Below are 65229 nucleotides of genomic sequence, written 5' to 3' on the forward strand. Positions count from 1 at the left end.
TTCATTGAATATTCATATTTGAATAGCCATAAACTAATTTAGAATATGGTTTTATTGTACGTGTGAAAACACGGAGACACATGTATAAACGTTGCGTATGCACAAAAAGCTTGCGTACGCTGGTTTTCGCTGTTCTCAGTAACACTCAAAGCTTTCTTCAATATAGCTGTCACATTAGTTTCATTGCTATTGTCTACATTTGCTTTGATAACCTCAGTTATGACATTGCTACCTAAAAGAGGACCATTACAATTTTTACTAATCAGTAGAGATACTCTAATAGTCACATATCCATGGCTCTGATTACCGATCTGAAGGTCAACTTCTGCCCATCCATCCAGGGATACTTCCGTGCCATTAGCTGCAGATATTTCAAGAGATTGGTTGGTAAATAGGGATTCGAGTGACTGGATTTTTCACAGGGCAACACTTTCTCTATCCACTCGCGGTTCACCATCGTCACTTGGGCCCTTGAGTCTAGCAGCATTTCTAGAGGCACGTCATTAATGAAACAATGGACCATAAATCGCTTCCCGATGAATTAGGCCACACTTTTTTTTTGTTTTGTTGAAAAGGTGGATTTGACTGTAAGACGTTTGCTGGTTTGACCTTCAGTGCGGGCTGTTTAATGTTTGAGATCACTGGCTGCCCCTCTCCAGCAACCTCTTCCCATTTCCTGACAACTTCTTTTGGAAACAACCAATGTCCCTATGTCCCGTCTGACCACAAATGAAACAATGGGGACAGCTCATGTCACTATTTTGTACACATTCCTTGCACCTACCCCTTGTATCAGTTACTGGTGGCTGAGGACGAGTCTGTGTACCCGGTCTCCAGATTTCACGTTCTCTGTTATTTTGGCCATCTGGGCCAGATGCTTGGTCAAGGAGGACACTTGTGCCGTCAGCTCGGTAATGGCATCATGGTTAGCCTTTAACTCAAAGTCAACTTTGGTTTGATTAGTCGGTTCATTCTTGTCATGTTGAGCGGCATTTACAGTCACTGGTCTAGTTTTAGCTATTGTGCCCAGGCATTTTAACTTCCATTCTTCTTCAGTGGTATATTTGGTCATTTGTTCTAACAGTAAATCATCACTGACCCGGAATGATCAGGGTGACGTCTCCAAGGTTGACCTAGGTGTGGAGAAGCCTTCAGCGAAGGTAAGATGAGATCAACTTTTTTAGCCTTTGCTATTGAGAATATGGTCTATTCATGTAGATAAACCTCTTATTCTATTGTTTCAGTGTATACATCCGATTGTCTTGGACGTTGTTCCGATACCTCAAAAGGTCAGGGGTCTCATTTATAAAACTGTGCGTAGGATTCTTACTAAAAGTGTACGTACGCCCAAAAGCCTAAAATGGCGTACGCACACAAAAATTCAGATTTATAAAACCGTGCGTACGCACACCTGTACGCAATGTTCCCTTTATAAATCAGATTACCCACAAGTGTGCGTACGTGAATCAGCATTGTACCCCGCACTGAACACGCCCATTTTTAACCATAAATAGTCAATGCAAAGCACCTCATGAATGCTAATCTAGTATCTCATCATGACCCTGGCATATGATTGTTCTTTACGGTGAATCATAGCGCATGACAACTTCTCAGACACTGTTAACCTATTGGTGGAGCCCAAACACTCCGAAAATGTGGTGGCCGGTAGATCACCAATAAAAAAAAACTGCGAGTGGCGTCAACTGTGGCAGTGATACTGCGAGTCGAGATACAATTTGAAAACAAAAGCGTTTTGTTATGAAAAGTAATCTATTAAAGTCTGGACTGATAACGAGGACGTAGAGTGAAGCGATTGCACGGGAGCTTGACGACTGTATTTCCAGTTTTTGACATATGAGGATATTTGCACAGTATTAAATAAATATATTTAGTTATACACTGTGTTCTGCAGTTATCTAAAGGTAGGATATGTGATGTTATCCTGTATTCGATGCAGTCGGGGAATCTCCCCCTCCTGAACTCCCGTAGTGGACAATATGATGGTGAGGAAGAGCTGAATTTTTATTTTAATTTGAGTTGGATTGTACAAGGTGTTTATGGAACAAGAATCACTCAGTACAAGCGCAAATAACACTGCTGGATGTAATCTTCATGATAATCATGAAATTGAATGAAAAAAACTTGTCAGGAAAACAAAATATATAGATATTACGAGTAATGTTCTTTCCACATTCAATTTCTGCAGTCTGACTACAGTACAGTCATCTGCTTCGCCAATTCCAACTGTTTTCAAAATGTGCGTAGGCCTACGGGAAGGTCAGAGTTTGCGTGGAGGTCCGCACATTCTCCCGTCAAGTTTGTTTTTTATAAATATCAACCTTTGCGTGGAAAGTGGCGTATGCACATTTTCAGCCCCGTTTTGTGCGTACGCAAGCTTTATAAATGAGACCCCTGGTCTTTACTAGTCAACATTTCCCTGAATGTACCAGGCTTAGGTATCTTGAACACTGCTTGCATTATCTCTGACTCATTAAACCCCTCTTGTAGACTTGTACAGCCACGACTCGCCAACAGAGATGTGGTGTGGGTGGAACGCAGGTACGTTTTTGTGAGGAGCTCTCCTAAAGACTTCCGAAGGAAGAGGAAGAGCTGCACAGCCTGGCTATGCTGCTTGTTCAGGCGGAAGTCAAGGACATGATCTCCTATATCGGAGAAGAGTATCTACATTTGAACTGAAGATGCCTTTACTATGATACAACATATGCAGTTAATGTAGTGAATCTAATATTGAAGTGAATCTTCTACTTCCTACTGTCCTTGACATCTGAAAATCATCTCCTAATCAAGGAGATTGTCTCCAATTGGAGGAAAGTGTGTACAATTGTTGTAGATATGACACAATAGAATCTTCAATGAACAATTGTTTTTCAATCTCTCTTTTCATATTCTATTTGATTCAATAAAATATTTGAATGTATTAGTGTAGCGTGACATATTGGGTTTCTTCATGTGTAAATGGTGGTACATTTTTATCTATAATTCACCCATACCAGTGAAATGATATACACTGATCTAGTGTGCTAGTATAGTGAGGCTACGCTGTGCTCTAGTATAATACAGAACACTGACCTATAGTTTGCTAGTACAATAGGGCTAAGGTGGGAGGTCTATTATTATAGCTTAACAGAGTTGCTCCCCGCAGAGGTCAGACATGTAGTAAATTCCTCCCCTTGACCTGGAAAACAGGTTGTGAATCTTCCACTGAATTTGTATTTTCACAATTCAAAGATGAAAAATGTGTTTTCGCATAACGGTTGGTCTTCAAAGTAAAACAACATTTATTCATGGAGAAGGTCTAGGCAACAAAAGACCGAAGCAACCTCATCATGTAGGATACGAAGAGGAAACAGATTGTGATTTGTAATTATGTCAAACAGAATTTTACAGAAACACAAAGTAGAGTTATAAAATGATGATGGTGTCCAACTTGTTATGGCTTTGTGGAGTCCAGGGTGTACATCGCAGCAGGACGCTGGAGAGCTGGATATAGAGACTCCATACAATATCACAGGTTCACGTGACAATAGAGGCATTTGTGGACCCCCATGTTTTTTACCATTTCACATAGGGACCCGAAAGAAAAGTTGACCCTCCCACTCAAACCCCGGCTATATATGGCAAAACATACTTGTTGTAAATATGAGAACATGTAGTTGACGTGTAGTCAATTCAAGAATCCTAAAAACGAAGTCAAATTGAAGCTAAGTAAAATGGAATAGAACAGCACCTAAAAGCACGATAACACTCCTATTGCACTTATTAACTTATTCATTATGTCATTATCATCTACAGTGAAAAGTAAATGCCATCGGATTTCTCAGATTTGATTTCTCAGATTTGATCATTTTTTTCCCCTCCCAATATGGATATATATATATATATATATATAACGCAAGACATTTTTGTATTAGTAACTGTTACAACCGTTACATTACTGCGTTACAGACAAATGTAATCTGATTACAGTAAAGAGTTACTTTGTAACGCATTACCCCCAACACTGGTCAGGAGCACATCCTCTCCCTCAACACCAGTAAGACCAAAGAGCTTGCCGTGGACTTCAGGAGAAAAGACGGAGAACACGGACACATCACCATCGATAGGGCATCGGTGGAGAGCGTCAACATCTTCAAGTTCCTTGCTGTCCACGTCCATGAGGAACATGGGGGGTCAGATGGCTGAGCGGTTAGGGAATCGGGCTTTTAATCAGAAGGTTGCCGGTTCGATTCCCGGCCTTGCGAATTGACGTTGTGTCCTTGGGCAAGGCACCTACTTGCCTAAGTCGCTCTGGATAAGAGCGTCTGCTAAATGACAAAGTGTAAATGTCGGCCAGGCGGTGTGTGGAAAAAGTTTGGAGGATCATAAGAGACTCCAGCCACCCGAGCCATGGGCTTCTGTCACTGCAGAAATAGTATACCATCAGGTTGGCGGTATCGCAGCATCAGGACCCGCACCTGCCGATTACATGACACGTTCTTCCTCCAAGCAATCAAACTTCTGAACTGTTGAACGCTCATGATACATACCTATATACCGTATATCTGCGCCGTATTTATCAGCCTCAGGCTGAGTTCACATTCTATACTGCTCTCATAACATAGTGGCAAATGACTATACAGACAGCTACATGTCACCACGCCACTTTTGTTTATCTCCTGTATATTGTACATTGTGTTGTGTCACAGATGTGTAACTTGTGTTAAGTGTAAATGATGATCTCGGGTAATCGTTATACTGCTATGTTGCCTGGAACTGCGGTATATGGTGGAGTTACAATAAAAGGATTTGATTTGGATGAAGATGGTCATCATTCTCACATGAAGTCATAGTTAAGGTATGCTCTTCATTAGTTTGTGATTAGCATGCATCATTAGTTTATGTATGTGAGCATAAATGCAAGTTTTAAGGTATGTAATGTTACTGTAAAGTGTTGCCCGAAAAGGAGCATTTTGTAACCACAACTTATTTCTTAGCAACCTATTGTGATGTCATACTGCAGAATTAGAACACAGTCAGGAAAATCTGGTCAAATGAGTCAATCGTGTCAGTCACCTGCGATACACACCAGCGATATACTCCTGCATATTTACTACTGTTTGTATAGCTCTCGACATCTTGTTGCATTCTTGCACACTCTTATTGATTTCATATCAACATTCTACTTCAAAGATCCTTCCAAGGTATGCACTTTAATTGTATTTAAATATTTGTAAAGGGTCGATTCTACTCTTTGAAGAAGTTGATGATTTTATAAATGTGATTGGAAAGTGGTGAACACATCTCTGTTGAGCTGTTTTGCTTGATAAAGGTCAGCAGTATCCAAGTACCCTCCATATCCTCCTGGTTCTAATTCATTTCCTGTGGTATCCATGTTCCCTCAGAGTGATCATGGACTCCATGTCCAACCACACTCTCCTCTGGGTGCAGTCCTACCTTGATGAGCAGGTAGGCCCAACACTCACCACACCATACAACTGGCCTGCACCTACAGTAGCCAATCAAATGAGGTGTGTGTCCTAGCTCAGAGGTTTCACTGCTAATAATTGCTCTGTCTCCAGCGACAGCTCATCAGGGAGTTCCTGAGTCTTCAGGAGCAGGGGGGGATCCCCTCTGACATCAGTATCCACCTCATGAGGGGATGGATCCTGTCCAATGCCAGGACAGCCTTCCTGAACAGGTGGGTAGTCACACTGATCACCTTCACCACTTTGAAGAATTATTGACAATGACACTCACAAACAAACTCTCTCACACACACACACACACACACACACACTGAAACACAGTCCCTCATACTCTCTCTCTCTCTTTCATACATCTTAAAGTGCTGATAATAAATTCATTGTGTTGTTCAGATTTCAGGAAATGGTGGAAGGGAACCCTCTCCACTTCATGGAGTTGGTGAGGCACATATTACCTTTCACTAGCTAACCAACTAACTAACTAACTAACTAACTACAGATATGAGGAGACATTCAAAATATTCATTTTTGCTTTGAAAATGAGCAATTCATGAGCAGTCTAAGCTGTATCGCTCATGCTCAAGTCAGCCTGCTCTTGTCCACACAGATGTGGAAGGTGAAGGCCTACCACAGGCTCAGAGAGCTTGAGCAGGGAGTTCTACGAGAGCTTCATATGCAGGCAAGCGAGTCCTCTCCATTCTCCAGCCAGGTAGAGTCACATGCTTTAATCTCTGATACACTCTACTGCCATCACAGTGGTCTGTGGGCTTGTTTAGGTCTCGGTATGTAAGCTGATGCTTCACGTTTCTCCAGCTGCCAGCCTGCACCACTCTGATGAGTGGTGACGCAGGGCACCTCACCCACACCACCCTCCAGAGGGCCCTCTCTGACATGGGCTCCAGGGTGAGGAGAGCTGAGACCCAGACCAGGAGGATGCCCAGGCAGGTTGTGGTGCACAGCCAGACCATCAAGCACATCATCTCCCAGGTGCTTCTCCAGGTCAACCACCAGGCCTTCCAGCAAGGGCTCTGTCCGCAGACGAGTTCTCTCGTCCTCGACACCCAGGAACGCCTCTGGTGCTTCCCCTGGGTCCAGGTGACCGAGGAGAAGCAGATGGCCAACACTCTCCTGCAGTCCTCCGCTGCCCACCAGGTGGCCAAGGCGGTTGTGGAGAGGCTGGAGCAGGTGTTAGCCCCCAGGCCTGTGCTGGCAAGAGCTCTGGCTAGCGGCTCCAACATCTTGTCTCGCTACCTGGTTCATCTGGTGGCTCTGAGCATCGCCCAGCTGGTCCCCGATCAGCTGTCGGCCAACCAGGAGGAGAGACTGATCAGCCAGAGAGCGGGAGCCTCCCATCCTCTCCCTCCCAAGTTCCTCATCAGCAGAAAGCTGGTGGAGGACTTCCTGGTCAGCTTCCTCCTGAAGCTCCACCCTCTGAATGGCCGTGGTGTGAAGCAGCTGAGCCAGCAGGAACTGCTCGCCACGACCATCAGGATGACTGCTGTCACCCTGGCAACCCTGGAGAGAGTCCCCGGTGTCTCCGTGGACCAGAAGCTTCCTGCCCCCCTCTGCAACATGAGGCGCACCGTGCTTCAACTGCAGAGCGACATGGTGGAGAAGTTTGGCACCGTCATCAAGGTCAAGAAACTGGTAGGTTTGAAAGACCCTGCCGTTCTGACCGCCGTCCCTCAGTGTGTCATGGAGGGAGTGCTGAGGCTGTACCAGTCCCTTGATGAGGCCGGCCCTGCTGGTGTCCCCGTCCCCTGTGGAGAGACAGCCAAGGCTGTGGAGGAAGCCATGAAGGACAAGCTCTTCTCTCAGCATCTTCCCGAGGCACTGAAGAAGACCCTGTTCCAGCAGTACGGAACATGGATTCGTCACACGGCGACGTTCCAGCAGGCCTTTCCCAAGATGACCGACCAGGATGTCCTGGACTACCGGTGCAAGGTACTGAAGCCACGCCTCTCCAACAGAGATGTGGTGTGGGTGGAGCACAGGTACCTTGTTTGTGCTGAGAAGGAGGAGGAGGAGGAGGAGGAGGAGGAGAGGAAGGTGCGTCCAGCCAGCACTCTGATGGAGAACCACCTAGCCCTGGACTGCAGCCTTGCTGCCTTTCATAGGCAGTTCCCCCAGGCTGACTTCTTTGAAGATGTCACACCCGACCAGGGTGACGTCTCCAAGGTTGACCTAGGTGTGGAGAAGCCTTCAGCGAAGGTAAGATAAGATCAACTTTTTTAGCTTTTGCTATTGAGAATATGGTCTATTCATGTAGATAAACCTCTTATTCTATTGTTTCAGTGTATACATCCGATTGTCTTAGACGTTGTACCGATACCTCAGCAGGTTCGAGACCAGAAGTTGGCCATCAGAGCGGCCCGTCGCTTTGGGCCCCTCGTACCTCCAGGCCAACCATGGGCAGGGGATTGTCCTGAGGTTCTGCCAACCACACCAGAGAACCAATGGCTGAAGACCACACCCCTGGACCACAAAGAGAAGCCTATCATAGCCCTTGGCCAGAAGGCCGAGCCTCTGGTCCAGGTGTCAATAATCAAAAAGGTTTGAACTGGTCTTTTGAACTCTGTACTAGATGTCTTTTAATAAACTGCAAGTGTACAAGGAGGCAAAATAAGGTAAACATAACTTAAAGATTCCTTCCCCTTGCAGGTACTGACTGGTGTGTTTGAGCACCACTGTTGGCCCTGGCCCACAGCCCAACGCAAGGAGCAGCAGGACTTTCATGAAGCACTGGTGGAGCACACTCACCTCCTGGTGCAGAGGGAGGCAGAGAGGTACAGACGCAACCGTGTCTTCTTAAACACCCTGCGGCGTTTCACCCACCCAGAAGAGGAGACCACATTTTGCCGGGCAATAGCCTGGTCCATGAGAGAGGAAGCCTCAAGCTTCTTACCCACGATGAAGCTGAACAGAGCCAACCTGCTAAAGATTCCACAGCTAGCTGTAATCTTCTGCAGCATGGTCGCTGGCAAGCTGATGGCCAACTTGAAGCCCTCTGTCCACTTCGCTAGCGGCACCAAGAAGGGAGACGACACTCCCTACTGCATCAACCTCCCTGTCAAGAGAGAGGCCGACTCAGACAGGCCCCAAACCAGGCTGGAGATGCATGTGGAGAAGCACAGGAGAGACACCCTGGAGGAACTCCGCACCCCTGTGGTAAAGGTAAGCTGACTGAGCAACACACACACACACACACACACACACAGAAACACACACACTCTCACACTCTCAGACACATAGACATGCACCCATACACACCTTGGGCTCGTTGTGTCTCTGGACAGGACCGTGAGTACTGGGGGAAGCGCCTCCACGACCTCTACACCGAGTACGGGGCCCTGCCCACGGAGCTCCAGGAGCTGGGGAAGACGTTCGGCTACTCTCCCAAAGACCCCCGAAGGAAGAGGAAGAGCTGCACGGCCTGGCTTTGCTGCACAGCCTGGCTATGCTGCTTGTTCAGGCGGAAGTAAAGGACATGATCTCCTATATCGGAGAAGAGTATCTACGCTTGTCGTGGATCATTCTAAACACCATTGACATACACTAAAGATGCCTTTACTATGGCACAACATATGCAGTTGTTGTAGTGAATATAATATTATGTGAATCTTCTACTTCCTTTACGTCCTTTACATCTGAAAATCCCTTTCCCAATGAAGGAGATTGTCTCCTGTTGGAGGAAACTGTGTACAATTGTTGTAGATATGATAGAATCTTCAATGCACAATTGTTTTTCAATCTCTCTTTTCATATTCTATTTGATTCAATGAAATATTTGAATGTATTAGTGTAGCGTGACATATTGGGTTTCTTCATGTGTAAATGGTGGTACATATTTATCTACAATTCACCCATACCAGTGAAATAATATACACTGACCTATAGTGTGCTAGTATAGTGAGGCTACGCTGGGCTCTAGTATAATACAGAACGCTGACCTATAGTTTGCTAGTACAATAGGGCTAAGGTGGGAGGTCTATTATTATAGCTTAACAGAGTTGCTCCCCGCAGAGGTCAGACATGTAGTAAATTCCTCCCCTTGACCTGGAAAACAGGTTGTGAATCTTCCACTGAATCTGTATTTTCACAATTCAAAGATGAAAAATGTGTCTTCGCATAACGGTTGGTCTTCAAAGTAAAACAACATTTATTCATGGAGAAGGTCTAGGCAACAAAAGACCGAAGCAACCTCATCATGTAGGATACGAAGAGGAAACAGATTGTGATTTGTAATTATGTCAAACTGAATTTTACAGAAACACAAAGTAGAGTTATAAAATGATGATGGTGTCCAACTTGTTATGGCTTTGTGGAGTCCAGGGTGTACATCGCAGCAGGACGCTGGAGAGCTGGATATAGAGACTCCATACAATATCACAGGTTCACGTGACAATAGAGGCATTTGTGGACCCCCATGTTTTTTACCATTTCACATAGGGACCCGAAAGAAAAGTTGACCCTCCCACTCAAACCCCGGCTATATATGGCAAAACATACTTGTTGTAAATATGAGAACATGTAATTGACGTGTAGTCAATTCAAGAATCCTAAAAATGAAGTCAAATTGAACCTAAGCACCTAAAAGCACAATAACACTCCTATTGCACTTATTCACTTATTGATCGTCTCATTATCATCTGTCGTGAAAAGTAAATGCCATCGGATTTCTCTGGCCACACACATACATATTTGTCACCATTCTGGATGATACAATTGATTTTTATTGAGCCAACTCACAGCACTGATTTGAGATGACAACTCCTGAATGAAAAAATGAATGAATGAATGAATGCCTTTCATTGTCATTGCACATAACAACGAAATTCGTACAATGTACATGATACTGTTAAGTTTTTTTCCTTTCGCGCAACTAATACAAAATAATATGCCTACCTCCATGTTTCAAAAGACGTCCTCTGCCATTCTTGTTTCGCCTCTTGAACTCTGGGGCCAAGTCAAGTGACGACTGTTACGCAAACATACGTAGGCCGACTGTAAAGGGAAGTTTGATCTGTTGTTTTTTTCTCCCCCCGATATGGATATATACTGTATATATATATATATAAGTAACGCAAGACATTTTTGTATTAGTAACTGTTACAACCGTTACATTACTGCGTTACAGACAAATGTAATCTGATTACAGTAAAGAGTTACTTTGTAACGCATTACCCCCAACACTGGTCAGGAGCACATCCTCTCCCTCAACACCAGTAAGACCAAAGAGCTTGCCGTGGACTTCAGGAGAAAAGACAGAGAACACGGACACATCACCATCGATAGGGCATCGGTGGAGAGCGTCAACATCTTCAAGTTCCTTGCTGTCCACGTCCATGAGGAACATGGGGGGTCAGATGGCTGAGCGGTTAGGGAATCGGGCTTTTAATCAGAAGGTTGCCGGTTCGATTCCCGGCCTTGCGAATTGACGTTGTGTCCTTGGGCAAGGCACCTACTTGCCTCGGGGGAATGTCCCTGTACTTACTGCTCTGGATAAGAGCGTCTGCTAAATGACAAAGTGTAAATGTCGGCCAGGCGGTGTGTGGAAAAAGTTTGGAGGATCATAAGAGACTCCAGCCACCCGAGCCATGGGCTTCTGTCACTGCAGAAATAGTATACCATCAGGTTGGCGGTATCGCAGCATCAGGACCCGCACCTGCCGATTACATGACACGTTCTTCCTCCAAGCAATCAAACTTCTGAACTGTTGAACGCTCATGATACATACCTATATACCGTATATCTGCGCCGTATTTATCAGCCTCAGGCTGAGTTCACATTCTATACTGCTCTCATAACATAGTGGCAAATGACTATACAGACAGCTACATGTCACCACGCCACTTTTGTTTATCTCCTGTATATTGTACATTGTGTTGTGTCACAGATGTGTAACTTGTGTTAAGTGTAAATGATGATCTCGGGTAATCGTTATACTGCTATGTTGCCTGGAACTGCGGTATATGGTGGAGTTACAATAAAAGGATTTGATTTGGATGAAGATGGTCATCATTCTCACATGAAGTCATAGTTAAGGTATGCTCTTCATTAGTTTGTGATTAGCATGCATCATTAGTTTATGTATGTGAGCATAAATGCAAGTTTTAAGGTATGTAATGTTACTGTAAAGTGTTGCCCGAAAAGGAGCATTTTGTAACCACAACTTATTTCTTAGCAACCTATTGTGATGTCATACTGCAGAATTAGAACACAGTCAGGAAAATCTGGTCAAATGAGTCAATCGTGTCAGTCACCTGCGATACACACCAGCGATATACTCCTGCATATTTACTACTGTTTGTATAGCTCTCGACATCTTGTTGCATTCTTGCACACTCTTATTGATTTCATATCAACATTCTACTTCAAAGATCCTTCCAAGGTATGCACTTTAATTGTATTTAAATATTTGTAAAGGGTCGATTCTACTCTTTGAAGAAGTTGATGATTTTATAAATGTGATTGGAAAGTGGTGAACACATCTCTGTTGAGCTGTTTTGCTTGATAAAGGTCAGCAGTATCCAAGTACCCTCCATATCCTCCTGGTTCTAATTCATTTCCTGTGGTATCCATGTTCCCTCAGAGTGATCATGGACTCCATGTCCAACCACACTCTCCTCTGGGTGCAGTCCTACCTTGATGAGCAGGTAGGCCCAACACTCACCACACCATACAACTGGCCTGCACCTACAGTAGCCAATCAAATGAGGTGTGTGTCCTAGCTCAGAGGTTTCACTGCTAATAATTGCTCTGTCTCCAGCGACAGCTCATCAGGGAGTTCCTGAGTCTTCAGGAGCAGGGGGGGATCCCCTCTGACATCAGTATCCACCTCATGAGGGGATGGATCCTGTCCAATGCCAGGACAGCCTTCCTGAACAGGTGGGTAGTCACACTGATCACCTTCACCACTTTGAAGAATTATTGACAATGACACTCACAAACAAACTCTCTCTCACACACACACACACACACACACACTGAAACACAGTCCCTCATACTCTCTCTCTCTCTTTCATACATCTTAAAGTGCTGATAATAAATTCATTGTGTTGTTCAGATTTCAGGAAATGGTGGAAGGGAACCCTCTCCACTTCATGGAGTTGGTGAGGCACATATTACCTTTCACTAGCTAACCAACTAACTAACTAACTAACTAACTACAGATATGAGGAGACATTCAAAATATTCATTTTTGCTTTGAAAATGAGCAATTCATGAGCAGTCTAAGCTGTATCGCTCATGCTCAAGTCAGCCTGCTCTTGTCCACACAGATGTGGAAGGTGAAGGCCTACCACAGGCTCAGAGAGCTTGAGCAGGGAGTTCTACGAGAGCTTCATATGCAGGCAAGCGAGTCCTCTCCATTCTCCAGCCAGGTAGAGTCACATGCTTTAATCTCTGATACACTCTACTGCCATCACAGTGGTCTGTGGGCTTGTTTAGGTCTCGGTATGTAAGCTGATGCTTCACGTTTCTCCAGCTGCCAGCCTGCACCACTCTGATGAGTGGTGACGCAGGGCACCTCACCCACACCACCCTCCAGAGGGCCCTCTCTGACATGGGCTCCAGGGTGAGGAGAGCTGAGACCCAGACCAGGAGGATGCCCAGGCAGGTTGTGGTGCACAGCCAGACCATCAAGCACATCATCTCCCAGGTGCTTCTCCAGGTCAACCACCAGGCCTTCCAGCAAGGGCTCTGTCCGCAGACGAGTTCTCTCGTCCTCGACACCCAGGAACGCCTCTGGTGCTTCCCCTGGGTCCAGGTGACCGAGGAGAAGCAGATGGCCAACACTCTCCTGCAGTCCTCCGCTGCCCACCAGGTGGCCAAGGCGGTTGTGGAGAGGCTGGAGCAGGTGTTAACCCCAGGCCTGTGCTGGCAAGAGCTCTGGCTAGCGGCTCCAACATCTTGTCTCGCTACCTGGTTCATCTGGTGGCTCTGAGCATCGCCCAGCTGGTCCCCGATCAGCTGTCGGCCAACCAGGAGGAGAGACTGATCAGCCAGAGAGCGGCTGCCTCCCATCCTCTCCCTCCCAAGTTCCTCATCAGCAGAAAGCTGGTGGAGGACTTCCTGGTCAGCTTCCTCCTGAAGCTCCACCCTCTGAATGGCCGTGGTGTGAAGCAGCTGAGCCAGCAGGAACTGCTCGCCACGACCATCAGGATGACTGCTGTCACCCTGGCAACCCTGGAGAGAGTCCCCGGTGTCTCCGTGGACCAGAAGCTTCCTGCCCCCCTCTGCAACATGAGGCGCACCGTGCTTCAACTGCAGAGCGACATGGTGGAGAAGTTTGGCACCGTCATCAAGGTCAAGAAACTGGTAGGTTTGAAAGACCCTGCCGTTCTGACCGCCGTCCCTCAGTGTGTCATGGAGGGAGTGCTGAGGCTGTACCAGTCCCTTGATGAGGCCGGCCCTGCTGGTGTCCCCGTCCCCTGTGGAGAGACAGCCAAGGCTGTGGAGGAAGCCATGAAGGACAAGCTCTTCTCTCAGCATCTTCCCGAGGCACTGAAGAAGACCCTGTTCCAGCAGTACGGAACATGGATTCGTCACACGGCGACGTTCCAGCAGGCCTTTCCCAAGATGACCGACCAGGATGTCCTGGACTACCGGTGCAAGGTACTGAAGCCACGCCTCTCCAACAGAGATGTGGTGTGGGTGGAGCACAGGTACCTTGTTTGTGCTGAGAAGGAGGAGGAGGAGGAGGAGGAGGAGGAGAGGAAGGTGCGTCCAGCCAGCACTCTGATGGAGAACCACCTAGCCCTGGACTGCAGCCTTGCTGCCTTTCATAGGCAGTTCCCCCGGGCTGACTTCTTTGAAGATGTCACACCCGACCAGGGTGACGTCTCCAAGGTTGACCTAGGTGTGGAGAAGCCTTCAGCGAAGGTAAGATAAGATCAACTTTTTTAGCTTTTGCTATTGAGAATATGGTCTATTCATGTAGATAAACCTCTTATTCTATTGTTTCAGTGTATACATCCGATTGTCTTAGACGTTGTACCGATACCTCAGCAGGTTCGAGACCAGAAGTTGGCCATCAGAGCGGCCCGTCGCTTTGGGCCCCTCGTACCTCCAGGCCAACCATGGGCAGGGGATTGTCCTGAGGTTCTGCCAACCACACCAGAGAACCAATGGCTGAAGACCACACCCCTGGACCACAAAGAGAAGCCTATCATAGCCCTTGGCCAGAAGGCCGAGCCTCTGGTCCAGGTGTCAATAATCAAAAAGGTTTGAACTGGTCTTTTGAACTCTGTACTAGATGTCTTTTAATAAACTGCAAGTGTACAAGGAGGCAAAATAAGGTAAACATAACTTAAAGATTCCTTCCCCTTGCAGGTACTGACTGGTGTGTTTGAGCACCACTGTTGGCCCTGGCCCACAGCCCAACGCAAGGAGCAGCAGGACTTTCATGAAGCACTGGTGGAGCACACTCACCTCCTGGTGCAGAGGGAGGCAGAGAGGTACAGACGCAACCGTGTCTTCTTAAACACCCTGCGGCGTTTCACCCACCCAGAAGAGGAGACCACATTTTGCCGGGCAATAGCCTGGTCCATGAGAGAGGAAGCCTCAAGCTTCTTACCCACGATGAAGCTGAACAGAGCCAACCTGCTAAAGATTCCACAGCTAGCTGTAATCTTCTGCAGCATGGTCGCTGGCAAGCTGATGGCCAACTTGAAGCCCTCTGTCCACTTCGCTAGCGGCACCAAGAAGGGAGACGACACTCCCTACTGCATCAACCTCCCTGTCAAGAGAGAGGCCGACTCAGACAGGCCCCAAACCAGGCTGGAGATGCATGTGGAGAAGCACAGGAGAGACACCCTGCAGGAACTCCGCACCCCTGTGGTAAAGGTAAGCTGACTGAGCAACACACACACACACACACACACACAGAAACACACACACTCTCACACTCTCAGACACATAGACATGCACCCATACACACCTTGGGCTCGTTGTGTCTCTGGACAGGACCGTGAGTACTGGGGGAAGCGCCTCCACGACCTCTACACCGAGTACGGGGCCCTGCCCACGGAGCTCCAGGAGCTGGGGAAGACGTTCGGCTACTCTCCCAAAGACCCCCGAAGGAAGAGGAAGAGCTGCACGGCCTGGCTTTGCTGCACAGCCTGGCTATGCTGCTTGTTCAGGCGGAAGTAAAGGACATGATCTCCTATATCGGAGAAGAGTATCTACGCTTGTCGTGGATCATTCTAAACACCATTGACATACACTAAAGATGCCTTTACTATGGCACAACATATGCAGTTGTTGTAGTGAATATAATATTATGTGAATCTTCTACTTCCTTTACGTCCTTTACATCTGAAAATCCCTTTCCCAATGAAGGAGATTGTCTCCTGTTGGAGGAAACTGTGTACAATTGTTGTAGATATGATAGAATCTTCAATGCACAATTGTTTTTCAATCTCTCTTTTCATATTCTATTTGATTCAATGAAATATTTGAATGTATTAGTGTAGCGTGACATATTGGGTTTCTTCATGTGTAAATGGTGGTACATATTTATCTACAATTCACCCATACCAGTGAAATAATATACACTGACCTATAGTGTGCTAGTATAGTGAGGCTACGCTGGGCTCTAGTATAATACAGAACGCTGACCTATAGTTTGCTAGTACAATAGGGCTAAGGTGGGAGGTCTATTATTATAGCTTAACAGAGTTGCTCCCCGCAGAGGTCAGACATGTAGTAAATTCCTCCCCTTGACCTGGAAAACAGGTTGTGAATCTTCCACTGAATCTGTATTTTCACAATTCAAAGATGAAAAATGTGTCTTCGCATAACGGTTGGTCTTCAAAGTAAAACAACATTTATTCATGGAGAAGGTCTAGGCAACAAAAGACCGAAGCAACCTCATCATGTAGGATACGAAGAGGAAACAGATTGTGATTTGTAATTATGTCAAACTGAATTTTACAGAAACACAAAGTAGAGTTATAAAATGATGATGGTGTCCAACTTGTTATGGCTTTGTGGAGTCCAGGGTGTACATCGCAGCAGGACGCTGGAGAGCTGGATATAGAGACTCCATACAATATCACAGGTTCACGTGACAATAGAGGCATTTGTGGACCCCCATGTTTTTTACCATTTCACATAGGGACCCGAAAGAAAAGTTGACCCTCCCACTCAAACCCCGGCTATATATGGCAAAACATACTTGTTGTAAATATGAGAACATGTAATTGACGTGTAGTCAATTCAAGAATCCTAAAAATGAAGTCAAATTGAACCTAAGCACCTAAAAGCACAATAACACTCCTATTGCACTTATTCACTTATTGATCGTCTCATTATCATCTGTCGTGAAAAGTAAATGCCATCGGATTTCTCTGGCCACACACATACATATTTGTCACCATTCTGGATGATACAATTGATTTTTATTGAGCCAACTCACAGCACTGATTTGAGATGACAACTCCTGAATGAAAAAATGAATGAATGAATGAATGCCTTTCATTGTCATTGCACATAACAACGAAATTCGTACAATGTACATGATACTGTTAAGTTTTTTTCCTTTCGCGCAACTAATACAAAATAATATGCCTACCTCCATGTTTCAAAAGACGTCCTCTGCCATTCTTGTTTCGCCTCTTGAACTCTGGGGCCAAGTCAAGTGACGACTGTTACGCAAACATACGTAGGCCGACTGTAAAGGGAAGTTTGATCTGTTGTTTTTTTCTCCCCCCGATATGGATATATACTGTATATATATATATATAAGTAACGCAAGACATTTTTGTATTAGTAACTGTTACAACCGTTACATTACTGCGTTACAGACAAATGTAATCTGATTACAGTAAAGAGTTACTTTGTAACGCATTACCCCCAACACTGGTCAGGAGCACATCCTCTCCCTCAACACCAGTAAGACCAAAGAGCTTGCCGTGGACTTCAGGAGAAAAGACAGAGAACACGGACACATCACCATCGATAGGGCATCGGTGGAGAGCGTCAACATCTTCAAGTTCCTTGCTGTCCACGTCCGTGAGGAACATGGGGGGTCAGATGGCTGAGCGGTTAGGGAATCAGGCTTTTAATCAGAAGGTTGCCGGTTCGATTCCCGGCCTTGCGAATTGACGTTGTGTCCTTGGGCAAGGCACCTACTTGCCTCGGGGGAATGTCCCTGTACTTACTGCTCTGGATAAGAGCGTCTGCTAAATGACAAAGTGTAAATGTCGGCCAGGCGGTGTGTGGAAAAAGTTTGGAGGATCATAAGAGACTCCAGCCACCCGAGCCATGGGCTTCTGTCACTGCAGAAATAGTATACCATCAGGTTGGCGGTATCGCAGCATCAGGACCCGCACCTGCCGATTACATGACACGTTCTTCCTCCAAGCAATCAAACTTCTGAACTGTTGAACGCTCATGATACATACCTATATACCGTATATCTGCGCCGTATTTATCAGCCTCAGGCTGAGTTCACATTCTATACTGCTCTCATAACATAGTGGCAAATGACTATACAGACAGCTACATGTCACCACGCCACTTTTGTTTATCTCCTGTATATTGTATATTGTGTTGTGTCACAGATGTGTAACTTGTGTTAAGTGTAAATGATGATCTCGGGTAATCGTTATACTGCTATGTTGCCTGGAACTGCGGTATATGGTGGAGTTACAATAAAAGGATTTGATTTGGATGAAGATGGTCATCATTCTCACATGAAGTCATAGTTAAGGTATGCTCTTCATTAGTTTGTGATTAGCATGCATCATTAGTTTATGTATGTGAGCATAAATGCAAGTTTTAAGGTATGTAATGTTACTGTAAAGTGTTGCCCGAAAAGGAGCATTTTGTAACCACAACTTATTTCTTAGCAACCTATTATGATGTCATACTGCAGAATTAGAACACAGTCAGGAAAATCTGGTCAAATGAGTCAATCGTGTCAGTCACCTGCGATACACACCAGCGATATACTCCTGCATATTTACTACTGTTTGTATAGCTCTCGACATCTTGTTGCATTCTTGCACACTCTTATTGATTTCATATCAACATTCTACTTCAAAGATCCTTCCAAGGTATGCACTTTAATTGTATTTAAATATTTGTAAAGGGTCGATTCTACTCTTTGAAGAGGTTGATGATTTTATAAATGTGATTGGAAAGTGGTGAACACATCTCTGTTGAGCTGTTTTGCTTGATAAAGGTCAGCAGTATCCAAGTACCCTCCATATCCTCCTGGTTCTAATTCATTTCCTGTGGTATCCATGTTCCCTCAGAGTGATCATGGACTCCATGTCCAACCACACTCTCCTCTGGGTGCAGTCCTACCTTGATGAGCAGGTAGGCCCAACACTCACCACACCATACAACTGGCCTGCACCTACAGTAGCCAATCAAATGAGGTGTGTGTCCTAGCTCAGAGGTTTCACTGCTAATAATTGCTCTGTCTCCAGCGACAGCTCATCAGGGAGTTCCTGAGTCTTCAGGAGCAGGGGGGGATCCCCTCTGACATCAGTATCCACCTCATGAGGGGATGGATCCTGTCCAATGCCAGGACAGCCTTCCTGAACAGGTGGGTAGTCACACTGATCACCTTCACCACTTTGAAGAATTATTGACAATGACACTCACAAACAAACTCTCTCACACACACACACACTGAAACACAGTCCCTCATACTCTCTCTCTCTCTTTCATACATCTTAACGTGCTGATAATAAATTCATTGTGTTGTTCAGATTTCAGGAAATGGTGGAAGGGAACCCTCTCCACTTCATGGAGTTGGTGAGGCACATATTACCTTTCACTAGCTGACCAACTAACTAACTAACTAACTAACTAACTGACTACAGATATGAGGAGACATTCAAAATATTCATTTTTGCTTTGAAAATGAGCAATTCATGAGCAGTCTAAGCTGTATCGCTCATGCTCAAGTCAGCCTGCTCTTGTCCACACAGATGTGGAAGGTGAAGGCCTACCACAGGCTCAGAGAGCTTGAGCAGGGAGTTCTACGAGAGCTTCATATGCAGGCAAGCGAGTCCTCTCCATTCTCCAGCCAGGTAGAGTCACATGCTTTAATCTCTGATACACTCTACTGCCATCACAGTGGTCTGTGGGCTTGTTTAGGTCTCGGTATGTAAGCTGATGCTTCACGTTTCTCCAGCTGCCAGCCTGCACCACTCTGATGAGTGGTGACGCAGGGCACCTCACCCACACCACCCTCCAGAGGGCCCTCTCTGACATGGGCTCCAGGGTGAGGAGAGCTGAGACCCAGACCAGGAGGATGCCCAGGCAGGTTGTGGTGCACAGCCAGACCATCAAGCACATCATCTCCCAGGTGCTTCTCCAGGTCAACCACCAGGCCTTCCAGCAAGGGCTCTGTCCGCAGACGAGTTCTCTCGTCCTCGACACCCAGGAACGCCTCTGGTGCTTCCCCTGGGTCCAGGTGACCGAGGAGAAGCAGATGGCCAACACTCTCCTGCAGTCCTCCGCTGCCCACCAGGTGGCCAAGGCGGTTGTGGAGAGGCTGGAGCAGGTGTTAGCCCCCAGGCCTGTGCTGGCAAGAGCTCTGGCTAGCGGCTCCAACATCTTGTCTCGCTACCTGGTTCATCTGGTGGCTCTGAGCATCGCCCAGCTGGTCCCCGATCAGCTGTCGGCCAACCAGGAGGAGAGACTGATCAGCCAGAGAGCGGCTGCCTCCCATCCTCTCCCTCCCAAGTTCCTCATCAGCAGAAAGCTGGTGGAGGACTTCCTGGTCAGCTTCCTCCTGAAGCTCCACCCTCTGAATGGCCGTGGTGTGAAGCAGCTGAGCCAGCAGGAACTGCTCGCCACGACCATCAGGATGACTGCTGTCACCCTGGCAACCCTGGAGAGAGTCCCCGGTGTCTCCGTGGACCAGAAGCTTCCTGCCCCCCTCTGCAACATGAGGCGCACCGTGCTTCAACTGCAGAGCGACATGGTGGAGAAGTTTGGCACCGTCATCAAGGTCAAGAAACTGGTAGGTTTGAAAGACCCTGCCGTTCTGACCGCCGTCCCTCAGTGTGTCATGGAGGGAGTGCTGAGGCTGTACCAGTCCCTTGATGAGGCCGGCCCTGCTGGTGTCCCCGTCCCCTGTGGAGAGACAGCCAAGGCTGTGGAGGAAGCCATGAAGGACAAGCTCTTCTCTCAGCATCTTCCCGAGGCACTGAAGAAGACCCTGTTCCAGCAGTACGGAACATGGATTCGTCACACGGCGACGTTCCAGCAGGCCTTTCCCAAGATGACCGACCAGGATGTCCTGGACTACCGGTGCAAGGTACTGAAGCCACGCCTCTCCAACAGAGATGTGGTGTGGGTGGAGCACAGGTACCTTGTTTGTGCTGAGAAGGAGGAGGAGGAGGAGGAGGAGGAGGAGGAGGAGGAGGAGAGGAAGGTGCGTCCAGCCAGCACTCTGATGGAGAACCACCTAGCCCTGGACTGCAGCCTTGCTGCCTTTCATAGGCAGTTCCCCCGGGCTGACTTCTTTGAAGATGTCACACCCGACCAGGGTGACGTCTCCAAGGTTGACCTAGGTGTGGAGAAGCCTTCAGCGAAGGTAAGATAAGATCAACTTTTTTAGCTTTTGCTATTGAGAATATGGTCTATTCATGTAGATAAACCTCTTATTCTATTGTTTCAGTGTATACATCCGATTGTCTTAGACGTTGTACCGATACCTCAGCAGGTTCGAGACCAGAAGTTGGCCATCAGAGCGGCCCGTCGCTTTGGGCCCCTCGTACCTCCAGGCCAACCATGGGCAGGGGATTGTCCTGAGGTTCTGCCAACCACACCAGAGAACCAATGGCTGAAGACCACACCCCTGGACCACAAAGAGAAGCCTATCATAGCCCTTGGCCAGAAGGCCGAGCCTCTGGTCCAGGTGTCAATAATCAAAAAGGTTTGAACTGGTCTTTTGAACTCTGTACTAGATGTCTTTTAATAAACTGCAAGTGTACAAGGAGGCAAAATAAGGTAAACATAACTTAAAGATTCCTTCCCCTTGCAGGTACTGACTGGTGTGTTTGAGCACCACTGTTGGCCCTGGCCCACAGCCCAACGCAAGGAGCAGCAGGACTTTCATGAAGCACTGGTGGAGCACACTCACCTCCTGGTGCAGAGGGAGGCAGAGAGGTACAGACGCAACCGTGTCTTCTTAAACACCCTGCGGCGTTTCATCCACCCAGAAGAGGAGACCACATTTTGCCGGGCAATAGCCTGGTCCATGAGAGAGGAAGCCTCCAGCTTCTTACCCACCATGAAGCTGAACAGAGCCAACCTGCTAAAGATTCCACAGCTAGCTGTCATCTTCTGCAGCATGGTCGCTGGCAAGCTGATGGCCAACTTGAAGCCCTCTGTCCACTTCGCTAGCGGCACCAAGAAGGGAGACGACACTCCCTACTGCATCAACCTCCCTGTCAAGAGAGAGGCCGACTCAGACAGGCCCCAAACCAGGCTGGAGATGCATGTGGAGAAGCACAGGAGAGACACCCTGGAGGAACTCCGCACCCCTGTGGTAAAGGTAAGCTGACTGAGCAACACACACACACACACACAGAAACACACACACTCTCACACTCTCAGACACATAGACATGCATCCATACACACCTTGGGCTCGTTGTGTCTCTGGACAGGACCGTGAGTACTGGGGGAAGCGCCTCCACGACCTCTACACCGAGAACGGGGCCCTGCCCACGGAGCTCCAGGAGCTGGGGAAGACGTTCGGCTACTCTCCCAAAGACCCCCGAAGGAAGAGGAAGAGCTGCACGGCCTGGCTTTGCTGCACAGCCTGGCTATGCTGCTTGTTCAGGCGGAAGTAAAGGACATGATCTCCTATATCGGAGAAGAGTATCTACGCTTGTCGTGGATCATTCTAAACACCATTGACATACACTAAAGATGCCTTTACTATGGCACAACATATGCAGTTGTTGTAGTGAATATAATATTATGTGAATCTTCTACTTCCTTTACGTCCTTTACATCTGAAAATCCCTTTCCCAATGAAGGAGATTGTCTCCTGTTGGAGGAAACTGTGTACAATTGTTGTAGATATGATAGAATCTTCAATGCACAATTGTTTTTCAATCTCTCTTTTCATATTCTATTTGATTCAATGAAATATTTGAATGTATTAGTGTAGCGTGACATATTGGGTTTCTTCATGTGTAAATGGTGGTACATATTTATCTACAATTCACCCATACCAGTGAAATAATATACACTGACCTATAGTGTGCTAGTATAGTGAGGCTACGCTGGGCTCTAGTATAATACAGAACGCTGACCTATAGTTTGCTAGTACAATAGGGCTAAGGTGGGAGGTCTATTATTATAGCTTAACAGAGTTGCTCCCCGCAGAGGTCAGACATGTAGTAAATTCCTCCCCTTGACCTGGAAAACAGGTTGTGAATCTTCCACTGAATCTGTATTTTCACAATTCAAAGATGAAAAATGTGTCTTCGCATAACGGTTGGTCTTCAAAGTAAAACAACATTTATTCATGGAGAAGGTCTAGGCAACAAAAGACCGAAGCAACCTCATCATGTAGGATACGAAGAGGAAACAGATTGTGATTTGTAATTATGTCAAACTGAATTTTACAGAAACACAAAGTAGAGTTATAAAATGATGATGGTGTCCAACTTGTTATGGCTTTGTGGAGTCCAGGGTGTACATCGCAGCAGGACGCTGGAGAGCTGGATATAGAGACTCCATACAATATCACAGGTTCACGTGACAATAGAGGCATTTGTGGACCCCCATGTTTTTTACCATTTCACATAGGGACCCGAAAGAAAAGTTGACCCTCCCACTCAAACCCCGGCTATATATGGCAAAACATACTTGTTGTAAATATGAGAACATGTAATTGACGTGTAGTCAATTCAAGAATCCTAAAAATGAAGTCAAATTGAACCTAAGCACCTAAAAGCACAATAACACTCCTATTGCACTTATTCACTTATTGATCGTCTCATTATCATCTGTCGTGAAAAGTAAATGCCATCGGATTTCTCTGGCCACACACATACATATTTGTCACCATTCTGGATGATACAATTGATTTTTATTGAGCCAACTCACAGCACTGATTTGAGATGACAACTCCTGAATGAAAAAATGAATGAATGAATGAATGCCTTTCATTGTCATTGCACATAACAACGAAATTCGTACAATGTACATGATACTGTTAAGTTTTTTTCCTTTCGCGCAACTAATACAAAATAATATGCCTACCTCCATGTTTCAAAAGACGTCCTCTGCCATTCTTGTTTCGCCTCTTGAACTCTGGGGCCAAGTCAAGTGACGACTGTTACGCAAACATACGTAGGCCGACTGTAAAGGGAAGTTTGATCTGTTGTTTTTTTCTCCCCCCGATATGGATATATACTGTATATATATATATATAAGTAACGCAAGACATTTTTGTATTAGTAACTGTTACAACCGTTACATTACTGCGTTACAGACAAATGTAATCTGATTACAGTAAAGAGTTACTTTGTAACGCATTACCCCCAACACTGGTCAGGAGCACATCCTCTCCCTCAACACCAGTAAGACCAAAGAGCTTGCCGTGGACTTCAGGAGAAAAGACAGAGAACACGGACACATCACCATCGATAGGGCATCGGTGGAGAGCGTCAACATCTTCAAGTTCCTTGCTGTCCACGTCCGTGAGGAACATGGGGGGTCAGATGGCTGAGCGGTTAGGGAATCAGGCTTTTAATCAGAAGGTTGCCGGTTCGATTCCCGGCCTTGCGAATTGACGTTGTGTCCTTGGGCAAGGCACCTACTTGCCTCGGGGGAATGTCCCTGTACTTACTGCTCTGGATAAGAGCGTCTGCTAAATGACAAAGTGTAAATGTCGGCCAGGCGGTGTGTGGAAAAAGTTTGGAGGATCATAAGAGACTCCAGCCACCCGAGCCATGGGCTTCTGTCACTGCAGAAATAGTATACCATCAGGTTGGCGGTATCGCAGCATCAGGACCCGCACCTGCCGATTACATGACACGTTCTTCCTCCAAGCAATCAAACTTCTGAACTGTTGAACGCTCATGATACATACCTATATACCGTATATCTGCGCCGTATTTATCAGCCTCAGGCTGAGTTCACATTCTATACTGCTCTCATAACATAGTGGCAAATGACTATACAGACAGCTACATGTCACCACGCCACTTTTGTTTATCTCCTGTATATTGTATATTGTGTTGTGTCACAGATGTGTAACTTGTGTTAAGTGTAAATGATGATCTCGGGTAATCGTTATACTGCTATGTTGCCTGGAACTGCGGTATATGGTGGAGTTACAATAAAAGGATTTGATTTGGATGAAGATGGTCATCATTCTCACATGAAGTCATAGTTAAGGTATGCTCTTCATTAGTTTGTGATTAGCATGCATCATTAGTTTATGTATGTGAGCATAAATGCAAGTTTTAAGGTATGTAATGTTACTGTAAAGTGTTGCCCGAAAAGGAGCATTTTGTAACCACAACTTATTTCTTAGCAACCTATTATGATGTCATACTGCAGAATTAGAACACAGTCAGGAAAATCTGGTCAAATGAGTCAATCGTGTCAGTCACCTGCGATACACACCAGCGATATACTCCTGCATATTTACTACTGTTTGTATAGCTCTCGACATCTTGTTGCATTCTTGCACACTCTTATTGATTTCATATCAACATTCTACTTCAAAGATCCTTCCAAGGTATGCACTTTAATTGTATTTAAATATTTGTAAAGGGTCGATTCTACTCTTTGAAGAGGTTGATGATTTTATAAATGTGATTGGAAAGTGGTGAACACATCTCTGTTGAGCTGTTTTGCTTGATAAAGGTCAGCAGTATCCAAGTACCCTCCATATCCTCCTGGTTCTAATTCATTTCCTGTGGTATCCATGTTCCCTCAGAGTGATCATGGACTCCATGTCCAACCACACTCTCCTCTGGGTGCAGTCCTACCTTGATGAGCAGGTAGGCCCAACACTCACCACACCATACAACTGGCCTGCACCTACAGTAGCCAATCAAATGAGGTGTGTGTCCTAGCTCAGAGGTTTCACTGCTAATAATTGCTCTGTCTCCAGCGACAGCTCATCAGGGAGTTCCTGAGTCTTCAGGAGCAGGGGGGGATCCCCTCTGACATCAGTATCCACCTCATGAGGGGATGGATCCTGTCCAATGCCAGGACAGCCTTCCTGAACAGGTGGGTAGTCACACTGATCACCTTCACCACTTTGAAGAATTATTGACAATGACACTCACAAACAAACTCTCTCACACACACACACACTGAAACACAGTCCCTCATACTCTCTCTCTCTCTTTCATACATCTTAACGTGCTGATAATAAATTCATTGTGTTGTTCAGATTTCAGGAAATGGTGGAAGGGAACCCTCTCCACTTCATGGAGTTGGTGAGGCACATATTACCTTTCACTAGCTAACTTACTAACTAACTAACTAACTAACTAACTAACTACAGATATGAGGAGACATTCAAAATATTCATTTTTGCTTTGAAAATGAGCAATTCATGAGCAGTCTAAGCTGTATCGCTCATGCTCAAGTCAGCCTGCTCTTGTCCACACAGATGTGGAAGGTGAAGGCCTACCACAGGCTCAGAGAGCTTGAGCAGGGAGTTCTACGAGAGCTTCATATGCAGGCAAGCGAGTCCTCTCCATTCTCCAGCCAGGTAGAGTCACATGCTTTAATCTCTGATACACTCTACTGCCATCACAGTGGTCTGTGGGCTTGTTTAGGTCTCGGTATGTAAGCTGATGCTTCACGTTTCTCCAGCTGCCAGCCTGCACCACTCTGATGAGTGGTGACGCAGGGCACCTCACCCACACCACCCTCCAGAGGGCCCTCTCTGACATGGGCTCCAGGGTGAGGAGAGCTGAGACCCAGACCAGGAGGATGCCCAGGCAGGTTGTGGTGCACAGCCAGACCATCAAGCACATCATCTCCCAGGTGCTTCTCCAGGTCAACCACCAGGCCTTCCAGCAAGGGCTCTGTCCGCAGACGAGTTCTCTCGTCCTCGACACCCAGGAACGCCTCTGGTGCTTCCCCTGGGTCCAGGTGACCGAGGAGAAGCAGATGGCCAACACTCTCCTGCAGTCCTCCGCTGCCCACCAGGTGGCCAAGGCGGTTGTGGAGAGGCTGGAGCAGGTGTTAGCCCCCAGGCCTGTGCTGGCAAGAGCTCTGGCTAGCGGCTCCAACATCTTGTCTCGCTACCTGGTTCATCTGGTGGCTCTGAGCATCGCCCAGCTGGTCCCCGATCAGCTGTCGGCCAACCAGGAGGAGAGACTGATCAGCCAGAGAGCGGCTGCCTCCCATCCTCTCCCTCCCAAGTTCCTCATCAGCAGAAAGCTGGTGGAGGACTTCCTGGTCAGCTTCCTCCTGAAGCTCCACCCTCTGAATGGCCGTGGTGTGAAGCAGCTGAGCCAGCAGGAACTGCTCGCCACGACCATCAGGATGACTGCTGTCACCCTGGCAACCCTGGAGAGAGTCCCCGGTGTCTCCGTGGACCAGAAGCTTCCTGCCCCCCTCTGCAACATGAGGCGCACCGTGCTTCAACTGCAGAGCGACATGGTGGAGAAGTTTGGCACCGTCATCAAGGTCAAGAAACTGGTAGGTTTGAAAGACCCTGCCGTTCTGACCGCCGTCCCTCAGTGTGTCATGGAGGGAGTGCTGAGGCTGTACCAGTCCCTTGATGAGGCCGGCCCTGCTGGTGTCCCCGTCCCCTGTGGAGAGACAGCCAAGGCTGTGGAGGAAGCCATGAAGGACAAGCTCTTCTCTCAGCATCTTCCCGAGGCACTGAAGAAGACCCTGTTCCAGCAGTACGGAACATGGATTCGTCACACGGCGACGTTCCAGCAGGCCTTTCCCAAGATGACCGACCAGGATGTCCTGGACTACCGGTGCAAGGTACTGAAGCCACGCCTCTCCAACAGAGATGTGGTGTGGGTGGAGCACAGGTACCTTGTTTGTGCTGAGAAGGAGGAGGAGGAGGAGGAGGAGGAGGAGGAGGAGAGGAAGGTGCGTCCAGCCAGCACTCTGATGGAGAACCACCTAGCCCTGGACTGCAGCCTTGCTGCCTTTCATAGGCAGTTCCCCCGGGCTGACTTCTTTGAAGATGTCACACCCGACCAGGGTGACGTCTCCAAGGTTGACCTAGGTGTGGAGAAGCCTTCAGCGAAGGTAAGATAAGATCAACTTTTTTAGCTTTTGCTATTGAGAATATGGTCTATTCATGTAGATAAACCTCTTATTCTATTGTTTCAGTGTATACATCCGATTGTCTTAGACGTTGTACCGATACCTCAGCAGGTTCGAGACCAGAAGTTGGCCATCAGAGCGGCCCGTCGCTTTGGGCCCCTCGTACCTCCAGGCCAACCATGGGCAGGGGATTGTCCTGAGGTTCTGCCAACCACACCAGAGAACCAATGGCTGAAGACCACACCCCTGGACCACAAAGAGAAGCCTATCATAGCCCTTGGCCAGAAGGCCGAGCCTCTGGTCCAGGTGTCAATAATCAAAAAGGTTTGAACTGGTCTTTTGAACTCTGTACTAGATGTCTTTTAATAAACTGCAAGTGTACAAGGAGGCAAAATAAGGTAAACATAACTTAAAGATTCCTTCCCCTTGCAGGTACTGACTGGTGTGTTTGAGCACCACTGTTGGCCCTGGCCCACAGCCCAACGCAAGGAGCAGCAGGACTTTCATGAAGCACTGGTGGAGCACACTCACCTCCTGGTGCAGAGGGAGGCAGAGAGGTACAGACGCAACCGTGTCTTCTTAAACACCCTGCGGCGTTTCATCCACCCAGAAGAGGAGACCACATTTTGCCGGGCAATAGCCTGGTCCATGAGAGAGGAAGCCTCCAGCTTCTTACCCACCATGAAGCTGAACAGAGCCAACCTGCTAAAGATTCCACAGCTAGCTGTCATCTTCTGCAGCATGGTCGCTGGCAAGCTGATGGCCAACTTGAAGCCCTCTGTCCACTTCGCTAGCGGCACCAAGAAGGGAGACGACACTCCCTACTGCATCAACCTCCCTGTCAAGAGAGAGGCCGACTCAGACAGGCCCCAAACCAGGCTGGAGATGCATGTGGAGAAGCACAGGAGAGACACCCTGGAGGAACTCCGCACCCCTGTGGTAAAGGTAAGCTGACTGAGCAACACACACACACACACACAGAAACACACACACTCTCACACTCTCAGACACATAGACATGCATCCATACACACCTTGGGCTCGTTGTGTCTCTGGACAGGACCGTGAGTACTGGGGGAAGCGCCTCCACGACCTCTACACCGAGAACGGGGCCCTGCCCACGGAGCTCCAGGAGCTGGGGAAGACGTTCGGCTACTCTCCCAAAGACCCCCGAAGGAAGAGGAAGAGCTGCACGGCCTGGCTTTTCTGCACAGCCTGGCTATGCTGCTTGTTCAGGCGGAAGTAAAGGACATGATCTCCTATATCGGAGAAGAGTATCTACGCTTGTCGTGGATCATTCTAAACACCATTGACATACACTAAAGATGCCTTTACTATGGCACAACATATGCAGTTGTTGTAGTGAATATAATATTATGTGAATCTTCTACTTCCTTTACGTCCTTTACATCTGAAAATCCCTTTCCCAATGAAGGAGATTGTCTCCTGTTGGAGGAAACTGTGTACAATTGTTGTAGATATGATAGAATCTTCAATGCACAATTGTTTTTCAATCTCTCTTTTCATATTCTATTTGATTCAATGAAATATTTGAATGTATTAGTGTAGCGTGACATATTGGGTTTCTTCATGTGTAAATGGTGGTACATATTTATCTACAATTCACCCATACCAGTGAAATAATATACACTGACCTATAGTGTGCTAGTATAGTGAGGCTACGCTGGGCTCTAGTATAATACAGAACGCTGACCTATAGTTTGCTAGTACAATAGGGCTAAGGTGGGAGGTCTATTATTATAGCTTAACAGAGTTGCTCCCCGCAGAGGTCAGACATGTAGTAAATTCCTCCCCTTGACCTGGAAAACAGGTTGTGAATCTTCCACTGAATCTGTATTTTCACAATTCAAAGATGAAAAATGTGTCTTCGCATAACGGTTGGTCTTCAAAGTAAAACAACATTTATTCATGGAGAAGGTCTAGGCAACAAAAGACCGAAGCAACCTCATCATGTAGGATACGAAGAGGAAACAGATTGTGATTTGTAATTATGTCAAACTGAATTTTACAGAAACACAAAGTAGAGTTATAAAATGATGATGGTGTCCAACTTGTTATGGCTTTGTGGAGTCCAGGGTGTACATCGCAGCAGGACGCTGGAGAGCTGGATATAGAGACTCCATACAATATCACAGGTTCACGTGACAATAGAGGCATTTGTGGACCCCCATGTTTTTTACCATTTCACATAGGGACCCGAAAGAAAAGTTGACCCTCCCACTCAAACCCCGGCTATATATGGCAAAACATACTTGTTGTATATATGAGAACATGTAATTGACGTGTAGTCAATTCAAGAATCCTAAAAATGAAGTCAAATTGAACCTAAGCACCTAAAAGCACAATAACACTCCTATTGCACTTATTCACTTATTGATCGTCTCATTATCATCTGTCGTGAAAAGTAAATGCCATCGGATTTCTCTGGCCACACACATACATATTTGTCACCATTCTGGATGACACAATTGATTTTTATTGAGCCAACTCACAGCACTGATTTGAGATGACAACTCCTGAATGAAAAAATGAATGAATGAATGAATGCCTTTCATTGTCATTGCACATAACAACGAAATTCGTACAACGTACATGGTACTGTTAAGTTTTTTTCCTTTCGCGCAACTAATACAAAATAATATGCCTACCTCCATGTTTCAAAAGACGTCCTCTGCCATTCTTGTTTCGCTTCTTGAACTCTGGGGCCAAGTCAAGTGACGACTGTTACGCAAACATACGTAGGCCGACTGTAAAGGGAGGTTTGATCTGTTGTTTTTTTCTCCCCCCGATATGGATATATACTGTATATATATATATATATATAAGTAACGCAAGACATTTTTGTATTAGTAACTGTTACAACCGTTACATTACTGCGTTACAGACAAATGTAATCTGATTACAGTAAAGAGTTACTTTGTAACGCATTACCCCCAACACTGGTCAGGAGCACATCCTCTCCCTCAACACCAGTAAGACCAAAGAGCTTGCCGTGGACTTCAGGAGAAAAGACAGAGAACACGGACACATCACCATCGATGGGGCATCGGTGGAGAGCGTCAACATCTTCAAGTTCCTTGCTGTCCACGTCCATGAGGAACATGGGGGGTCAGATGGCTGAGCGGTTAGGGAATCGGGCTTTTAATCAGAAGGTTGCCGGTTCGATTCCCGGCCTTGCGAATTGACGTTGTGTCCTTGGGCAAGGCACCTACTTGCCTCGGGGGAATGTCCCTGTACTTACTGCTCTGGATAAGAGCGTCTGCTAAATGACAAAGTGTAAATGTCGGCCAGGCGGTGTGTGGAAAAAGTTTGGAGGATCATAAGAGACTCCAGCCACCCGAGCCATGGGCTTCTGTCACTGCAGAAATAGTATACCATCAGGTTGGCGGTATCGCAGCATCAGGACCCGCACCTGCCGATTACATGACACGTTCTTCCTCCAAGCAATCAAACTTCTGAACTGTTGAACGCTCATGATACATACCTATATACCGTATATCTGCGCCGTATTTATCAGCCTCAGGCTGAGTTCACATTCTATACTGCTCTCATAACATAGTGGCAAATGACTATACAGACAGCTACATGTCACCACGCCACTTTTGTTTATCTCCTGTATATTGTATATTGTGTTGTGTCACAGATGTGTAACTTGTGTTAAGTGTAAATGATGATCTCGGGTAATCGTTATACTGCTATGTTGCCTGGAACTGCGGTATATGGTGGAGTTACAATAAAAGGATTTGATTTGGATGAAGATGGTCATCATTCTCACATGAAGTCATAGTTAAGGCATGCTCTTCATTAGTTTGTGTTGTGATTAGCATGCATCATTTGTTTATGTATGTGAGCATAAATGCAAGTTTTAAGGTATGTAATGTTACTGTAAAGTGTTGCCCGAAAAGGAGCATTTTGTAACCACAACTTATTTCTTAGCAACCTATTGTGATGTCATACTGCAGAATTAGAACACAGTCAGGAAAATCTGGTCAAATGAGTCAATCGTGTCAGTCACCTGCGATACACACCAGCGATATACTCCTGCATATTTACTACTGTTTGTATAGCTCTCGACATCTTGTTGCATTCTTGCACACTCTTATTGATTTCATATCAATATTCTACTTCAAAGATCCTTCCAAGGTATGCACTTTAATTGTATTAAAATATTTGTAAAGGGTCGATTCTACTCTTTGAAGAAGTTGATGATTTTATAAATGTGATTGGAAAGTGGTGAACACATCTCTGTTGAGCTGTTTTGCTTGATAAAGGTCAGCAGTATCCAAGTACCCTCCATATCCTCCTGGTTCTAATTCATTTCCTGTGGTATCCATGTTCCCTCAGAGTGATCATGGACTCCATGTCCAACCACACTCTCCTCTGGGTGCAGTCCTACCTTGATGAGCAGGTAGGCCCAACACTCACCACACCATACAACTGGCCTGCACCTACAGTAGCCAATCAAATGAGGTGTGTGTCCTAGCTCAGAGGTTTCACTGCTAATAATTGCTCTGTCTCCAGCGACAGCTCATCAGGGAGTTCCTGAGTCTTCAGGAGCAGGGGGGGATCCCCTCTGACATCAGTATCCACCTCATGAGGGGATGGATCCTGTCCAATGCCAGGACAGCCTTCCTGAACAGGTGGGTAGTCACACTGATCACCTTCACCACTTTGAAGAATTATTGACAATGACACTCACAAACAAACTCTCTCACACACACACACACACACACACACACACACACACACACACACACACTGAAACACAGTCCCTCATACTCTCTCTCTTTCATACATCTTAACGTGCTGATAATAAATTCATTGTGTTGTTCAGATTTCAGGAAATGGTGGAAGGGAACCCTCTCCACTTCATGGAGTTGGTGAGGCACATATTACCTTTCACTAGCTAACCAACTAACTAACTAACTAACTACAGATATGAGGAGACATTCAAAATATTCATTTTTGCTTTGAAAATGAGCAATTCATGAGCAGTCTAAGCTGTATCGCTCATGCTCAAGTCAGCCTGCTCTTGTCCACACAGATGTGGAAGGTGAAGGCCTACCACAGGCTCAGAGAGCTTGAGCAGGGAGTTCTACGAGAGCTTCATATGCAGGCAAGCGAGTCCTCTCCATTCTCCAGCCAGGTAGAGTCACATGCTTTAATCTCTGATACACTCTACTGCCATCACAGTGGTCTGTGGGCTTGTTTAGGTCTCGGTATGTAAGCTGATGCTTCACGTTTCTCCAGCTGCCAGCCTGCACCACTCTGATGAGTGGTGACGCAGGGCACCTCACCCACACCACCCTCCAGAGGGCCCTTTCTGACATGGGCTCCAGGGTGAGGAGAGCTGAGACCCAGACCAGGAGGATGCCCAGGCAGGTTGTGGTGCACAGCCAGACCATCAAGCACATCATCTCCCAGGTGCTTCTCCAGGTCAACCACCAGGCCTTCCAGCAAGGGCTCTGTCCGCAGACGAGTTCTCTCGTCCTCGACACCCAGGAACGCCTCTGGTGCTTCCCCTGGGTCCAGGTGACCGAGGAGAAGCAGATGGCCAACACTCTCCTGCAGTCCTCCGCTGCCCACCAGGTGGCCAAGGCGGTTGTGGAGAGGCTGGAGCAGGTGTTAGCCCCCAGGCCTGTGCTGGCAAGAGCTCTGGCTAGCGGCTCCAACATCTTGTCTCGCTACCTGGTTCATCTGGTGGCTCTGAGCATCGCCCAGCTGGTCCCCGATCAGCTGTCGGCCAACCAGGAGGAGAGACTGATCAGCCAGAGAGCGGCTGCCTCCCATCCTCTCCCTCCCAAGTTCCTCATCAGCAGAAAGCTGGTGGAGGACTTCCTGGTCAGCTTCCTCCTGAAGCTCCACCCTCTGAATGGCCGTGGTGTGAAGCAGCTGAGCCAGCAGGAACTGCTCGCCACGACCATCAGGATGACTGCTGTCACCCTGGCAACCCTGGAGAGAGTCCCCGGTGTCTCCGTGGACCAGAAGCTTCCTGCCCCCCTCTGCAACATGAGGCGCACCGTGCTTCAACTGCAGAGCGACATGGTGGAGAAGTTTGGCACCGTCATCAAGGTCAAGAAACTGGTAGGTTTGAAAGACCCTGCCGTTCTGACCGCCGTCCCTCAGTGTGTCATGGAGGGAGTGCTGAGGCTGTACCAGTCCCTTGATGAGGCCGGCCCTGCTGGTGTCCCCGTCCCCTGTGGAGAGACAGCCAAGGCTGTGGAGGAAGCCATGAAGGACAAGCTCTTCTCTCAGCATCTTCCCGAGGCACTGAAGAAGACCCTGTTCCAGCAGTACGGAACATGGATTCGTCACACGGCGACGTTCCAGCAGGCCTTTCCCAAGATGACCGACCAGGATGTCCTGGACTACCGCTGCAAGGTACTGAAGCCACGCCTCTCCAACAGAGATGTGGTGTGGGTGGAGCACAGGTACCTTGTTTGTGCTGAGAAGGAGGAGGAGGAGGAGGAGGAGGAGGAGGAGGAGAGGAAGGTGCGTCCAGCCAGCACTCTGATGGAGAACCACCTAGCCCTGGACTGCAGCCTTGCTGCCTTTCATAGGCAGTTCCCCCGGGCTGACTTCTTTGAAGATGTCACACCCGACCAGGGTGACGTCTCCAAGGTTGACCTAGGTGTGGAGAAGCCTTCAGCGAAGGTAAGATAAGATCAACTTTTTTAGCTTTTGCTATTGAGAATATGGTCTATTCATGTAGATAAACCTCTTATTCTATTGTTTCAGTGTATACATCCGATTGTCTTAGACGTTGTACCGATACCTCAGCAGGTTCGAGACCAGAAGTTGGCCATCAGAGCGGCCCGTCGCTTTGGGCCCCTCGTACCTCCAGGCCAACCATGGGCAGGGGATTGTCCTGAGGTTCTGCCAACCACACCAGAGAACCAATGGCTGAAGACCACACCCCTGGACCACAAAGAGAAGCCTATCATAGCCCTTGGCCAGAAGGCCGAGCCTCTGGTCCAGGTGTCAATAATCAAAAAGGTTTGAACTGGTCTTTTGAACTCTGTACTAGATGTCTTTTAATAAACTGCAAGTGTACAAGGAGGCAAAATAAGGTAAACATAACTTAAAGATTCCTTCCCCTTGCAGGTACTGACTGGTGTGTTTGAGCACCACTGTTGGCCCTGGCCCACAGCCCAACGCAAGGAGCAGCAGGACTTTCATGAAGCACTGGTGGAGCACACTCACCTCCTGGTGCAGAGGGAGGCAGAGAGGTACAGACGCAACCGTGTCTTCTTAAACACCCTGCGGCGTTTCATCCACCCAGAAGAGGAGACCACATTTTGCCGGGCAATAGCCTGGTCCATGAGAGAGGAAGCCTCCAGCTTCTTACCCACCATGAAGCTGAACAGAGCCAACCTGCTAAAGATTCCACAGCTAGCTGTCATCTTCTGCAGCATGGTCGCTGGCAAGCTGATGGCCAACTTGAAGCCCTCTGTCCACTTCGCTAGCGGCACCAAGAAGGGAGACGACACTCCCTACTGCATCAACCTCCCTGTCAAGAGAGAGGCCGACTCAGACAGGCCCCAAACCAGGCTGGAGATGCATGTGGAGAAGCACAGGAGAGACACCCTGGAGGAACTCCGCACCCCTGTGGTAAAGGTAAGCTGACTGAGCAACACACACACACACACACAGAAACACACACACTCTCACACTCTCAGACACATAGACATGCATCCATACACACCTTGGGCTCGTTGTGTCTCTGGACAGGACCGTGAGTACTGGGGGAAGCGCCTCCACGACCTCTACACCGAGAACGGGGCCCTGCCCACGGAGCTCCAGGAGCTGGGGAAGACGTTCGGCTACTCTCCCAAAGACCCCCGAAGGAAGAGGAAGAGCTGCACGGCCTGGCTTTGCTGCACAGCCTGGCTATGCTGCTTGTTCAGGCGGAAGTAAAGGACATGATCTCCTATATCGGAGAAGAGTATCTACGCTTGTCATGGATCATTCTAAACACCATTGACATACACTAAAGATGCCTTTACTATGGCACAACATATGCAGTTGTTGTAGTGAATATAATATTATGTGAATCTTCTACTTCCTTTACGTCCTTTACATCTGAAAATCCCTTTCCCAATGAAGGAGATTGTCTCCTGTTGGAGGAAACTGTGTACAATTGTTGTAGATATGATAGAATCTTCAATGCACAATTGTTTTTCAATCTCTCTTTTCATATTCTATTTGATTCAATGAAATATTTGAATGTATTAGTGTAGCGTGACATATTGGGTTTCTTCATGTGTAAATGGTGGTACATATTTATCTACAATTCACCCATACCAGTGAAATAATATACACTGACCCATAGGGTGCTAGTATAGTGAGGCTACGCTGTGCTCTAGTATAATACAGAACGCTGACCTATAGTTTGCTAGTACAATAGGGCTAAGGTGGGAGGTCTATTATTATAGCTTAACAGAGTTGCTCCCCGCAGAGGTCAGACATGTAGTAAATTCCTCCCCTTGACCTGGAAAACAGGTTGTGAATCTTCCACTGAATCTGTATTTTCACAATTCAAAGATGAAAAATGTGTCTTCGCATAACGGTTGGTCTTCAAAGTAAAACAACATTTATTCATGGAGAAGGTCTAGGCAACAAAAGACCAAAGCAACCTCATCATGTAGGATACGAAGAGGAAACAGATTGTGATTTGTAATTATGTCAAACTGAATTTTACAGAAACACAAAGTAGAGTTATAAAATGATGATGGTGTCCAACTTGTTATGGCTTTGTGGAGTCCAGGGTGTACATCGCAGCAGGACGCTGGAGAGCTGGATATAGAGACTCCATACAATATCACAGGTTCACGTGACAATAGAGGCATTTGTGGACCCCCATGTTTTTTACCATTTCACATAGGGACCCGAAAGAAAAGTTGACCCTCCCACTCAAACCCCGGCTATATGTGGCAAAACATACTTGTTGTAAATATGAGAACATGTAATTGACGTGTAGTCAATTCAAGAATCCTAAAAATGAAGTCAAATTGAACCTAAGCACCTAAAAGCACAATAACACTCCTATTGCACTTATTCACTTATTGATCGTCTCATTATCATCTGTCGTGAAAAGTAAATGCCATCGGATTTCTCTGGCCACACACATACATATTTGTCACCATTCTGGATGATACAATTGATTTTTATTGAGCCAACTCACAGCACTGATTTGAGATGACAACTCCTGAATGAAAAAATGAATGAATGAATGAATGCCTTTCATTGTCATTGCACATAACAACGAAATTCGTACAATGTACATGGTACTGTTAAGTTTTTTTCCTTTCGCGCAACTAATACAAAATAATATGCCTACCTCCATGTTTCAAAAGACGTCCTCTGCCATTCTTGTTTCGCCTCTTGAACTCTGGGGCCAAGTCAAGTGACGACTGTTACGCAAACATACGTAGGCCGACTGTAAAGGGAGGTTTGATCTGTTGTTTTTTTCTCCCCCCGATATGGATATATACTGTATATATATATATATATATAAGTAACGCAAGACATTTTTGTATTAGTAACTGTTACAACCGTTACATTACTGCGTTACAGACAAATGTAATCTGATTACAGTAAAGAGTTACTTTGTAACGCATTACCCCCAACACTGGTCAGGAGCACATCCTCTCCCTCAACACCAGTAAGACCAAAGAGCTTGCCGTGGACTTCAGGAGAAAAGACAGAGAACACGGACACATCACCATCGATAGGGCATCGGTGGAGAGCGTCAACATCTTCAAGTTCCTTGCTGTCCACGTCCGTGAGGAACATGGGGGGTCAGATGGCTGAGCGGTTAGGGAATCGGGCTTTTAATCAGAAGGTTGCCGGTTCGATTCCCGGCCTTGCAAATTGACGTTGTGTCCTTGGGCAAGGCACCTACTCGCCTCGGGGGAATGTCCCTGTACTTACTGCTCTGGATAAGAGCGTCTGCTAAATGACAAAGTGTAAATGTCGGCCAGGCGGTGTGTGGAAAAAGTTTGGAGGATCATAAGAGACTCCAGCCACCCGAGCCATGGGCTTCTGTCACTGCAGAAATAGTATACCATCAGGTTGGCGGTATCGCAGCATCAGGACCCGCACCTGCCGATTACATGACACGTTCTTCCTCCAAGCAATCAAACTTCTGAACTGTTGAACGCTCATGATACATACCTATATACCGTATATCTGCGCCGTATTTATCAGCCTCAGGCTGAGTTCACATTCTATACTGCTCTCATAACATAGTGGCAAATGACTATACAGACAGCTACATGTCACCACGCCACTTTTGTTTATCTCCTGTATATTGTATATTGTGTTGTGTCACAGATGTGTAACTTGTGTTAAGTGTAAATGATGATCTCGGGTAATCGTTATACTGCTATGTTGCCTGGAACTGCGGTATATGGTGGAGTTACAATAAAAGGATTTGATTTGGATGAAGATGGTCATCATTCTCACATGAAGTCATAGTTAAGGTATGCTCTTCATTAGTTTGTGATTAGCATGCATCATTAGTTTATGTATGTGAGCATAAATGCAAGTTTTAAGGTATGTAATGTTACTGTAAAGTGTTGCCCGAAAAGGAGCATTTTGTAACCACAACTTATTTCTTAGCAACCTATTGTGATGTCATACTGCAGAATTAGAACACAGTCAGGAAAATCTGGTCAAATGAGTCAATCGTGTCAGTCACCTGCGATACACACCAGCGATATACTCCTGCATATTTACTACTGTTTGTATAGCTCTCGACATCTTGTTGCATTCTTGCACACTCTTATTGATTTCATATCAATATTCTACTTCAAAGATCCTTCCAAGGTATGCACTTTAATTGTATTAAAATATTTGTAAAGGGTCGATTCTACTCTTTGAAGAAGTTGATGATTTTATAAATGTGATTGGAAAGTGGTGAACACATCTCTGTTGAGCTGTTTTGCTTGATAAAGGTCAGCAGTATCCAAGTACCCTCCATATCCTCCTGGTTCTAATTCATTTCCTGTGGTATCCATGTTCCCTCAGAGTGATCATGGACTCCATGTCCAACCACACTCTCCTCTGGGTGCAGTCCTACCTTGATGAGCAGGTAGGCCCAACACTCACCACACCATACAACTGGCCTGCACCTACAGTAGCCAATCAAATGAGGTGTGTGTCCTAGCTCAGAGGTTTCACTGCTAATAATTGCTCTGTCTCCAGCGACAGCTCATCAGGGAGTTCCTGAGTCTTCAGGAGCAGGGGGGATCCCCTCTGACATCAGTATCCACCTCATGAGGGGATGGATCCTGTCCAATGCCAGGACAGCCTTCCTGAACAGGTGGGTAGTCACACTGATCACCTTCACCACTTTGAAGAATGATTGACAATGACACTCACAAACAAACTCTCTCACACACACACACACACACACACTGAAACACAGTCCCTCATACTCTCTCTCTTTCATACATCTTAACGTGCTGATAATAAATTCATTGTGTTGTTCAGATTTCAGGAAATGGTGGAAGGGAACCCTCTCCACTTCATGGAGTTGGTGAGGCACATATTACCTTTCACTAGCTAACCAACTAACTAACTAACTAACTACAGATATGAGGAGACATTCAAAATATTCATTTTTGCTTTGAAAATGAGCAATTCATGAGCAGTCTAAGCTGTATCGCTCATGCTCAAGTCAGCCTGCTCTTGTCCACACAGATGTGGAAGGTGAAGGCCTACCACAGGCTCAGAGAGCTTGAGCAGGGAGTTCTACGAGAGCTTCATATGCAGGCAAGCGAGTCCTCTCCATTCTCCAGCCAGGTAGAGTCACATGCTTTAATCTCTGATACACTCTACTGCCATCACAGTGGTCTGTGGGCTTGTTTAGGTCTCGGTATGTAAGCTGATGCTTCACGTTTCTCCAGCTGCCAGCCTGCACCACTCTGATGAGTGGTGACGCAGGGCACCTCACCCACACCACCCTCCAGAGGGCCCTTTCTGACATGGGCTCCAGGGTGAGGAGAGCTGAGACCCAGACCAGGAGGATGCCCAGGCAGGTTGTGGTGCACAGCCAGACCATCAAGCACATCATCTCCCAGGTGCTTCTCCAGGTCAACCACCAGGCCTTCCAGCAAGGGCTCTGTCCGCAGACGAGTTCTCTCGTCCTCGACACCCAGGAACGCCTCTGGTGCTTCCCCTGGGTCCAGGTGACCGAGGAGAAGCAGATGGCCAACACTCTCCTGCAGTCCTCCGCTGCCCACCAGGTGGCCAAGGCGGTTGTGGAGAGGCTGGAGCAGGTGTTAGCCCCCAGGCCTGTGCTGGCAAGAGCTCTGGCTAGCGGCTCCAACATCTTGTCTCGCTACCTGGTTCATCTGGTGGCTCTGAGCATCGCCCAGCTGGTCCCCGATCAGCTGTCGGCCAACCAGGAGGAGAGACTGATCAGCCAGAGAGCGGCTGCCTCCCATCCTCTCCCTCCCAAGTTCCTCATCAGCAGAAAGCTGGTGGAGGACTTCCTGGTCAGCTTCCTCCTGAAGCTCCACCCTCTGAATGGCCGTGGTGTGAAGCAGCTGAGCCAGCAGGAACTGCTCGCCACGACCATCAGGATGACTGCTGTCACCCTGGCAACCCTGGAGAGAGTCCCCGGTGTCTCCGTGGACCAGAAGCTTCCTGCCCCCCTCTGCAACATGAGGCGCACCGTGCTTCAACTGCAGAGCGACATGGTGGAGAAGTTTGGCACCGTCATCAAGGTCAAGAAACTGGTAGGTTTGAAAGACCCTGCCGTTCTGACCGCCGTCCCTCAGTGTGTCATGGAGGGAGTGCTGAGGCTGTACCAGTCCCTTGATGAGGCCGGCCCTGCTGGTGTCCCCGTCCCCTGTGGAGAGACAGCCAAGGCTGTGGAGGAAGCCATGAAGGACAAGCTCTTCTCTCAGCATCTTCCCGAGGCACTGAAGAAGACCCTGTTCCAGCAGTACGGAACATGGATTCGTCACACGGCGACGTTCCAGCAGGCCTTTCCCAAGATGACCGACCAGGATGTCCTGGACTACCGGTGCAAGGTACTGAAGCCACGCCTCTCCAACAGAGATGTGGTGTGGGTGGAGCACAGGTACCTTGTTTGTGCTGAGAAGGAGGAGGAGGAGGAGGAGGAGAGGAAGGTGCGTCCAGCCAGCACTCTGATGGAGAACCACCTAGCCCTGGACTGCAGCCTTGCTGCCTTTCATAGGCAGTTCCCCCGGGCTGACTTCTTTGAAGATGTCACACCCGACCAGGGTGACGTCTCCAAGGTTGACCTAGGTGTGGAGAAGCCTTCAGCGAAGGTAAGATAAGATCAACTTTTTTAGCTTTTGCTATTGAGAATATGGTCTATTCATGTAGATAAACCTCTTATTCTATTGTTTCAGTGTATACATCCGATTGTCTTAGACGTTGTATCGATACCTAAGCAGGTTCGAGACCAGAAGTTGGCCATCAGAACGGCCCGTCGCTTTGGGCCCCTCGTACCTCCAGGCCAACCATGGGCAGGGGATTGTCCTGAGGTTCTGCCAACCACACCAGAGAACCAATGGCTGAAGACCACACCCCTGGACCACAAAGAGAAGCCTATCATAGCCCTTGGCCAGAAGGCCGAGCCTCTGGTCCAGGTGTCAATAATCAAAAAGGTTTGAACTGGTCTTTTGAACTCTGTACTAGATGTCTTTTAATAAACTGCAAGTGTACAAGGAGGCAAAATAAGGTAAACATAACTTAAAGATTCCTTCCCCTTGCAGGTACTGACTGGTGTGTTTGAGTACCACTGTTGGCCCTGGCCCACAGCCCAACGCAAGGAGCAGCAGGACTTTCATGAAGCACTGGTGGAGCACACTCACCTCCTGGTGCAGAGGGAGGCAGAGAGGTACAGACGCAACCGTGTCTTCTTAAACACCCTGCGGCGTTTCACCCACCCAGAAGAGGAGACCACATTTTGCCGGGCAATAGCCTGGTCCATGAGAGAGGAAGCCTCCAGCTTCTTACCCACCATGAAGCTGAACAGAGCCAACCTGCTAAAGATTCCACAGCTAGCTGTCATCTTCTGCAGCATGGTCGCTGGCAAGCTGATGGCCAACTTGAAGCCCTCTGTCCACTTCGCTAGCGGCACCAAGAAGGGAGACGACACTCCCTACTGCATCAACCTCCCTGTCAAGAGAGAGGCCGACTCAGACAGGCCCCAAACCAGGCTGGAGATGCATGTGGAGAAGCACAGGAGAGACACCCTGGAGGAACTCCGCACCCCTGTGGTAAAGGTAAGCTGACTGAGCAACACACACACACACACACACACACACACACAGAAACACACACACTCTCACACTCTCAGACACATAGACATGCATCCATACACACCTTGGGCTCGTTGTGTCTCTGGACAGGACCGTGAGTACTGGGGGAAGCGCCTCCACGACCTCTACACCGAGAACGGGGCCCTGCCCACGGAGCTCCAGGAGCTGGGGAAGACGTTCGGCTACTCTCCCAAAGACCCCCGAAGGAAGAGGAAGAGCTGCACGGCCTGGCTTTGCTGCACAGCCTGGCTATGCTGCTTGTTCAGGCGGAAGTAAAGGACATGATCTCCTATATCGGAGAAGAGTATCTACGCTTGTCGTGGATCATTCTAAACACCATTGACATACACTAAAGATGCCTTTACTATGGCACAACATATGCAGTTGTTGTAGTGAATATAATATTATGTGAATCTTCTACTTCCTTTACGTCCTTTACATCTGAAAATCCCTTTCCCAATGAAGGAGATTGTCTCCTGTTGGAGGAAACTGTGTACAATTGTTGTAGATATGATAGAATCTTCAATGCACAATTGTTTTTCAATCTCTCTTTTCATATTCTATTTGATTCAATGAAATATTTGAATGTATTAGTGTAGCGTGACATATTGGGTTTCTTCATGTGTAAATGGTGGTACATATTTATCTACAATTCACCCATACCAGTGAAATAATATACACTGACCTATAGTGTGCTAGTATAGTGAGGCTACGCTGGGCTCTAGTATAATACAGAACGCTGACCTATAGTTTGCTAGTACAATAGGGCTAAGGTGGGAGGTCTATTATTATAGCTTAACAGAGTTGCTCCCCGCAGAGGTCAGACATGTAGTAAATTCCTCCCCTTGACCTGGAAAACAGGTTGTGAATCTTCCACTGAATCTGTATTTTCACAATTCAAAGATGAAAAATGTGTCTTCGCATAACGGTTGGTCTTCAAAGTAAAACAACATTTATTCATGGAGAAGGTCTAGGCAACAAAAGACCGAAGCAACCTCATCATGTAGGATACGAAGAGGAAACAGATTGTGATTTGTAATTATGTCAAACTGAATTTTACAGAAACACAAAGTAGAGTTATAAAATGATGATGGTGTCCAACTTGTTATGGCTTTGTGGAGTCCAGGGTGTACATCGCAGCAGGACGCTGGAGAGCTGGATATAGAGACTCCATACAATATCACAGGTTCACGTGACAATAGAGGCATTTGTGGACCCCCATGTTTTTTACCATTTCACATAGGGACCCGAAAGAAAAGTTGACCCTCCCACTCAAACCCCGGCTATATATGGCAAAACATACTTGTTGTATATATGAGAACATGTAATTGACGTGTAGTCAATTCAAGAATCCTAAAAATGAAGTCAAATTGAACCTAAGCACCTAAAAGCACAATAACACTCCTATTGCACTTATTCACTTATTGATCGTCTCATTATCATCTGTCGTGAAAAGTAAATGCCATCGGATTTCTCTGGCCACACACATACATATTTGTCACCATTCTGGATGACACAATTGATTTTTATTGAGCCAACTCACAGCACTGATTTGAGATGACAACTCCTGAATGAAAAAATGAATGAATGAATGAATGCCTTTCATTGTCATTGCACATAACAACGAAATTCGTACAACGTACATGGTACTGTTAAGTTTTTTTCCTTTCGCGCAACTAATACAAAATAATATGCCTACCTCCATGTTTCAAAAGACGTCCTCTGCCATTCTTGTTTCGCTTCTTGAACTCTGGGGCCAAGTCAAGTGACGACTGTTACGCAAACATACGTAGGCCGACTGTAAAGGGAGGTTTGATCTGTTGTTTTTTTCTCCCCCCGATATGGATATATACTGTATATATATATATATATATAAGTAACGCAAGACATTTTTGTATTAGTAACTGTTACAACCGTTACATTACTGCGTTACAGACAAATGTAATCTGATTACAGTAAAGAGTTACTTTGTAACGCATTACCCCCAACACTGGTCAGGAGCACATCCTCTCCCTCAACACCAGTAAGACCAAAGAGCTTGCCGTGGACTTCAGGAGAAAAGACAGAGAACACGGACACATCACCATCGATGGGGCATCGGTGGAGAGCGTCAACATCTTCAAGTTCCTTGCTGTCCACGTCCATGAGGAACATGGGGGGTCAGATGGCTGAGCGGTTAGGGAATCGGGCTTTTAATCAGAAGGTTGCCGGTTCGATTCCCGGCCTTGCGAATTGACGTTGTGTCCTTGGGCAAGGCACCTACTTGCCTCGGGGGAATGTCCCTGTACTTACTGCTCTGGATAAGAGCGTCTGCTAAATGACAAAGTGTAAATGTCGGCCAGGCGGTGTGTGGAAAAAGTTTGGAGGATCATAAGAGACTCCAGCCACCCGAGCCATGGGCTTCTGTCACTGCAGAAATAGTATACCATCAGGTTGGCGGTATCGCAGCATCAGGACCCGCACCTGCCGATTACATGACACGTTCTTCCTCCAAGCAATCAAACTTCTGAACTGTTGAACGCTCATGATACATACCTATATACCGTATATCTGCGCCGTATTTATCAGCCTCAGGCTGAGTTCACATTCTATACTGCTCTCATAACATAGTGGCAAATGACTATACAGACAGCTACATGTCACCACGCCACTTTTGTTTATCTCCTGTATATTGTATATTGTGTTGTGTCACAGATGTGTAACTTGTGTTAAGTGTAAATGATGATCTCGGGTAATCGTTATACTGCTATGTTGCCTGGAACTGCGGTATATGGTGGAGTTACAATAAAAGGATTTGATTTGGATGAAGATGGTCATCATTCTCACATGAAGTCATAGTTAAGGCATGCTCTTCATTAGTTTGTGTTGTGATTAGCATGCATCATTTGTTTATGTATGTGAGCATAAATGCAAGTTTTAAGGTATGTAATGTTACTGTAAAGTGTTGCCCGAAAAGGAGCATTTTGTAACCACAACTTATTTCTTAGCAACCTATTGTGATGTCATACTGCAGAATTAGAACACAGTCAGGAAAATCTGGTCAAATGAGTCAATCGTGTCAGTCACCTGCGATACACACCAGCGATATACTCCTGCATATTTACTACTGTTTGTATAGCTCTCGACATCTTGTTGCATTCTTGCACACTCTTATTGATTTCATATCAATATTCTACTTCAAAGATCCTTCCAAGGTATGCACTTTAATTGTATTAAAATATTTGTAAAGGGTCGATTCTACTCTTTGAAGAAGTTGATGATTTTATAAATGTGATTGGAAAGTGGTGAACACATCTCTGTTGAGCTGTTTTGCTTGATAAAGGTCAGCAGTATCCAAGTACCCTCCATATCCTCCTGGTTCTAATTCATTTCCTGTGGTATCCATGTTCCCTCAGAGTGATCATGGACTCCATGTCCAACCACACTCTCCTCTGGGTGCAGTCCTACCTTGATGAGCAGGTAGGCCCAACACTCACCACACCATACAACTGGCCTGCACCTACAGTAGCCAATCAAATGAGGTGTGTGTCCTAGCTCAGAGGTTTCACTGCTAATAATTGCTCTGTCTCCAGCGACAGCTCATCAGGGAGTTCCTGAGTCTTCAGGAGCAGGGGGGGATCCCCTCTGACATCAGTATCCACCTCATGAGGGGATGGATCCTGTCCAATGCCAGGACAGCCTTCCTGAACAGGTGGGTAGTCACACTGATCACCTTCACCACTTTGAAGAATTATTGACAATGACACTCACAAACAAACTCTCTACACACACACACACACACACACACACACACACACACACACACACACTGAAACACAGTCCCTCATACTCTCTCTCTTTCATACATCTTAACGTGCTGATAATAAATTCATTGTGTTGTTCAGATTTCAGGAAATGGTGGAAGGGAACCCTCTCCACTTCATGGAGTTGGTGAGGCACATATTACCTTTCACTAGCTAACCAACTAACTAACTAACTAACTACAGATATGAGGAGACATTCAAAATATTCATTTTTGCTTTGAAAATGAGCAATTCATGAGCAGTCTAAGCTGTATCGCTCATGCTCAAGTCAGCCTGCTCTTGTCCACACAGATGTGGAAGGTGAAGGCCTACCACAGGCTCAGAGAGCTTGAGCAGGGAGTTCTACGAGAGCTTCATATGCAGGCAAGCGAGTCCTCTCCATTCTCCAGCCAGGTAGAGTCACATGCTTTAATCTCTGATACACTCTACTGCCATCACAGTGGTCTGTGGGCTTGTTTAGGTCTCGGTATGTAAGCTGATGCTTCACGTTTCTCCAGCTGCCAGCCTGCACCACTCTGATGAGTGGTGACGCAGGGCACCTCACCCACACCACCCTCCAGAGGGCCCTTTCTGACATGGGCTCCAGGGTGAGGAGAGCTGAGACCCAGACCAGGAGGATGCCCAGGCAGGTTGTGGTGCACAGCCAGACCATCAAGCACATCATCTCCCAGGTGCTTCTCCAGGTCAACCACCAGGCCTTCCAGCAAGGGCTCTGTCCGCAGACGAGTTCTCTCGTCCTCGACACCCAGGAACGCCTCTGGTGCTTCCCCTGGGTCCAGGTGACCGAGGAGAAGCAGATGGCCAACACTCTCCTGCAGTCCTCCGCTGCCCACCAGGTGGCCAAGGCGGTTGTGGAGAGGCTGGAGCAGGTGTTAGCCCCCAGGCCTGTGCTGGCAAGAGCTCTGGCTAGCGGCTCCAACATCTTGTCTCGCTACCTGGTTCATCTGGTGGCTCTGAGCATCGCCCAGCTGGTCCCCGATCAGCTGTCGGCCAACCAGGAGGAGAGACTGATCAGCCAGAGAGCGGCTGCCTCCCATCCTCTCCCTCCCAAGTTCCTCATCAGCAGAAAGCTGGTGGAGGACTTCCTGGTCAGCTTCCTCCTGAAGCTCCACCCTCTGAATGGCCGTGGTGTGAAGCAGCTGAGCCAGCAGGAACTGCTCGCCACGACCATCAGGATGACTGCTGTCACCCTGGCAACCCTGGAGAGAGTCCCCGGTGTCTCCGTGGACCAGAAGCTTCCTGCCCCCCTCTGCAACATGAGGCGCACCGTGCTTCAACTGCAGAGCGACATGGTGGAGAAGTTTGGCACCGTCATCAAGGTCAAGAAACTGGTAGGTTTGAAAGACCCTGCCGTTCTGACCGCCGTCCCTCAGTGTGTCATGGAGGGAGTGCTGAGGCTGTACCAGTCCCTTGATGAGGCCGGCCCTGCTGGTGTCCCCGTCCCCTGTGGAGAGACAGCCAAGGCTGTGGAGGAAGCCATGAAGGACAAGCTCTTCTCTCAGCATCTTCCCGAGGCACTGAAGAAGACCCTGTTCCAGCAGTACGGAACATGGATTCGTCACACGGCGACGTTCCAGCAGGCCTTTCCCAAGATGACCGACCAGGATGTCCTGGACTACCGCTGCAAGGTACTGAAGCCACGCCTCTCCAACAGAGATGTGGTGTGGGTGGAGCACAGGTACCTTGTTTGTGCTGAGAAGGAGGAGGAGGAGGAGGAGGAGGAGGAGGAGGAGAGGAAGGTGCGTCCAGCCAGCACTCTGATGGAGAACCACCTAGCCCTGGACTGCAGCCTTGCTGCCTTTCATAGGCAGTTCCCCCGGGCTGACTTCTTTGAAGATGTCACACCCGACCAGGGTGACGTCTCCAAGGTTGACCTAGGTGTGGAGAAGCCTTCAGCGAAGGTAAGATAAGATCAACTTTTTTAGCTTTTGCTATTGAGAATATGGTCTATTCATGTAGATAAACCTCTTATTCTATTGTTTCAGTGTATACATCCGATTGTCTTAGACGTTGTACCGATACCTCAGCAGGTTCGAGACCAGAAGTTGGCCATCAGAGCGGCCCGTCGCTTTGGGCCCCTCGTACCTCCAGGCCAACCATGGGCAGGGGATTGTCCTGAGGTTCTGCCAACCACACCAGAGAACCAATGGCTGAAGACCACACCCCTGGACCACAAAGAGAAGCCTATCATAGCCCTTGGCCAGAAGGCCGAGCCTCTGGTCCAGGTGTCAATAATCAAAAAGGTTTGAACTGGTCTTTTGAACTCTGTACTAGATGTCTTTTAATAAACTGCAAGTGTACAAGGAGGCAAAATAAGGTAAACATAACTTAAAGATTCCTTCCCCTTGCAGGTACTGACTGGTGTGTTTGAGCACCACTGTTGGCCCTGGCCCACAGCCCAACGCAAGGAGCAGCAGGACTTTCATGAAGCACTGGTGGAGCACACTCACCTCCTGGTGCAGAGGGAGGCAGAGAGGTACAGACGCAACCGTGTCTTCTTAAACACCCTGCGGCGTTTCATCCACCCAGAAGAGGAGACCACATTTTGCCGGGCAATAGCCTGGTCCATGAGAGAGGAAGCCTCCAGCTTCTTACCCACCATGAAGCTGAACAGAGCCAACCTGCTAAAGATTCCACAGCTAGCTGTCATCTTCTGCAGCATGGTCGCTGGCAAGCTGATGGCCAACTTGAAGCCCTCTGTCCACTTCGCTAGCGGCACCAAGAAGGGAGACGACACTCCCTACTGCATCAACCTCCCTGTCAAGAGAGAGGCCGACTCAGACAGGCCCCAAACCAGGCTGGAGATGCATGTGGAGAAGCACAGGAGAGACACCCTGGAGGAACTCCGCACCCCTGTGGTAAAGGTAAGCTGACTGAGCAACACACACACACACACACAGAAACACACACACTCTCACACTCTCAGACACATAGACATGCATCCATACACACCTTGGGCTCGTTGTGTCTCTGGACAGGACCGTGAGTACTGGGGGAAGCGCCTCCACGACCTCTACACCGAGAACGGGGCCCTGCCCACGGAGCTCCAGGAGCTGGGGAAGACGTTCGGCTACTCTCCCAAAGACCCCCGAAGGAAGAGGAAGAGCTGCACGGCCTGGCTTTGCTGCACAGCCTGGCTATGCTGCTTGTTCAGGCGGAAGTAAAGGACATGATCTCCTATATCGGAGAAGAGTATCTACGCTTGTCGTGGATCATTCTAAACACCATTGACATACACTAAAGATGCCTTTACTATGGCACAACATATGCAGTTGTTGTAGTGAATATAATATTATGTGAATCTTCTACTTCCTTTACGTCCTTTACATCTGAAAATCCCTTTCCCAATGAAGGAGATTGTCTCCTGTTGGAGGAAACTGTGTACAATTGTTGTAGATATGATAGAATCTTCAATGCACAATTGTTTTTCAATCTCTCTTTTCATATTCTATTTGATTCAATGAAATATTTGAATGTATTAGTGTAGCGTGACATATTGGGTTTCTTCATGTGTAAATGGTGGTACATATTTATCTACAATTCACCCATACCAGTGAAATAATATACACTGACCCATAGGGTGCTAGTATAGTGAGGCTACGCTGTGCTCTAGTATAATACAGAACGCTGACCTATAGTTTGCTAGTACAATAGGGCTAAGGTGGGAGGTCTATTATTATAGCTTAACAGAGTTGCTCCCCGCAGAGGTCAGACATGTAGTAAATTCCTCCCCTTGACCTGGAAAACAGGTTGTGAATCTTCCACTGAATCTGTATTTTCACAATTCAAAGATGAAAAATGTGTCTTCGCATAACGGTTGGTCTTCAAAGTAAAACAACATTTATTCATGGAGAAGGTCTAGGCAACAAAAGACCGAAGCAACCTCATCATGTAGGATACGAAGAGGAAACAGATTGTGATTTGTAATTATGTCAAACTGAATTTTACAGAAACACAAAGTAGAGTTATAAAATGATGATGGTGTCCAACTTGTTATGGCTTTGTGGAGTCCAGGGTGTACATCGTAGCAGGACGCTGGAGAGCTGGATATAGAGACTCCATACAATATCACAGGTTCACGTGACAATAGAGGCATTTGTAGACCCCCATGTTTTTTACCATTTCACATAGGGACCCGAAAGAAAAGTTGACCCTCCCACTCAAACCCCGGCTATATGTGGCAAAACATACTTGTTGTAAATATGAGAACATGTAATTGACGTGTAGTCAATTCAAGAATCCTAAAAATGAAGTCAAATTGAACCTAAGCACCTAAAAGCACAATAACACTCCTATTGCACTTATTCACTTATTGATCGTCTCATTATCATCTGTCGTGAAAAGTAAATGCCATCGGATTTCTCTGGCCACACACATACATATTTGTCACCATTCTGGATGATACAATTGATTTTTATTGAGCCAACTCACAGCACTGATTTGAGATGACAACTCCTGAATGAAAAAATGAATGAATGAATGAATGCCTTTCATTGTCATTGCACATAACAACAAAATTCGTACAATGTACATGGTACTGTTAAGTTTTTTTCCTTTCGCGCAACTAATACAAAATAATATGCCTACCTCCATGTTTCAAAAGACGTCCTCTGCCATTCTTGTTTCGCCTCTTGAACTCTGGGGCCAAGTCAAGTGACGACTGTTACGCAAACATACGTAGGCCGACTGTAAAGGGAGGTTTGATCTGTTGTTTTTTTCTCCCCCCGATATGGATATATACTGTATATATATATATAAGTAACGCAAGACATTTTTGTATTAGTAACTGTTACAACCGTTACATTACTGCGTTACAGACAAATGTAATCTGATTACAGTAAAGAGTTACTTTGTAACGCATTACCCCCAACACTGGTCAGGAGCACATCCTCTCCCTCAACACCAGTAAGACCAAAGAGCTTGCCGTGGACTTCAGGAGAAAAGACAGAGAACACGGACACATCACCATCGATAGGGCATCGGTGGAGAGCGTCAACATCTTCAAGTTCCTTGCTGTCCACGTCCGTGAGGAACATGGGGGGTCAGATGGCTGAGCGGTTAGGGAATCAGGCTTTTAATCAGAAGGTTGCCGGTTCGATTCCCGGCCTTGCGAATTGACGTTGTGTCCTTGGGCAAGGCACCTACTTGCCTCGGGGGAATGTCCCTGTACTTACTGCTCTGGATAAGAGCGTCTGCTAAATGACAAAGTGTAAATGTCGGCCAGGCGGTGTGTGGAAAAAGTTTGGAGGATCATAAGAGACTCCAGCCACCCGAGCCATGGGCTTCTGTCACTGCAGAAATAGTATACCATCAGGTTGGCGGTATCGCAGCATCAGGACCCGCACCTGCCGATTACATGACACGTTCTTCCTCCAAGCAATCAAACTTCTGAACTGTTGAACGCTCATGATACATACCTATATACCGTATATCTGCGCCGTATTTATCAGCCTCAGGCTGAGTTCACATTCTATACTGCTCTCATAACATAGTGGCAAATGACTATACAGACAGCTACATGTCACCACGCCACTTTTGTTTATCTCCTGTATATTGTATATTGTGTTGTGTCACAGATGTGTAACTTGTGTTAAGTGTAAATGATGATCTCGGGTAATCGTTATACTGCTATGTTGCCTGGAACTGCGGTATATGGTGGAGTTACAATAAAAGGATTTGATTTGGATGAAGATGGTCATCATTCTCACATGAAGTCATAGTTAAGGTATGCTCTTCATTAGTTTGTGATTAGCATGCATCATTAGTTTATGTATGTGAGCATAAATGCAAGTTTTAAGGTATGTAATGTTACTGTAAAGTGTTGCCCGAAAAGGAGCATTTTGTAACCACAACTTATTTCTTAGCAACCTATTATGATGTCATACTGCAGAATTAGAACACAGTCAGGAAAATCTGGTCAAATGAGTCAATCGTGTCAGTCACCTGCGATACACACCAGCGATATACTCCTGCATATTTACTACTGTTTGTATAGCTCTCGACATCTTGTTGCATTCTTGCACACTCTTATTGATTTCATATCAACATTCTACTTCAAAGATCCTTCCAAGGTATGCACTTTAATTGTATTTAAATATTTGTAAAGGGTCGATTCTACTCTTTGAAGAGGTTGATGATTTTATAAATGTGATTGGAAAGTGGTGAACACATCTCTGTTGAGCTGTTTTGCTTGATAAAGGTCAGCAGTATCCAAGTACCCTCCATATCCTCCTGGTTCTAATTCATTTCCTGTGGTATCCATGTTCCCTCAGAGTGATCATGGACTCCATGTCCAACCACACTCTCCTCTGGGTGCAGTCCTACCTTGATGAGCAGGTAGGCCCAACACTCACCACACCATACAACTGGCCTGCACCTACAGTAGCCAATCAAATGAGGTGTGTGTCCTAGCTCAGAGGTTTCACTGCTAATAATTGCTCTGTCTCCAGCGACAGCTCATCAGGGAGTTCCTGAGTCTTCAGGAGCAGGGGGGGATCCCCTCTGACATCAGTATCCACCTCATGAGGGGATGGATCCTGTCCAATGCCAGGACAGCCTTCCTGAACAGGTGGGTAGTCACACTGATCACCTTCACCACTTTGAAGAATTATTGACAATGACACTCACAAACAAACTCTCTCACACACACACACACTGAAACACAGTCCCTCATACTCTCTCTCTCTCTTTCATACATCTTAACGTGCTGATAATAAATTCATTGTGTTGTTCAGATTTCAGGAAATGGTGGAAGGGAACCCTCTCCACTTCATGGAGTTGGTGAGGCACATATTACCTTTCACTAGCTAACCAACTAACTAACTAACTAACTAACTAACTAACTAACTAACTACAGATATGAGGAGACATTCAAAATATTCATTTTTGCTTTGAAAATGAGCAATTCATGAGCAGTCTAAGCTGTATCGCTCATGCTCAAGTCAGCCTGCTCTTGGCCACACAGATGTGGAAGGTGAAGGCCTACCACAGGCTCAGAGAGCTTGAGCAGGGAGTTCTACGAGAGCTTCATATGCAGGCAAGCGAGTCCTCTCCATTCTCCAGCCAGGTAGAGTCACATGCTTTAATCTCTGATACACTCTACTGCCATCACAGTGGTCTGTGGGCTTGTTTAGGTCTCGGTATGTAAGCTGATGCTTCACGTTTCTCCAGCTGCCAGCCTGCACCACTCTGATGAGTGGTGACGCAGGGCACCTCACCCACACCACCCTCCAGAGGGCCCTCTCTGACATGGGCTCCAGGGTGAGGAGAGCTGAGACCCAGACCAGGAGGATGCCCAGGCAGGTTGTGGTGCACAGCCAGACCATCAAGCACATCATCTCCCAGGTGCTTCTCCAGGTCAACCACCAGGCCTTCCAGCAAGGGCTCTGTCCGCAGACGAGTTCTCTCGTCCTCGACACCCAGGAACGCCTCTGGTGCTTCCCCTGGGTCCAGGTGACCGAGGAGAAGCAGATGGCCAACACTCTCCTGCAGTCCTCCGCTGCCCACCAGGTGGCCAAGGCGGTTGTGGAGAGGCTGGAGCAGGTGTTAGCCCCCAGGCCTGTGCTGGCAAGAGCTCTGGCTAGCGGCTCCAACATCTTGTCTCGCTACCTGGTTCATCTGGTGGCTCTGAGCATCGCCCAGCTGGTCCCCGATCAGCTGTCGGCCAACCAGGAGGAGAGACTGATCAGCCAGAGAGCGGCTGCCTCCCATCCTCTCCCTCCCAAGTTCCTCATCAGCAGAAAGCTGGTGGAGGACTTCCTGGTCAGCTTCCTCCTGAAGCTCCACCCTCTGAATGGCCGTGGTGTGAAGCAGCTGAGCCAGCAGGAACTGCTCGCCACGACCATCAGGATGACTGCTGTCACCCTGGCAACCCTGGAGAGAGTCCCCGGTGTCTCCGTGGACCAGAAGCTTCCTGCCCCCCTCTGCAACATGAGGCGCACCGTGCTTCAACTGCAGAGCGACATGGTGGAGAAGTTTGGCACCGTCATCAAGGTCAAGAAACTGGTAGGTTTGAAAGACCCTGCCGTTCTGACCGCCGTCCCTCAGTGTGTCATGGAGGGAGTGCTGAGGCTGTACCAGTCCCTTGATGAGGCCGGCCCTGCTGGTGTCCCCGTCCCCTGTGGAGAGACAGCCAAGGCTGTGGAGGAAGCCATGAAGGACAAGCTCTTCTCTCAGCATCTTCCCGAGGCACTGAAGAAGACCCTGTTCCAGCAGTACGGAACATGGATTCGTCACACGGCGACGTTCCAGCAGGCCTTTCCCAAGATGACCGACCAGGATGTCCTGGACTACCGCTGCAAGGTACTGAAGCCACGCCTCTCCAACAGAGATGTGGTGTGGGTGGAGCACAGGTACCTTGTTTGTGCTGAGAAGGAGGAGGAGGAGGAGGAGGAGGAGGAGGAGGAGGAGAGGAAGGTGCGTCCAGCCAGCACTCTGATGGAGAACCACCTAGCCCTGGACTGCAGCCTTGCTGCCTTTCATAGGCAGTTCCCCCGGGCTGACTTCTTTGAAGATGTCACACCCGACCAGGGTGACGTCTCCAAGGTTGACCTAGGTGTGGAGAAGCCTTCAGCGAAGGTAAGATAAGATCAACTTTTTTAGCTTTTGCTATTGAGAATATGGTCTATTCATGTAGATAAACCTCTTATTCTATTGTTTCAGTGTATACATCCGATTGTCTTAGACGTTGTACCGATACCTCAGCAGGTTCGAGACCAGAAGTTGGCCATCAGAGCGGCCCGTCGCTTTGGGCCCCTCGTACCTCCAGGCCAACCATGGGCAGGGGATTGTCCTGAGGTTCTGCCAACCACACCAGAGAACCAATGGCTGAAGACCACACCCCTGGACCACAAAGAGAAGCCTATCATAGCCCTTGGCCAGAAGGCCGAGCCTCTGGTCCAGGTGTCAATAATCAAAAAGGTTTGAACTGGTCTTTTGAACTCTGTACTAGATGTCTTTTAATAAACTGCAAGTGTACAAGGAGGCAAAATAAGGTAAACATAACTTAAAGATTCCTTCCCCTTGCAGGTACTGACTGGTGTGTTTGAGCACCACTGTTGGCCCTGGCCCACAGCCCAACGCAAGGAGCAGCAGGACTTTCATGAAGCACTGGTGGAGCACACTCACCTCCTGGTGCAGAGGGAGGCAGAGAGGTACAGACGCAACCGTGTCTTCTTAAACACCCTGCGGCGTTTCATCCACCCAGAAGAGGAGACCACATTTTGCCGGGCAATAGCCTGGTCCATGAGAGAGGAAGCCTCCAGCTTCTTACCCACCATGAAGCTGAACAGAGCCAACCTGCTAAAGATTCCACAGCTAGCTGTCATCTTCTGCAGCATGGTCGCTGGCAAGCTGATGGCCAACTTGAAGCCCTCTGTCCACTTCGCTAGCGGCACCAAGAAGGGAGACGACACTCCCTACTGCATCAACCTCCCTGTCAAGAGAGAGGCCGACTCAGACAGGCCCCAAACCAGGCTGGAGATGCATGTGGAGAAGCACAGGAGAGACACCCTGGAGGAACTCCGCACCCCTGTGGTAAAGGTAAGCTGACTGAGCAACACACACACACACACACAGAAACACACACACTCTCACACTCTCAGACACATAGACATGCATCCATACACACCTTGGGCTCGTTGTGTCTCTGGACAGGACCGTGAGTACTGGGGGAAGCGCCTCCACGACCTCTACACCGAGAACGGGGCCCTGCCCACGGAGCTCCAGGAGCTGGGGAAGACGTTCGGCTACTCTCCCAAAGACCCCCGAAGGAAGAGGAAGAGCTGCACGGCCTGGCTTTGCTGCACAGCCTGGCTATGCTGCTTGTTCAGGCGGAAGTAAAGGACATGATCTCCTATATCGGAGAAGAGTATCTACGCTTGTCGTGGATCATTCTAAACACCATTGACATACACTAAAGATGCCTTTACTATGGCACAACATATGCAGTTGTTGTAGTGAATATAATATTATGTGAATCTTCTACTTCCTTTACGTCCTTTACATCTGAAAATCCCTTTCCCAATGAAGGAGATTGTCTCCTGTTGGAGGAAACTGTGTACAATTGTTGTAGATATGATAGAATCTTCAATGCACAATTGTTTTTCAATCTCTCTTTTCATATTCTATTTGATTCAATGAAATATTTGAATGTATTAGTGTAGCGTGACATATTGGGTTTCTTCATGTGTAAATGGTGGTACATATTTATCTACAATTCACCCATACCAGTGAAATAATATACACTGACCTATAGTGTGCTAGTATAGTGAGGCTACGCTGGGCTCTAGTATAATACAGAACGCTGACCTATAGTTTGCTAGTACAATAGGGCTAAGGTGGGAGGTCTATTATTATAGCTTAACAGAGTTGCTCCCCGCAGAGGTCAGACATGTAGTAAATTCCTCCCCTTGACCTGGAAAACAGGTTGTGAATCTTCCACTGAATCTGTATTTTCACAATTCAAAGATGAAAAATGTGTCTTCGCATAACGGTTGGTCTTCAAAGTAAAACAACATTTATTCATGGAGAAGGTCTAGGCAACAAAAGACCGAAGCAACCTCATCATGTAGGATACGAAGAGGAAACAGATTGTGATTTGTAATTATGTCAAACTGAATTTTACAGAAACACAAAGTAGAGTTATAAAATGATGATGGTGTCCAACTTGTTATGGCTTTGTGGAGTCCAGGGTGTACATCGCAGCAGGACGCTGGAGAGCTGGATATAGAGACTCCATACAATATCACAGGTTCACGTGACAATAGAGGCATTTGTGGACCCCCATGTTTTTTACCATTTCACATAGGGACCCGAAAGAAAAGTTGACCCTCCCACTCAAACCCCGGCTATATATGGCAAAACATACTTGTTGTATATATGAGAACATGTAATTGACGTGTAGTCAATTCAAGAATCCTAAAAATGAAGTCAAATTGAACCTAAGCACCTAAAAGCACAATAACACTCCTATTGCACTTATTCACTTATTGATCGTCTCATTATCATCTGTCGTGAAAAGTAAATGCCATCGGATTTCTCTGGCCACACACATACATATTTGTCACCATTCTGGATGACACAATTGATTTTTATTGAGCCAACTCACAGCACTGATTTGAGATGACAACTCCTGAATGAAAAAATGAATGAATGAATGAATGCCTTTCATTGTCATTGCACATAACAACGAAATTCGTACAACGTACATGGTACTGTTAAGTTTTTTTCCTTTCGCGCAACTAATACAAAATAATATGCCTACCTCCATGTTTCAAAAGACGTCCTCTGCCATTCTTGTTTCGCTTCTTGAACTCTGGGGCCAAGTCAAGTGACGACTGTTACGCAAACATACGTAGGCCGACTGTAAAGGGAGGTTTGATCTGTTGTTTTTTTCTCCCCCCGATATGGATATATACTGTATATATATATATATATATATAAGTAACGCAAGACATTTTTGTATTAGTAACTGTTACAACCGTTACATTACTGCGTTACAGACAAATGTAATCTGATTACAGTAAAGAGTTACTTTGTAACGCATTACCCCCAACACTGGTCAGGAGCACATCCTCTCCCTCAACACCAGTAAGACCAAAGAGCTTGCCGTGGACTTCAGGAGAAAAGACAGAGAACACGGACACATCACCATCGATAGGGCATCGGTGGAGAGCGTCAACATCTTCAAGTTCCTTGCTGTCCACGTCCATGAGGAACATGGGGGGTCAGATGGCTGAGCGGTTAGGGAATCGGGCTTTTAATCAGAAGGTTGCCGGTTCGATTCCCGGCCTTGCGAATTGACGTTGTGTCCTTGGGCAAGGCACCTACTTGCCTCGGGGGAATGTCCCTGTACTTACTGCTCTGGATAAGAGCGTCTGCTAAATGACAAAGTGTAAATGTCGGCCAGGCGGTGTGTGGAAAAAGTTTGGAGGATCATAAGAGACTCCAGCCACCCGAGCCATGGGCTTCTGTCACTGCAGAAATAGTATACCATCAGGTTGGCGGTATCGCAGCATCAGGACCCGCACCTGCCGATTACATGACACGTTCTTCCTCCAAGCAATCAAACTTCTGAACTGTTGAACGCTCATGATACATACCTATATACCGTATATCTGCGCCGTATTTATCAGCCTCAGGCTGAGTTCACATTCTATACTGCTCTCATAACATAGTGGCAAATGACTATACAGACAGCTACATGTCACCACGCCACTTTTGTTTATCTCCTGTATATTGTATATTGTGTTGTGTCACAGATGTGTAACTTGTGTTAAGTGTAAATGATGATCTCGGGTAATCGTTATACTGCTATGTTGCCTGGAACTGCGGTATATGGTGGAGTTACAATAAAAGGATTTGATTTGGATGAAGATGGTCATCATTCTCACATGAAGTCATAGTTAAGGCATGCTCTTCATTAGTTTGTGTTGTGATTAGCATGCATCATTTGTTTATGTATGTGAGCATAAATGCAAGTTTTAAGGTATGTAATGTTACTGTAAAGTGTTGCCCGAAAAGGAGCATTTTGTAACCACAACTTATTTCTTAGCAACCTATTGTGATGTCATACTGCAGAATTAGAACACAGTCAGGAAAATCTGGTCAAATGAGTCAATCGTGTCAGTCACCTGCGATACACACCAGCGATATACTCCTGCATATTTACTACTGTTTGTATAGCTCTCGACATCTTGTTGCATTCTTGCACACTCTTATTGATTTCATATCAATATTCTACTTCAAAGATCCTTCCAAGGTATGCACTTTAATTGTATTAAAATATTTGTAAAGGGTCGATTCTACTCTTTGAAGAAGTTGATGATTTTATAAATGTGATTGGAAAGTGGTGAACACATCTCTGTTGAGCTGTTTTGCTTGATAAAGGTCAGCAGTATCCAAGTACCCTCCATATCCTCCTGGTTCTAATTCATTTCCTGTGGTATCCATGTTCCCTCAGAGTGATCATGGACTCCATGTCCAACCACACTCTCCTCTGGGTGCAGTCCTACCTTGATGAGCAGGTAGGCCCAACACTCACCACACCATACAACTGGCCTGCACCTACAGTAGCCAATCAAATGAGGTGTGTGTCCTAGCTCAGAGGTTTCACTGCTAATAATTGCTCTGTCTCCAGCGACAGCTCATCAGGGAGTTCCTGAGTCTTCAGGAGCAGGGGGGGATCCCCTCTGACATCAGTATCCACCTCATGAGGGGATGGATCCTGTCCAATGCCAGGACAGCCTTCCTGAACAGGTGGGTAGTCACACTGATCACCTTCACCACTTTGAAGAATTATTGACAATGACACTCACAAACAAACTCTCTCACACACACACACACACACACACACACACACACACACACACACTGAAACACAGTCCCTCATACTCTCTCTCTCTCTTTCATACATCTTAACGTGCTGATAATAAATTCATTGTGTTGTTCAGATTTCAGGAAATGGTGGAAGGGAACCCTCTCCACTTCATGGAGTTGGTGAGGCACATATTACCTTTCACTAGCTAACCAACTAACTAACTAACTAACTACAGATATGAGGAGACATTCAAAATATTCATTTTTGCTTTGAAAATGAGCAATTCATGAGCAGTCTAAGCTGTATCGCTCATGCTCAAGTCAGCCTGCTCTTGTCCACACAGATGTGGAAGGTGAAGGCCTACCACAGGCTCAGAGAGCTTGAGCAGGGAGTTCTACGAGAGCTTCATATGCAGGCAAGCGAGTCCTCTCCATTCTCCAGCCAGGTAGAGTCACATGCTTTAATCTCTGATACACTCTACTGCCATCACAGTGGTCTGTGGGCTTGTTTAGGTCTCGGTATGTAAGCTGATGCTTCACGTTTCTCCAGCTGCCAGCCTGCACCACTCTGATGAGTGGTGACGCAGGGCACCTCACCCACACCACCCTCCAGAGGGCCCTCTCTGACATGGGCTCCAGGGTGAGGAGAGCTGAGACCCAGACCAGGAGGATGCCCAGGCAGGTTGTGGTGCACAGCCAGACCATCAAGCACATCATCTCCCAGGTGCTTCTCCAGGTCAACCACCAGGCCTTCCAGCAAGGGCTCTGTCCGCAGACGAGTTCTCTCGTCCTCGACACCCAGGAACGCCTCTGGTGCTTCCCCTGGGTCCAGGTGACCGAGGAGAAGCAGATGGCCAACACTCTCCTGCAGTCCTCCGCTGCCCACCAGGTGGCCAAGGCGGTTGTGGAGAGGCTGGAGCAGGTGTTAGCCCCCAGGCCTGTGCTGGCAAGAGCTCTGGCTAGCGGCTCCAACATCTTGTCTCGCTACCTGGTTCATCTGGTGGCTCTGAGCATCGCCCAGCTGGTCCCCGATCAGCTGTCGGCCAACCAGGAGGAGAGACTGATCAGCCAGAGAGCGGCTGCCTCCCATCCTCTCCCTCCCAAGTTCCTCATCAGCAGAAAGCTGGTGGAGGACTTCCTGGTCAGCTTCCTCCTGAAGCTCCACCCTCTGAATGGCCGTGGTGTGAAGCAGCTGAGCCAGCAGGAACTGCTCGCCACGACCATCAGGATGACTGCTGTCACCCTGGCAACCCTGGAGAGAGTCCCCGGTGTCTCCGTGGACCAGAAGCTTCCTGCCCCCCTCTGCAACATGAGGCGCACCATGCTTCAACTGCAGAGCGACATGGTGGAGAAGTTTGGCACCGTCATCAAGGTCAAGAAACTGGTAGGTTTGAAAGACCCTGCCGTTCTGACCGCCGTCCCTCAGTGTGTCATGGAGGGAGTGCTGAGGCTGTACCAGTCCCTTGATGAGGCCGGCCCTGCTGGTGTCCCCGTCCCCTGTGGAGAGACAGCCAAGGCTGTGGAGGAAGCCATGAAGGACAAGCTCTTCTCTCAGCATCTTCCCGAGGCACTGAAGAAGACCCTGTTCCAGCAGTACGGAACATGGATTCGTCACACGGCGACGTTCCAGCAGGCCTTTCCCAAGATGACCGACCAGGATGTCCTGGACTACCGGTGCAAGGTACTGAAGCCACGCCTCTCCAACAGAGATGTGGTGTGGGTGGAGCACAGGTACCTTGTTTGTGCTGAGAAGGAGGAGGAGGAGGAGGAGGAGGAGAGGAAGGTGCGTCCAGCCAGCACTCTGATGGAGAACCACCTAGCCCTGGACTGCAGCCTTGCTGCCTTTCATAGGCAGTTCCCCCGGGCTGACTTCTTTGAAGATGTCACACCCGACCAGGGTGACGTCTTCAAGGTTGACCTAGGTGTGGAGAAGCCTTCAGCGAAGGTAAGATAAGATCAACTTTTTTAACTTTTGCTATTGAGAATATGGTCTATTCATGTAGATAAACCTCTTATTCTATTGTTTCAGTGTATACATCCGATTGTCTTAGACGTTTTACCGATACCTCAGCAGGTTCGAGACCAGAAGTTGGCCATCAGAGCGGCCCGTCGCTTTGGGCCCCTCGTACCTCCAGGCCAACCATGGGCAGGGGATTGTCCTGAGGTTCTGCCAACCACACCAGAGAACCAATGGCTGAAGACCACACCCCTGGACCACAAAGAGAAGCCTATCATAGCCCTTGGCCAGAAGGCCGAGCCTCTGGTCCAGGTGTCAATAATCAAAAAGGTTTGAACTGGTCTTTTGAACTCTGTACTAGATGTCTTTTAATAAACTGCAAGTGTACAAGGAGGCAAAATAAGGTAAACATAACTTAAAGATTCCTTCCCCTTGCAGGTACTGACTGGTGTGTTTGAGCACCACTGTTGGCCCTGGCCCACAGCCCAACGCAAGGAGCAGCAGGACTTTCATGAAGCACTGGTGGAGCACACTCACCTCCTGGTGCAGAGGGAGGCAGAGAGGTACAGACGCAACCGTGTCTTCTTAAACACCCTGCGGCGTTTCATCCACCCAGAAGAGGAGACCACATTTTGCCGGGCAATAGCCTGGTCCATGAGAGAGGAAGCCTCCAGCTTCTTACCCACCATGAAGCTGAACAGAGCCAACCTGCTAAAGATTCCACAGCTAGCTGTCATCTTCTGCAGCATGGTCGCTGGCAAGCTGATGGCCAACTTGAAGCCCTCTGTCCACTTCGCTAGCGGCACCAAGAAGGGAGACGACACTCCCTACTGCATCAACCTCCCTGTCAAGAGAGAGGCCGACTCAGACAGGCCCCAAACCAGGCTGGAGATGCATGTGGAGAAGCACAGGAGAGACACCCTGGAGGAACTCCGCACCCCTGTGGTAAAGGTAAGCTGACTGAGCAACACACACACACACACACAGAAACACACACACTCTCACACTCTCAGACACATAGACATGCATCCATACACACCTTGGGCTTGTTGTGTCTCTGGACAGGACCGTGAGTACTGGGGGAAGCGCCTCCACGACCTCTACACCGAGAACGGGGCCCTGCCCACGGAGCTCCAGGAGCTGGGGAAGACGTTCGGCTACTCTCCCAAAGACCCCCGAAGGAAGAGGAAGAGCTGCACGGCCTGGCTTTGCTGCACAGCCTGGCTATGCTGCTTGTTCAGGCGGAAGTAAAGGACATGATCTCCTATATCGGAGAAGAGTATCTACGCTTGTCGTGGATCATTCTAAACACCATTGACATACACTAAAGATGCCTTTACTATGGCACAACATATGCAGTTGTTGTAGTGAATATAATATTATGTGAATCTTCTACTTCCTTTACGTCCTTTACATCTGAAAATCCCTTTCCCAATGAAGGAGATTGTCTCCTGTTGGAGGAAACTGTGTACAATTGTTGTAGATATGATAGAATCTTCAATGCACAATTGTTTTTCAATCTCTCTTTTCATATTCTATTTGATTCAATGAAATATTTGAATGTATTAGTGTAGCGTGACATATTGGGTTTCTTCATGTGTAAATGGTGGTACATATTTATCTACAATTCACCCATACCAGTGAAATAATATACACTGACCTATAGGGTGCTAGTATAGTGAGGCTACGCTGGGCTCTAGTATAATACAGAACGCTGACCTATAGTTTGCTAGTACAATAGGGCTAAGGTGGGAGGTCTATTATTATAGCTTAACAGAGTTGCTCCCCGCAGAGGTCAGACATGTAGTAAATTCCTCCCCTTGACCTGGAAAACAGGTTGTGAATCTTCCACTGAATCTGTATTTTCACAATTCAAAGATGAAAAATGTGTCTTCGCATAACGGTTGGTCTTCAAAGTAAAACAACATTTATTCATGGAGAAGGTCTAGGCAACAAAAGACCAAAGCAACCTCATCATGTAGGATACGAAGAGGAAACAGATTGTGATTTGTAATTATGTCAAACTGAATTTTACAGAAACACAAAGTAGAGTTATAAAATGATGATGGTGTCCAACTTGTTATGGCTTTGTGGAGTCCAGGGTGTACATCGCAGCAGGACGCTGGAGAGCTGGATATAGAGACTCCATACAATATCACAGGTTCACGTGACAATAGAGGCATTTGTGGACCCCCATGTTTTTTACCATTTCACATAGGGACCCGAAAGAAAAGTTGACCCTCCCACTCAAACCCCGGCTATATGTGGCAAAACATACTTGTTGTAAATATGAGAACATGTAATTGACGTGTAGTCAATTCAAGAATCCTAAAAATGAAGTCAAATTGAACCTAAGCACCTAAAAGCACAATAACACTCCTATTGCACTTATTCACTTATTGATCGTCTCATTATCATCTGTCGTGAAAAGTAAATGCCATCGGATTTCTCTGGCCACACACATACATATTTGTCACCATTCTGGATGATACAATTGATTTTTATTGAGCCAACTCACAGCACTGATTTGAGATGACAACTCCTGAATGAAAAAATGAATGAATGAATGAATGCCTTTCATTGTCATTGCACATAACAACGAAATTCGTACAATGTACATGGTACTGTTAAGTTTTTTTCCTTTCGCGCAACTAATACAAAATAATATGCCTACCTCCATGTTTCAAAAGACGTCCTCTGCCATTCTTGTTTCGCCTCTTGAACTCTGGGGCCAAGTCAAGTGACGACTGTTACGCAAACATACGTAGGCCGACTGTAAAGGGAGGTTTGATCTGTTGTTTTTTTCTCCCCCCGATATGGATATATACTGTATATATATATATATATATATATATATATATAAGTAACGCAAGACATTTTTGTATTAGTAACTGTTACAACCGTTACATTACTGCGTTACAGACAAATGTAATCTGATTACAGTAAAGAGTTACTTTGTAACGCATTACCCCCAACACTGGTCAGGAGCACATCCCTCTCCCTCAACACCAGTAAGACCAAAGAGCTTGCGGTGGACTTCAGGAGAAAAGACAGAGAACACGGACACATCACCATCGATAGGGCATCGGTGGAGAGCGTCAACATCTTCAAGTTCCTTGCTGTCCACGTCCATGAGGAACATGGGGGGTCAGATGGCTGAGCGGTTAGGGAATCGGGCTTTTAATCAGAAGGTTGCCGGTTCGATTCCCGGCCTTGCGAATTGACGTTGTGTCCTTGGGCAAGGCACCTACTTGCCTCGGGGGAATGTCCCTGTACTTACTGCTCTGGATAAGAGCGTCTGCTAAATGACAAAGTGTAAATGTCGGCCAGGCGGTGTGTGGAAAAAGTTTGGAGGATCATAAGAGACTCCAGCCACCCGAGCCATGGGCTTCTGTCACTGCAGAAATAGTATACCATCAGGTTGGCGGTATCGCAGCATCAGGACCCGCACCTGCCGATTACATGACACGTTCTTCCTCCAAGCAATCAAACTTCTGAACTGTTGAACGCTCATGATACATACCTATATACCGTATATCTGCGCCGTATTTATCAGCCTCAGGCTGAGTTCACATTCTATACTGCTCTCATAACATAGTGGCAAATGACTATACAGACAGCTACATGTCACCACGCCACTTTTGTTTATCTCCTGTATATTGTATATTGTGTTGTGTCACAGATGTGTAACTTGTGTTAAGTGTAAATGATGATCTCGGGTAATCGTTATACTGCTATGTTGCCTGGAACTGCGGTATATGGTGGAGTTACAATAAAAGGATTTGATTTGGATGAAGATGGTCATCATTCTCACATGAAGTCATAGTTAAGGTATGCTCTTCATTAGTTTGTGATTAGCATGCATCATTAGTTTATGTATGTGAGCATAAATGCAAGTTTTAAGGTATGTAATGTTACTGTAAAGTGTTGCCCGAAAAGGAGCATTTTGTAACCACAACTTATTTCTTAGCAACCTATTGTGATGTCATACTGCAGAATTAGAACACAGTCAGGAAAATCTGGTCAAATGAGTCAATCGTGTCAGTCACCTGCGATACACACCAGCGATATACTCCTGCATATTTACTACTGTTTGTAT

The 65229-nt window shown here is 47.1% G+C and overlaps 8 protein-coding genes across 8 annotated transcripts; all 8 read left to right on the top strand.

Annotated features, from left to right (window-relative positions):
* Positions 1 to 293: 293 nt before the first annotated feature.
* LOC146273534 (uncharacterized) lies at positions 294 to 8965 on the top strand. The gene is made up of 11 exons (XM_084706151.1): positions 294 to 383; positions 4030 to 4190; positions 5403 to 5466; positions 5580 to 5698; positions 5877 to 5922; positions 6091 to 6192; positions 6297 to 7477; positions 7601 to 7694; positions 7821 to 8036; positions 8145 to 8657; positions 8780 to 8965. The coding sequence occupies exons 1-11, from the start codon at positions 294 to 296 to the stop codon at positions 8963 to 8965; spliced, it is 2772 nt and encodes a 923-aa protein (XP_084562277.1).
* Positions 8966 to 12082: 3117 nt separating this feature from the next.
* LOC146273535 (uncharacterized) lies at positions 12083 to 15635 on the top strand. The gene is made up of 9 exons (XM_084706154.1): positions 12083 to 12139; positions 12253 to 12371; positions 12550 to 12595; positions 12764 to 12865; positions 12970 to 13186; positions 13252 to 14366; positions 14496 to 14708; positions 14817 to 15329; positions 15450 to 15635. Exons 1-9 carry the CDS (start codon positions 12083 to 12085, stop codon positions 15633 to 15635), a joined length of 2568 nt encoding a protein of 855 aa, XP_084562280.1.
* Positions 15636 to 18752: 3117 nt separating this feature from the next.
* On the top strand, positions 18753 to 23213 carry LOC146273536 (uncharacterized). The gene is made up of 8 exons (XM_084706156.1): positions 18753 to 18809; positions 18923 to 19041; positions 19208 to 19253; positions 19430 to 19531; positions 19636 to 21045; positions 21175 to 21387; positions 21496 to 22008; positions 22123 to 23213. The coding sequence occupies exons 1-8, from the start codon at positions 18753 to 18755 to the stop codon at positions 22306 to 22308; spliced, it is 2646 nt and encodes an 881-aa protein (XP_084562282.1). The 3' UTR covers positions 22309 to 23213.
* Positions 23214 to 25425: 2212 nt separating this feature from the next.
* LOC146273537 (uncharacterized) lies at positions 25426 to 35935 on the top strand. The gene is made up of 17 exons (XM_084706158.1): positions 25426 to 25482; positions 25596 to 25714; positions 25881 to 25926; positions 26103 to 26204; positions 26309 to 27712; positions 27842 to 28054; positions 28163 to 28675; positions 28790 to 28971; positions 30754 to 30858; positions 32095 to 32158; positions 32272 to 32390; positions 32585 to 32630; positions 32795 to 32896; positions 33001 to 34404; positions 34534 to 34746; positions 34855 to 35367; positions 35482 to 35935. The coding sequence occupies exons 1-17, from the start codon at positions 25426 to 25428 to the stop codon at positions 35665 to 35667; spliced, it is 5388 nt and encodes a 1795-aa protein (XP_084562284.1). The 3' UTR covers positions 35668 to 35935.
* Positions 35936 to 38788: 2853 nt separating this feature from the next.
* On the top strand, positions 38789 to 43142 carry LOC146273538 (uncharacterized). The gene is made up of 8 exons (XM_084706160.1): positions 38789 to 38845; positions 38959 to 39018; positions 39254 to 39292; positions 39457 to 39558; positions 39663 to 41054; positions 41181 to 41396; positions 41505 to 42017; positions 42144 to 43142. The coding sequence occupies exons 1-8, from the start codon at positions 38789 to 38791 to the stop codon at positions 42327 to 42329; spliced, it is 2565 nt and encodes an 854-aa protein (XP_084562286.1). The 3' UTR covers positions 42330 to 43142.
* Positions 43143 to 45455: 2313 nt separating this feature from the next.
* LOC146273539 (uncharacterized) lies at positions 45456 to 49339 on the top strand. The gene is made up of 8 exons (XM_084706164.1): positions 45456 to 45512; positions 45626 to 45744; positions 45938 to 45983; positions 46148 to 46249; positions 46354 to 47757; positions 47887 to 48099; positions 48208 to 48720; positions 48835 to 49339. The coding sequence occupies exons 1-8, from the start codon at positions 45456 to 45458 to the stop codon at positions 49018 to 49020; spliced, it is 2640 nt and encodes an 879-aa protein (XP_084562290.1). The 3' UTR covers positions 49021 to 49339.
* A 2796-nt stretch (positions 49340 to 52135) lies between these two features.
* Positions 52136 to 56509, top strand: LOC146273540 (uncharacterized). The gene is made up of 8 exons (XM_084706165.1): positions 52136 to 52192; positions 52306 to 52424; positions 52591 to 52636; positions 52821 to 52922; positions 53027 to 54433; positions 54563 to 54775; positions 54884 to 55396; positions 55511 to 56509. The coding sequence occupies exons 1-8, from the start codon at positions 52136 to 52138 to the stop codon at positions 55694 to 55696; spliced, it is 2643 nt and encodes an 880-aa protein (XP_084562291.1). The 3' UTR covers positions 55697 to 56509.
* Positions 56510 to 58824: 2315 nt separating this feature from the next.
* Positions 58825 to 62700, top strand: LOC146273541 (uncharacterized). Its single transcript, XM_084706166.1, has 8 exons — positions 58825 to 58881; positions 58995 to 59113; positions 59308 to 59353; positions 59518 to 59619; positions 59724 to 61118; positions 61248 to 61460; positions 61569 to 62081; positions 62196 to 62700. Exons 1-8 carry the CDS (start codon positions 58825 to 58827, stop codon positions 62379 to 62381), a joined length of 2631 nt encoding a protein of 876 aa, XP_084562292.1. The 3' UTR covers positions 62382 to 62700.
* The last annotated feature ends 2529 nt before the right edge of the window (positions 62701 to 65229 follow it).

This window comes from Hypomesus nipponensis, chromosome 9 (genome assembly GCF_054491055.1).
Source record: "Hypomesus nipponensis isolate SF chromosome 9, ASM5449105v1, whole genome shotgun sequence".
NCBI lineage: Eukaryota > Metazoa > Chordata > Actinopteri > Osmeriformes > Osmeridae > Hypomesus > Hypomesus nipponensis.

Bases quoted from the DNA above. Each gene is read 5' to 3' on its own strand.
- LOC146273537 (XM_084706158.1), top strand. From the start codon at position 25,426: ATGGACTCCATGTCCAACCACACTCTCCTCTGGGTGCAGTCCTACCTT. The intron at 32,897-33,000 runs GTAGAGTCACAT...ACGTTTCTCCAG, and splicing joins CCTCTCCATTCTCCAGCCAG to CTGCCAGCCTGCACCACTCT. The intron at 34,747-34,854 runs GTTTGAACTGGT...TTCCCCTTGCAG, and splicing joins AGGTGTCAATAATCAAAAAG to GTACTGACTGGTGTGTTTGA.
- LOC146273540 (XM_084706165.1), top strand. From the start codon at position 52,136: ATGGACTCCATGTCCAACCACACTCTCCTCTGGGTGCAGTCCTACCTT. The intron at 54,434-54,562 runs GTAAGATAAGAT...ATACCTCAGCAG, and splicing joins TGGAGAAGCCTTCAGCGAAG to GTTCGAGACCAGAAGTTGGC. The intron at 54,776-54,883 runs GTTTGAACTGGT...TTCCCCTTGCAG, and splicing joins AGGTGTCAATAATCAAAAAG to GTACTGACTGGTGTGTTTGA.
- LOC146273534 (XM_084706151.1), top strand. From the start codon at position 294: ATGGCTCTGATTACCGATCTGAAGGTCAACTTCTGCCCATCCATCCAG. The intron at 4,191-5,402 runs GTCAGATGGCTG...ATGTTCCCTCAG, and splicing joins GTCCATGAGGAACATGGGGG to AGTGATCATGGACTCCATGT. The intron at 7,478-7,600 runs GTACCTTGTTTG...TGCCTTTCATAG, and splicing joins GTGGTGTGGGTGGAGCACAG to GCAGTTCCCCCAGGCTGACT.
- LOC146273539 (XM_084706164.1), top strand. From the start codon at position 45,456: ATGGACTCCATGTCCAACCACACTCTCCTCTGGGTGCAGTCCTACCTT. The intron at 45,513-45,625 runs GTAGGCCCAACA...CTCTGTCTCCAG, and splicing joins AGTCCTACCTTGATGAGCAG to CGACAGCTCATCAGGGAGTT. The intron at 48,721-48,834 runs GTAAGCTGACTG...GTCTCTGGACAG, and splicing joins TCCGCACCCCTGTGGTAAAG to GACCGTGAGTACTGGGGGAA.
- LOC146273538 (XM_084706160.1), top strand. From the start codon at position 38,789: ATGGACTCCATGTCCAACCACACTCTCCTCTGGGTGCAGTCCTACCTT. The intron at 39,559-39,662 runs GTAGAGTCACAT...ACGTTTCTCCAG, and splicing joins CCTCTCCATTCTCCAGCCAG to CTGCCAGCCTGCACCACTCT. The intron at 41,397-41,504 runs GTTTGAACTGGT...TTCCCCTTGCAG, and splicing joins AGGTGTCAATAATCAAAAAG to GTACTGACTGGTGTGTTTGA.
- LOC146273536 (XM_084706156.1), top strand. From the start codon at position 18,753: ATGGACTCCATGTCCAACCACACTCTCCTCTGGGTGCAGTCCTACCTT. The intron at 18,810-18,922 runs GTAGGCCCAACA...CTCTGTCTCCAG, and splicing joins AGTCCTACCTTGATGAGCAG to CGACAGCTCATCAGGGAGTT. The intron at 19,532-19,635 runs GTAGAGTCACAT...ACGTTTCTCCAG, and splicing joins CCTCTCCATTCTCCAGCCAG to CTGCCAGCCTGCACCACTCT.
- LOC146273535 (XM_084706154.1), top strand. From the start codon at position 12,083: ATGGACTCCATGTCCAACCACACTCTCCTCTGGGTGCAGTCCTACCTT. The intron at 12,596-12,763 runs GTGAGGCACATA...TTGTCCACACAG, and splicing joins CTCTCCACTTCATGGAGTTG to ATGTGGAAGGTGAAGGCCTA. The intron at 13,187-13,251 runs GTCCGCAGACGA...CCCTGGGTCCAG, and splicing joins GGCCTTCCAGCAAGGGCTCT to GTGACCGAGGAGAAGCAGAT.
- LOC146273541 (XM_084706166.1), top strand. From the start codon at position 58,825: ATGGACTCCATGTCCAACCACACTCTCCTCTGGGTGCAGTCCTACCTT. The intron at 59,114-59,307 runs GTGGGTAGTCAC...TGTGTTGTTCAG, and splicing joins AGGACAGCCTTCCTGAACAG to ATTTCAGGAAATGGTGGAAG. The intron at 61,461-61,568 runs GTTTGAACTGGT...TTCCCCTTGCAG, and splicing joins AGGTGTCAATAATCAAAAAG to GTACTGACTGGTGTGTTTGA.